Source organism: Zeus faber (assembly GCF_960531495.2).
Source record: "Zeus faber genome assembly, chromosome: 22".
In the NCBI taxonomy this organism is placed as follows: Eukaryota; Metazoa; Chordata; class Actinopteri; order Zeiformes; family Zeidae; genus Zeus; species Zeus faber.
In genome coordinates, this window is record NC_137209.1 from 2696112 (window position 1) to 2768200 (window position 72089).

Below are 72089 nucleotides of genomic sequence, written 5' to 3' on the forward strand. Positions count from 1 at the left end.
GGGCATGGGTGTTGCTCAGACCAGCCACAGGCGCAAAGCAGCTCGCCCAGCAGGCCTCTGAACAGCCCCCCACCGCTGCACATGCTGACCACAAAACAGATGACAGCACTCTGCTCCCCCTTTGTTTTCAAGATTCAAGATTCAAGAGGTTTATTCGTCACATACATGTACATACTTCCATACATATATGCAGTGAAATGTAATAAAGTAGTAAGTAGTTTTTGGATATTGCCAAAAGTGTTTCCATTGCGATGTAGTATATTAATAGATGTAACCATTGGGATGTGGTGAGATTGTTTCTGTTTTTCCAATTGAGTAATATTATTTTCTTGGCAATTGTTAAGGTGGTCAAAACGGGTTGGTGGTGTTTGAAATATAGACCGGGGAACTGGAATGCTGGGACCCAAAAGGGTTGACAGCTTCTTGTTAATGTTGGTCCAGAATTTTGGATAGGTTGGCAGAGCCAGATGGCATGAAAGTAGTCATCTCTGGTATTGAGGGAACAAACAGACAGTTCAATAAGAAAAAAACATCTTAGTCCAGGAATCACATTTTCAACATTTTGTGTTGGGTGATATGTGCTCTGTGCAAGATCTTATCATGGAAATGTCATAGAAGCGTGTTAATGCAAATAAACTTCCAGAAGGTGACATTGGTTGAAACATTAAGGTCTATTTCCCATTCCATGGTAGGTAAAGACTAAGTGTCATCTGTTTTAATAAGAGTTTGTATATTCTGGAAAATGATTTTTTTAATTGCTATATGAGGAAGATGTTCAATCTTGGAGGATGTTGTTCGTTAATTAGATTTTTACTTCAAGAGACAGCTGCACTTGAAGGTATTGTAGGAAACTGTGACCAATACCATTCCTTTACATTAGAGTTGGGGAAGATGAAAGTGAACTGTCTTAAAAAATGTGTTCCAGATGAGTGATTTCTTGTCATTTCTAAAACCTGAAGATTATTGGTTTGTTTTTAACTAGAAAATCCGATGTGGCAGTTCTACCTGCCACACGCCACCCAAGTGGCTATTCAGGGCCCTCCGACACAGCAACACAGGCAGAGATGTTGCCAGTTTATTGCAGAGAGTGGCAAGATGTAACAGCAGGTAGACACATGTCATGACAGAGGCTCTCACTTTGTGCGTGTGTGGTTGGGTGATTTACCTGTTGCTCGTTGATTGCTCTGATGAGCAACAGGCTTACAGCCAACTCTAATCTCGGGCCCAATAACCCAGACCCAAGACAGGTGTGGCTGCTTAAACCACACCACCCACACCAAATCTGGGTTGCGCCAAATTGGACTGAATTTGTTGAAGATGGAGTGTAACCACTGAGTTTGTTGAATTTCCACCAGGCTGACAGAGTTGTTGCGATAAAGCAATTTTGTTTATTTATTGATTCAGTAAGGAATGGGAGATCAGATATTGATAATTCGTGACATTCTGTTTGTTAAATTTCTAGCCATCTATGGCCTAATTGTTGCTTTGGTTGTAGCCATTTGATTATAAATTGAAGATGGTTGGCCAAATAGTAGCATCTGAAGTTTGGGGCTGGTAGCCCTCCACAGTCTTTGTTTCTCTGTCGTGTTGCTAATTTAATTCTCGGTTTCTTGTGTTTCCAATTGAATTTATAGATCATAGAGTCCAGGGTATTAAACCAGTTAGCTGCTTCTTGGACTGTGGTCATTGAGAATATTCAAGATTCAAGATTCAAGAGGTTTATTCGTCACATACATATACATACTTTCATACATATATGCAGTGAAATGTCAATGCAACGCACCCGGTGATTACACACTATGTTCGAGACTGAACATAGTAGCTACCTAAGAAACACAGTAGCTACCTAAGAATATGTAATTTATTTTTGGTCGTATGTTCATTTTCTTTGCTGCTATCCTGCCAATGAGTTAGATGGGTTTATGCCAGCACAGTCTCTGGAGTTTGCCAAAAAACATTTTACTACATGTCGTATGTGCAGTGCAATATGTATGGGACAAATAAAGCCAAAAACTGCTGCTGTCACAGGTTCAAGTCCTGATGCTTCCATCCAAGGCACTGCGGAAGTTCTTTTGATTGGAGGAGATCTGAGGTCAAACTCAGTAGATCAAAGAGATGAACCAATGGATGAGAACTTCAGCGTTCAAAGCCCACTTATCTTTGGAAAGCAGAAAGCGGGACCGGGTGGCATGATGATGTTGGCACCCTGACTCTAGGACAGTCAAAGCGCAAGGGGTGGACAGTTCAGTTCCATCTCTGCTTCCAGCCCACCTATATGGTGTGATGTGTTCAGAGGCTGCTGTGGTAACTGTACAACCTGCCTCTTAATTCACTTCTGAGGTTCCTTTGAGCAGATGACTGAAACTGCAGCAGGGAGGGGACAGCTAATCATGGCCACACTACTTTTTTTAGGTACAAACTTAGACTCGCCCACTGAACATTTGTTTGTTAGGGGGCTTTGTGGCTCAGTGGTTAGCACTGTTGCTTCCTAGCATATAGGTTCTGGGTTCAAATCCAACTGAGGCTTTGTTCTCAGTTAATTATTTTCTGATTCATATGCATTAATTCCCCAGTGTACCATAGGGGGGGCTGTTGTACCGGGGTTTGTGGGATGTGTGACAGGTGGGGTGTGACCTATTTGGGTAGAGGCGTGGCAGGCATCTGCAATCTGGCCCTTTAGAAACCAGGAGGTGTGTGAGTAGGAGTAATGGCTTGCCCAATCTGAACTTGAGTGGCATTCTGCTAACATGGTGTTTGTCAACTCCATGTTTCATCATAAGGATGCTCATAAGCCTACTTGGTATCAGAGTATGGACACTCAGCTAAAGAGAGGAGCAGAGCTCTATATTTCAGACCTCTCTACTGATCGTGAGCTGGTGGTGAGTTGGATGAGATAGCGGGGTAGGCTATCGAACAGACCTGGAAAACCCAAACGGGTAGTGAGGGATTGTTTGGAACAGGTGGTAAAACAATGTTAACTTTCACCTGCATGGGAGCTTCTGCCACATCCTGAACAAGGAAGAGGACATGGACCATTTTAAATCAACCATTGTGCAAGCAGCTGCTATGAGTACCAACCTAAGAAACTGCTGATGGACAGCAGTGGTGATGAGACCGTTAAGCCAAAAGCTGTCCAAGGCAGGAGTGTCGCGGGACAGATCGCAGCCACGCGCCATGACTCCACCCAACAGCTCACACCCCACCCGAGACCCATAATTTGATGTGTGTGCTGAGTTTATGTTTTAGCGCTGGGAGAGACAGGCGAGGCACCTTCAGACCAAAGGAGTGCAGTAGGACAGAAAGCATTTTTTCATGATCAATTCCGATTGGATCTCAAGACAAATTTCCCAGGTCCAATCGGGTTTGGGTAGAAATTTTGGGACCCTTAAAGACCTTACTATGTCAGTGCACCAATAATAAACACAACGATGCAAACTTCTTCCATAAGCACAGGTATTGGTCACTTTTCTGCAGTTTTGATGAAGCAAAATGCTATCCATCTTGTTATTGAGTGCGCAAACTTTTGAAGTTGGGTTGACATGGTGACATGAAATTACTAGTGAAGGATTTTTGTGAAATTCACAAAGCACATACGTATTGATATGAAATATCCAGTCATAATGTACATTTACACAAAAAGGATGTGTAGCCACCTGCCTTTTGATGTAGATGTTGAATGATGTGGGAACAGATGTGCATGTGTTAACCTGCTTGAAGCTAGCTTTATTGCAATTGTTGGATGGATGGCTTTCAAACTATTGAAATGTAACAGCGAAACATTACAGTCAAAGAAAAAAAAATGGTCATTTGGGTCTGAAATATTGCATGGAATGAAAAATTTACTGAATTACAATCAAGCTGAATATCCAACTGCCAATATGAAACTAAATCACTTATAAATCAGATTCTGATCACAAACATAATCAGATTTTTTAGCCAAGTATATTTTCATTTACAATTAATTTGTATTGGTAAGGGTTGGCGCATTGTTGGACAGACAAGTAGCATAATACATCTTAACAGTCTAAAAATGCTGTAGGTTTGATAATCTAGTCAAAAAAAAAAAAGGCTAAACTGTCTATATTTCAGACCTTAAATAAACACTGCTGTGACTTTGATCTCAGTTCGGTTCAGTTAGGCTTTTTAGAGGGGTGGCTCAAATAATTTATAACTTTTTTTTATTGATAAAAAATATACAAATAATATCAGAGTAGAAACTCAGCAGCAATAAAAATAGGATTTTGATAAACACCTAACATTACAGTAGTAGTTTAATTGAAGATCCCTGGGGCAACGCTGCGTGTCAGTGTACACAGCCTAGTTTTGACCTTATTGCATTCAATTCGGGATTGAGTGTTGCTGCTGACAATTAGAAGGGTGGAGACATTCCCGTGTAAGGGGGGAGATCAGTCAGTAGAAGAAACCAGGGGTTTCTCTTGTGTCCCATGGTAACAACACCAAACTGAAAGAGGCATTGACGAGGTGTTTAGAACCTTGCAAAAGTATGGACTGGAATCATGCAAGATTTTTAGTGCACCTTAATCCCTACACCAAAGTGCCCGCTGAGGGAAAATAAATCCCCAAATGAAATCAAAACAGAGCTGCCTTTGAGGGGACGTAGAGGAGCTGTGCCAAGAGGTTAGAGAACTGCAGAATACAATACAGTCCACAAGGCTTCCCCTGACGGCACTAGAAATGCTTCTGTGCGTAACGGCACCTTAGACACCCCCCAAGTGGTCGAATTCCCAAGATCACAAGGTGTGTTGGGAGTGTGGCTGCAATCGGCACCTGCGACGGCACTGCCCTTATGTGCATGGAAGCTACAGGGGGGGGCGTGGGGTGCATAGTAGGCCAAATACCTGTACCCCTCCCTCATCTTGCTGATTTGGCCATGCCTAGCCAAGCAAGAGAGGGGGTGTATTTCTGTGCTAAAATAGGTGGGTTAGGCCAGGATGTGTTAGTCGATACAACTGATGCCACTACATCTGTCGTTCCTGAATCCATTTGGCTCCATTTTTACTGATGGGTGTGCGGAGTTGATGGAGTATATTGGTGAGGCTGTTCGTGTTGGTGGGCCTTTGTGTGTCATGGGACAGTGGCAGATTGTCAGTTTGTGGGATTATTTTTATTTTTTGTCTAAAATATAAAGCTGTAGTCACTTTGGGTCACTGCTGCTGCCGCCTACTAGGTAAATGGTTACCACCAGTCTCTGCCTCAGAAGTCACCAAACCTGAGGTTATTATGGTTCATGGCAACGCCATTGGGATTTATGGAGGGGGTGTAATTTGCAATGTGGATCAGGGTATCGTGCCAGTCAGAGTTATTAATGTCACAGAAGCTCCCCTCACCCTAAGGCAAGGCATGAAAATTGGAACATTGTTTACAGATGTAACTGTAAGGAATGCTGCACTGGACAGTGCAGAGAAGAAACTTACAACACACCCTTGAACAAGTGATTTATTATGGATTTATTGGTTTGGGGACTTTAGTTTTGAAGAGAAGGGCCTCTCTTTTACTCAGCTTCTGGATTTTTAATTCTTTAGCACCGGTGACGCTGACCAAAGGAGAACCCACCTTAAAGTGCACCAAATTAATACTTGGGATGCAAAATCCATTAAGATGGGGCCCTGTGAGAGTGGCCACATGAGAGGTTTCTCCCATTTGAATCCAGTCGCCAGCTCATAGGTCTGCTTCATTACAGTAATTCCCTAAAAGCGCTTACATCTTTTAAATGAAATAATGGGGAAATTAATCTATTAGTCATGTGCTGGTAACCCCAGGAACACCTTGAAGGACCCCTGGGGATCCCACATTCAGAACCACAAGTAAATTAATAAACATTCTTTTTTTTATAAATGCATGAGAAGAAAACAAGCCATTAATCTTAAGAGACTTGTTAAAAAAAAGAATAATGAAATCATGGTAGTTCAGAAATCTATTACTATCCTTTGTTATTGGTAAGAAAGCTGAAACCCATGGCAAGCTATTTTAACATATAATGTATAGGACGAACTAGTACATTTTTTAAAGTTACAGTTATACTTACTGTATTTTTCAGTTACTAGTTGCTATTCCAACAGTTACAAGTAACTATTTTATTTTTACTAGTCAAAATGTATTAGTGAAATATTACTATTTATTAGATACTAGTACTAGTATGAGTGAAATGTAAGACATTTCACTGCATATTTGTATGAACGTATGTATATGTATGTGACAAATAAACCTCTTGAATCTAGTATTAGAATTTATTAGATACATGTAACTTTTCCAATTGTTACTAGTAACAATTTGGACATTTGTACAAGTCAATATTAATCGAGTATTTGTACTTATTCATTAGTAGCTAGTGCCTTTTCTTGCTATTAATTGTAAAAAAAAAAAAAAAAAAAAAAAAGTTTTACCACTAACACTGTATTTTTTACTCGTCATGTGAAATTACGAGACAAAACTGGTTGTTGATAGTTTAATTTAAAATGTTACTCGTAAAAATAAAAATGTTAATAGTAACAAGAGTCCAAATTGTTACTAGAAACATCACAATAATTACTAGTAACAATCTGAATAAATACTAGTATCTAATAAATAAGTACTAGTTACAGTACCTAATGCATTTTCACTTGTAAAACTAAAACAGTTACTAGTAGCTGTTGGAATAGCAACTACTAACTAAAATATAAGTACTACTAACTTTTAAAAAGTGACTAGTTCGTTTTATGGATTATATGTTGAAACGACGCGCCATAGAAACCAGACACCCAAGTGCGTCCCTCCTTCCTTCCCGCCCTACCTCTCCGCCCCTCCGCCGCGCTCCTGCTGAAAAGCCGTGAAATTCCTCCGGAGTTTGAATCTTTTGTCCCGATCGTTTCTTTTCAAGAACGAACGGGCTTTCTACAAGAGGGGAGGGGGGCTAGTCGAACTAAAGCAGCCGCGATCGAGGTTGGAACGGGGAACAGACGGAGCAGAGGAGGAAGGAGAATAAAAGGAGCTACGAGGCAACTTTTGGGCATTGTTTCGTCATTATGTGGGAAATCTGATCTGCGCGGTTGTGTGAATGAACGATATATATATATTTTGTTTTCTGCGCATGCGGTAAGTGGTTGGTGAAGTTTTTATTTATATATATCTATATCTATACACACACACACACACACACACACACACATATATATATATATATGTGTGTGTGTGTGTGTGTGTGTGTGTTTCAAGACACACGTTTTTTATTAGTAATAATAAGAGAGAAATTCGCTCACTGGTGTTAGAACTTAGTCTTTCCACTTTTTCTTGAAGATAGGCTTTAGTAAGTAAGAACATTTTTCTTACTTAATCCATACACTGTAAATGACCTCAGCGTTTGCAACGTCACACGGTACTCGGCCCATGACAGCGTCTTTAGCGGGATTTTTTTGTTGTTGTTGTTGTTTTACTTTTCTTAACGTGGTTAAACCCAATCAACGCCATACGCTGAAAATGATTTTACGCGTCTCCAACGTCAGCGGGCTAGGACCGAACGTCTTTTGTAAGTTACATTTAACTTTTTAACGTGCCATCATGTCACACGCTGGCCCTAACCCGCTTGCGGTTCCCCGGACCCCATCGCCTGTTGGCTCTGATGTGTTTCGTTATAACGCGGCGATCCGGGCATTAATGAAGTATCTTTGTATTCTATCTGTGGAATTTTGGACATGTCATTTCTAACAATAAAGATCTCAGATTGGGGTCTCGGAGACAAAGTCTTAAATCAAACTGGGTTCTGTGGCCTAATGCGTATTGAGAGTCCTTGATTTGGAAAAAGGTGGAGAATCACCGCCAGTGACGTTGAAAACGCCAACGTCATCAACAACGTATGGAGTTGGCATGGTGGACAGCTTGGTGCAGGTCTCCATCTCCCACTGGTGCAGGCCATAAATGCCAGATTTGAATGAAAATTACTTTTATATATGTAGATGATTTTTTTAAATTAATTTTTAAACCTTTTTAACACAAGTATGTTGTATAACCAAATGTTATGTTTCTCATGGAGAAAATGTATGTACATCACTTATCATCCTCAGATATTCCAAGCCAATGGATTCTGAATTGTAGAGTCAGTGGGAAAAAACGTGGTATCGCCGTGTCCCTAAACTTGGATGACACGATGGTCTCGTTCTGCCATCTGTAAAGGGAGACGGACCGCTACCCTGAAACCAAACATTGATGGAAGGAGAGAAAGAGAGGGAGAGGGAGCACAAGGAGGAGAAGGAGAGCGACGAGGCAGAGGACAGGAAGAGTGACGATGATGACGCCACCGCCGAGGAGGAAGACGAAGCTGCGGACGTCGAGGGAGCGGCGATGGCGTGGCAGGAGGGCCACTGCGAGGATGACTTGGGTCTTCCCATCATGCACTGGGAGGCACTCAGTTTGCACATTGCAGAGCTGGAGAAGCAGGAGCAGCTGCGAAAACAGAAAAGGACAAAGGTCGGTAGCCACAGCCCTCAACACATTTTTTCCTGGGTTGTTCAGTAAGGCCCGAATCTAACCTAATGTTTCTGCCAAACACCTGCCAATTAAAGTTTAGGCATTAGATTAGGGATGGCTACGTTTAGATAGCAGGGTAGAGATAGTTGTGTTGATGTATTATGTTAAGAGATGGTTTATGTGTTAGTTTAGACATGGTTATGTTTAACCATTAGGTTTAGAGATGGTTAAGTTTAGGTATTGGGTTAGACATGGTTCAGTGTAACTTAGGTTACATTTAGTTGCACTATGCTTACTTAGTCAATTTGTTAAAGAAATGTGAAATGTCAGACTTTAAACTGATGGAGGAATTAACATTATCTGAAGAAGCATACATGTATAAACTGGAATATGTGGAGTGCAATTTTGCGAGTGTATATTGTTAAATTTGTCCCCAATTAAAAAGGCTGGATTGCTGCGAGAATGAAACCTACCTACATGATCGGTGAGCGTAAATTGGGAGTAATGTTAAAAGTCCTGAATCTTTCCTTTAAGTATAGGTACAGTATGTGATGACAAATGGTCCGGTTAAGGGATAGGATTAGAGATTGTTGAGTTGAGGTATGAGGCTAGAGATGGTTATGGTTAGGTAATTGTTTAGATTAGCTATTGGGTTAGAGAATAAAAGTTAGTTTATGTCGCCATGGTGTAGGGTGGGGACCTTAAGGGGCATCATTTGGGGCTAAAGTGGCAACAATACGCTCGGCTCAACTGGCTCTGGCAATATTGTCCATTCCATCCTTTTTCCGTTGTCAGTGAAGGAAACGCCTTTTGGCTGTTGTTTCTCTCGGTCAGACATTTAGTTCCCTTGAGCGGGGGAGAGCCCCGGTCTGCTGGAGAGAGGACAGGGAGCGAGAGAGTCCTGGGATCTGGGAGGACCGAGAGGAAGACTCCCACATGACGGCACTTACATCTCGGTAAAGAAACATCTGCCTCTTATATGTAAAACTTGTATGTGGTATGTCACCAAGTTGTGAAATTCATCACAATACTTGTGATGAATTTCCGCCCAACTGAAGGACTGGTCGCAAAAACTACTTACTTAAATAAGCTATAAATCAGTAGTAAAAATCAGCAGTGCTGATTTAAGCGATCAATATGTATATTTTTTTTACATCGTAATAGTCTCCGTCGTAATAATCCATAATCCACACTGATCAACATGGACCAAAGCCATAAATTGATGCGGTAACTGCAATAAATTCAGGAAAATAAAGTGTAATGATTCAAAGCCAAGTAAAGAGAATAAATCATAATTGCATGTCACCAATATTGGGAATTATGGAAAACAAGAACATTATGATTGTTGAAGGGTTTTGATATGGATTATACTGTACAAAATGACAGAACGGTGGCTTTTTTTTATGTCTTTCTTTTGGCACATTGAATTCATCTCGAAAATGAAGAATAGATACTATATATAGATTGACTGACCTAGAAATGCGGCTCCAACAATCTTACTTAGCAAAAACAATTTATTTATGTGTAATAAGTCACTTTTTGCAGAAAACAGCAGGCTTACAATGCATTCCTACAATATGTTGCCTCCACTGTTTGGGTTGTGGGCAGGGATTATTAATAGTAATCTTAATAAGGAATATTATTTATTTTCCTACAGTTTCTATGGTTTCTACATGCATACACTAACCTGAAGATGAATCTTATTTATATATAATGATATTCTGATTTATGGGTAAAGCTGCGTAGAATCCCGTGCCCCTTCTAAAATCCAGATTTCCAATTTATTTCCTGCCACATCCTTCTCAGCCTTCAGACGCAGGTCAATCTGCAGCTGTGCTTCATCAACAACAGTGAAAGTGAGGAAGAGGAGGAGCGCGAAGAAGAAAGCAACAAGAAGGTAAGTCGTGTCTGCTCCCGCTGCCCTTGCTGGGCATTGAAATTACACCTTTTTTTTATAGTGTTAACCAAATGCACTCACAGTGGAGGTTTTTATTTTTATTGTAAAAATAAATGTGAATATCCTTTTGTTAAAAATGATTTTATTTTAAATCTAGGGAGGTGTCTATGATGGGGCAGCTGGTATCAATGGGCTAGCAGGGCAAAGCCCTCCCCATATTTTTGAGAAAAAGATGAAATAAGTTTAAAACAAACTACCCTCGTCAAGCACATATGTACTCATATTCCATGTCTACTTTGACCATGCAGGGTCTAAATAAAGTCAGGTTGAGGCCTGAGGGTCTAATTCCTCATTAGCCCCAGGCTCTGCAAATCATTCTGCATATCAGCCTATCACAGTGTTGCATGTTGCATAAATTACATGGTGACACGCTCTCCTTAATTTGAATAGATTAATTCCATCGGTAGTATAAACAAAATGGCGTGCACAAGCAGAACTCTGCAGAGTGAAAAGTTCGGCTCTGAATCAGTGAGAATTTAGAATAAAGTGGCTAGCATTGTCATCAATATGAACGAGGTGGACTACTTGATCAAAAATCCACTTTCTTGTTTTACAAAACATTTTATCTGAAAAAATACAAAAGCAGTAATACAGTCTATATATCTCCTGTCAGCTTGAGGAAGGTTCCAGCATTACTGAGACACAACAAACTGGTGTTGTGGATGATGTGGTTGTGATGTGGATAGTGTTTTTATATAGTAATATTAATGTTGTGCTAAATGTTGTGGACACATGATCATTACATCAAGGTGTATTTCTCTACTTAAGCTGCTTTCACACATACAATCCGGACAATGTCTGGATAATCAGGTCTGGACATTGTGCCGGATTTGCCCTTTCACACATGTAGCACACAACCTGAGATTGTCAGTGTCGGATGCGTTTACACTACCTGGAAATACTGCGTTTGCTTTAGATTAGGGATGGAACCTGGCTCAGTAACCATCAAAGACCATTTGTACCAAAACTGTGTGACCTTGGAGATGGAATCCTGGGAAAGTGGGTTTTATAGTTTCACTGCTGTAACATGTAGAGTCTTTGAAATACTGTATGTCTGCAGTGTGAGTTATTGACAGATATTAGACTTTTATTTAGCCCTCCCATCCAATATCACCACAAGCCGCCACTGGTTCTATGTATGTATTTTTAAAGCAGTACATGACGTTTTTAAGTCATTATTATCAATGTAGGGGAAAAAAAGATTATTTAGGAACCGGTTTTGTAAGTCCATGTATTTTTGTCAGAAGCTGTTGGGTATCTCTCCCCTTCTCCATCTCCATCCCGTTATTTTTAATTTTCCAAAGAGAGCATTGGTTCAAGTCCCCAGACAGACCACACCTCCAGTGCCTTCCATGCCACAGAAAAGTAGACCTTCCAGGGGCTTCAGGAATGCCCTACGGTCCCTGCGAGACAAGCTGAGGACCGATCAGAAACAAAAGGTGAGAGATGGAGAAACGGGGAACTGTGATTGGAGAAAGGTAAGAGAAGGAAGGGGAGGAGAGGGCTGTCTGGGTAAAATGCTTTAAAGTGACCTCACTAGATCCCTCATATCCAGCTGGTTTCCAAATCTGAATGTGGGTTCTTCAACATTTTAGCCCATGTAAAATGGTGTGTGTGTGTGTGTGTGTGTGCGTGCGTGCGTGCGTGCGTGCGTGCGTGCGTGCGTGCGTGCGTGCGTGCGCAGTATGAGAAAGCGAAAGTTATATAGCCTTATCTAGCAATATTATGAAATAGTAATTTGGCATCCTCATTATAAGTGTTGTAATTATTTATTACTTTTCTGTATTTTTAAACATTTAAGGTTTAGCCAAGTGCTTAATGCATTCCCTGCTTCTGCCATCCAATTGGACATATAAATTGTTACTGTTACATAAAATACTGTACCTCACGGTTTAGGGTGCAAAAATATTGTTGGCATTTTCATTATTGCCTCTCCTCCACTACCTCTGCAGACCACTAGGGGTGCTGACCACCATATAAAAACCTTTAAATTTGATCGTTACGTAGCATTTAATAGAAATGCTGAAAAATACTAATATTTGCCAGACAAACCTTGAAACATAAAATTGTTTTTAATTCATGTTTGGGAAAACATCTGAAAAAAGTTTGAATCATGAGAGCAAACAGCCCAACATACACATAAACATCACACCCCAAAGATTGCTAGGATTAAGTGGCAACAATTTACTGTTGGAGCTAAAGTTTTTCTCTTAACGTTGCTAGGAGCCAAGACAATCTGACTGAATAGCTTTCGTACACTCGCTATATCTAATGGATCAACCAATCTGTGAAACGTAGAGCGCTTCAGGATCATTACAGAATGTGACATTTCTTTTTTATCCACAGAGCAAGAATCACTGATGTAACAATATTTAAACATTATTTAAACACATCAATACTAAAGAAAAAAGGACAACGCTTAATAAAAACAGAAAAGCGGCCTGGCAATCGATTGCCTTTCCACTTAAGCTCATCCAAAAGTAAATATCCGCACGTTCCATTTATACTAAATTGCGTTCCCTTAATTTTTTATTTTTTATTTTTTTAAGAAACTGATAAAAAATGTACATCAAAATCCTGATTTATTTAAATCAGGTTATTTTCCTTCAGAGAAAGGGAGAAAAAATAATCAGTATAAAATATGTAGGCACCTACTATGCAGTTGTAGAAATTAAGATTGAGATTTTATTTTAGTGCAAAATTATATTGTATTTATTTATTGTACTTACTATTTATTCTACTACTATTTTAGAACCTGTTTTTGGCTGTGGTTGTTTGTTTGCTGAGGTTGTTTTGTTTTGTTTCTCTGTCTTTTAACGCACTCATCAGGAGTAGCACTACTAATTTTGTTGTATTCTATACAAAGACAAACTATCTACTGTGTCTAGTCAAACATTAAAATAATAAATCACATGCTATTGGTTCGATTAATCACATTTTTTAAATGTACAGGTACTCCTCACTTAAAGACCGAGTTCCTCGGACCAGGTCGTTCAGCAAATTGGTCAATAAGCGAGGACCCGTGTTATTTCATGGTAAGAGGGCGTGGCGCTTGCGAACGCGAGTGTAGTGAATACTGGCAGACTGCGGGTACGAGACTGAGAACAGTGATGAGATGAGATGTATATAGTGTTTATTGTATATATAGTATATATAGTGAATATAATATATATAGTGTATATATATAGTATATATAGTGTTTATTTCGTGTATATAGTGTATGTAGTATATATAGTGTATATTGTATATAAAGGGTGATGCGCAATGAGATGCTTGACGCTGAGACGCCGCTCACGCCGCGGTATTGTATGCAGTGTACAATACAGACTGGCCGGCGAGCTGGTTGTAAGTCTGAACAGGAAAGTCGTTAAGTGAGGAGTACCTGACCCCAAAGAAAGATATTTCTATCTAAAAAGCTGTGCAGTGCCCTACTATGCTTTGATTATTGAAAATAATGATCCTCATCAAAATTGATCAAAGTTCATCAAAGTTTAATGACATGCCTTTAATGACAATTTAATTGCATGCCTTTTACACAAAATGCTGTATTAAAACACGGAAAACAATCAAACAAAACTGAAGTCTGTGTCCCATGAAGCCTTTCATGTTTAAACGTTTGTAATTTTGAATGTTGGTTTAAAGTATTCGAGTCAAAGTGTTGTTGCACTTAGTTTTAAAACTGTGTAACTACATGTTAGACAAAGTGGCACCAGCGGACGTAAAAGAGCAACTTGTTAGGTTCCGGTTGTAAAGGAGAATATCTGTTGAATATCTGTAGGAATCTTGAGTTTTCTGGGAGAAGCGACTAAAGGGGAGCGGGGCAGTAGGTCTCTGGAGGGAGAGTTGGCAGCAGGTTGCAGTTGCTTTCACCGTCATTCGACCATAGAAAACGTTTGTGTCAAACTCAGAAAATGTTTTAGCGGCGTGAAAACATATTGCATTAACTTTGACAACCCTGATAGGTTCATTTCTGTCATGTTTTCGATTTGTTTCTTGTTTACTCAAACGCAAACAACTGACAAAACAGGCACACGATATTTTAATGAGGAAGATGGCAATAAACACATATTTACATTTACATTTACATTTAGTCATTTAGCAGACGCGACAGAGATTAGTCTAACAACAACATTAGTGTAACAATAAATACTGCAAGGTGGTGCTAAGTAATTGTAGGTTAGGACAGGAGGTACTCACTGAAGAGCTGGGTCTTCAAGTGCTTCTTAAAGACAGAGAGGGAGGTCCCCGCTCTGGTCATTTTTGGCAGCTCGTTCCACCAACGTGGAACTACAAATGAGAATAGCCTGGATTGCCGTGGCTGTATGGCCGGCAGAGCCAGGCGACGCTCATTCGACGAGCGCAGCATCCGGGGGGCAACATGTGCTCTTAGAAGAGCATTTAAGTAGGCGGGAGCATTCCCAGCAATCACTCTGTAGGCCAGCATCAGAGACTTGAACTTGATGCGGGCGGCTACAGGTAACCAGTGGAGCTCGATGAGCAGCGGAGTGACATGTGCCCTCTTTGGCTGGTTGAACACCAGTCGCGCCGCCGCATTCTGTATCATCTGTAGTGGCTTCACCGCACAGGCCGGCAAGCCTGTTAAGAGGGCGTTGCAGTAGTCGAGACGGGACATCACCAAGGTTTGTAGCAGCAGTTGAGTGGCATATTGGGTCAGGTACGGCCTGACTTTTCGGATGTTGAGTAGTGCGAAGCGGCAGGACCGGGAGACGGCGGCAACATGGTCCGAGAATGTCAGTTGGTCATCAATAATGACACCAAGATTCCTTGCAGCCTTGGTAGGAACAAGAGATAGAGAGTCGATTTTAATATCAATGTTGTGATAAATACCTTGTTTGGCCGGGAAGACCAGCAGTTCCGTTTTCGCCAGATTTAGTTGAAGATGATAATCCTTCATCCATGTGGATATGTCAGCGAGGCAATCCGAGATCCGCGTCGATACAGTAGGGTCGTCGGGCGCGAAGGACAGATAGAGTTGAGTATCATCCGCATAGCAGTGATATGAAAAGCTATGTGAGCGGATGAGGGGGGGTACGTGTGGGGACGGTAGCTCAGGAGGTAGAGCTGGTGGTCTAGTGATCTAATGGTTGCTGGTTCGATCCCAGGCTCCTCCTGCTAGCATGCTGTAGTGTCCTTGAGCAAGACACTTAACCCCTCATTGCTCCTGATGGCTGCGTCCGTCGGTGTTTGAACAATTGTAAGTCGCTTTGGATAAAAGCGTCTGCTAAATGACGAAATGTAATGTAAATGTAATGATCGGGCCCAGTGAGGTGGTGTATATGGCAAAGAGGAGGGGTCCTATCACCGAGCCTTGGGGCACCCCTGTGGTGAGGTTGTGAGGCACAGACAGCTGGCCTCGCCATGTCACAATGAACGAGCGCCCAGTAAGGTAAGATTCGAACCAGGAAAGTGCACTGCCCGTTATGCCCATACTTGAGAGTATGGACAGGAGTATGCAATGATTGACAGTGTCAAAAGCAGCTGATAAGTCTAGCAGAATGAGAACCGAGGATTTGGCAGCAGCTCTAGCAGTTTTTAAGGCCTCTGTCACAGACAACAGGGCTGTTTCGGTGGAGTGACCACTTTTGAAGCCAGATTGAAGTGTATCAAGAAGGTTGTTTCTTGACAGGTACTCTGTAACCTGTCTAGAGACCGCCCTCTCTAAGGTTTTGGAAAGGAATGGGAGGAGAGAGACCGGCCGATAGTTTTCTACTTGATTGGGATCGAGTGAGGGTTTTTTTGAGCAGTGGTGCGACCCGTGCCGCTTTACATTTACATTTACATTTAGTAATTTAGCAGTCGCTTTTATCCAAAGCGACTTACAAGGGAGAATAACATTCAAGCTACATTGCGACAGAGATTAGTGTAACAACAACATTCGTGTAACAATAAATACTGCAAGGTGGTGCGAAGTAATTGCCGGCGTGACAGTCGGTGATATGGCTTGAAGGAGGTTAGATGGGATCGGATCTAGCGGACAGGTAGTAGGACGGCTACATGTTAGTAGTTTAGATACCTCACTTTCAGCGAGGGGGGTGAAACCAGGGAACGATGAGCCTAGGGCTGGAGAAGACAGGTTGTGAGTAAGTTGTTTAGTGAATTGGCTGCTGATGGCTGCCACTTTGTTAGTAAAAAAGGAGGCAAGGCAGTCAGCAGTGAGGTTAGTAGCTGGGGGAGGTGGTGGAGGGTAAAGCAGAGACTTGAAGATGGCGAATAACTTACATGTGTCTGTGGCACCGTTGATCCTATCGTTGAAGAAGGCCTTCTTGGCAGCAGTGATGCTGGAAGAGAAGGAGGACAGCAGTGTCTGGTAGCTTGCAAGATCCTCAATTGTTTTGGATTTGTGCCATTTCCTCTCAGCTGCTCTGAGGTCAGTGGGCGTTGTCCGGAGGGTGTCAGTCAGCCAAGGGTGCGACTGGGTTGATCGAGCAGGTCTGGTGGACATATATTCAGACAAGATCATCAAATTGTACACATTAATATGTTTATTTTTTTCACTGTATTTGCAATGCACAACTTATCATACCGAAGTAAAGCCAGCTATGGTTCCCTTGTCAGAGCTGAATAGTGACCCTTTAAGCCATGCGTCATCCTCATTAGTTGCTATGGTAACCTAGCCAACGTCTTTTCCAGACACTTTTCCTCTGAACACTATTATATGCCGGAAGTTAACTAGGCTGGCGGGAATAAGCCTTGCTGACGGCATAGGATTTTGTGGAAATACACCCAAGGGTTCTGTCTGTTTGGGGTGGGCAGTGATCTTTATCCTTTAGACTTGCTATAACGGCAGATGAGCTCAGGATGTAATTTGTATATCTACTCTGTTCAAAGTGTTCTTCCAGAATTAACCTTTCTATTCCCAGTCCTTCTAACCAATCACTTTCAATATCGTCAAGAGTCATATTCTTAGAGATGACAAAGAACCACCTACTTAGATCTGTTGAGGTGAATTTCAAGTTTTCATGTTCTGTAAAAGTACAGGAAAAGGTGATTCCATTTTTCCATAAACATTTTTCTCTGCCCTTCCTTTTTCCTATGAAAGACGTTTGCAATTTATCTATTGACTAAATAGTTGACTAAAAAACTATTGACAAAAATTAGTACAATAAACCTCAGAAGTATAATCATTTTTGCGCTCTTGGGTTATCATTTTCTTTGCATCAACCAATAACACTATAGAATACATAGGTATCTAAATTCAGAATTGCCTTGGAGGTCCGATTAAACTGTCCTTTTTGGCCTTTGTTTCAGAAAGTTACAAAGGTATTTATTTTTGCAAATTGAGTGCAAACTAACCGGGAGTTTAGTTTCATTCACCGGGACCCGCTCTGAGCCACACTGCTGCCCTAAATACTGCCCTATTTAATATATAATGTGTTAAAAAGACTCTCTTTCCTCCAGTATCCAGTCCGTCACGATGCTCTGTTTAAGGCAAGGCATTTTGAACGCTCCGACCTGCAGCCCTTGGATGCCAAGGAGCTGAATGCCTTCTGTATCTCCCTCACCCAAGCCATACAAGGTGCGTACATACACACACACTTCCCATATAAGAATACTGTGGGAAGGATGCTTGTTCAGTCACTGAAATCTTTGAACACACATGAAAATGGAAAATATACTAAAAAAGATCATTTTAATGGTAAGATCAGCAGTGTTTTATTCGCTTGTCGGCCCTTCACTCCGAGACCTGTCAATCTGGACGGACTTTCATAGATGAACATACACACTGTATGTTGCATACTGCAGCGAGCTAGGGCTTCTTTGAGCAAGCAAGAGATTTGATTTTCTCAACCAAGTGTGATCTTTATTACCCAGAGTGCTGAGCATTTAACCCCCACAGTTCTTCAATCTCTTCTCACAAAGTTGCCATCTTCCATCCCACTTCTGACACCACTATAGAGAGCTAGGGCTTCTTCGAGCTAGCAAGACGCAGGGGGATTTGATTTCCCAACCAAGCGTAATATTTTTAACTCAGAAAGCTCAGCATTTAACCACCATTCTGTTATCACGGCAGGCAGGTCACTAATGGCACACACACTGTCACTCCTGGTGCAATAATCTTAACGCATAAAAGTAATAATCTATCATAACACATGTAACATGGCTAACTAACACTAACAACGACATAACAATTAACAATACTGTAACTAAGAGCACATAAAACAATCCCTTTCCCCAACAACCCCTAAACACACAATAAACCCCCCGGCCACCTCTGGTTCGGGGGGAGGGCCATACACCAAGTCCACAGGGGTGCGTAGCTCGCCTCTAACATGAGGGGTGCCGGAGTGCACTTAACTTGGGGATTCTTGCACCGCTGTCCGATATGCCCAAAGGACCAAGGACAACTGAAGATCCCAATCTCGCTACTGGTGGCTCATCAGAATAGCGAGTTGGGTCGCCAAGGTGCGGTTGAAACGTTCGACTAATCCGTCACTCTGTGGGTGCAGCAGCGTAGTCCAGGTCTTTTTAACGCCCAGGCGGCGGCAGACCTCTGCAGACCTCTCGGTGTGTGGCGGCACTCTGGTTGGGAACAGTGTAGGCTTCAGGCAATTTGGTAAAGTAGTCCATGGCTACTAGGATATAGCGGTTGCCCCATTCTGTGGCTGGAAAGGACCCCAAGATGTCCACGGCCACCCGCTCCATGGGAGCCCCCACTGCTGCAGAGGGGTGTGAGAACGTCGAGGCGGCCCTTTCTGAGCGGTGCAGGTGTCACACAGGTGGACGTGGAGCTCCACGTCTTGACGACACCCTGTCCAGTAGAAGCGTCTTGGTGACCCCGAAGTGACCAACCCCTGCCGAGCCATGGATGAGCTGGAGTACTCTGGAACATAGCTGGCGGGGCACCAGGAGCTGGAAGAGGGATAGGCCAGCACAGGAGCCTTGATGAGTGCCGACCGCAGCTTTGTGAAGGCACAGGAGCATTCCTCCCCCCACTGGAACGCCTGGCCCTACTGTGTCAGCTGGTGTAGAGGGCTGGCAATAGTGGTAAAGTCTTTAACGAACCATTGGTAATAGGAAGCCAGCCCCAGGAAGCTTCACAGCTCTTCCACGTCACGAGGAACAGGCCAGTCTTTCACCGCTGCTACCTTGGCTGGTTAGACGAGACAGCGGTCCCGGGGGATGCCGGCCAGGACCCTGTCCATCAGGCGCTCAAAGGTAGCTTGAGCATTGCAAAGACTGAATGGCATTACTTTGAACTGCCACAGACCCTGGCCGATGGAAAAGGCAGTCTTTGTGCGTGCCTCTGGCGCCAGATCTACCTGTAGTCGCTGCGCAGGTCGAGGGAGCTGAACCAGCAGGAACCAGCGATGCAGTCGAGGGCGTCGTCAACTCGAGGTAGCGGGTAAGAGTCTTTGCAGGTGACCTCATTGAGCAGGCGGTAGTCAACGCAGAACCGCTACGTGCTGTACTTTTTCCCGACCAGGACCACCGGCGCCGCCCAGGGGCTCGTGGAGGGTTCCTCTTCGTGGAGGGTTCGATGATGCCGGCTTCCACCATCCCTTGGATCGTCTGCTCCGCTGCAGCCCGCTTGGCGAATGGCAGGCGACGAGGGCGGAGGCGGATGGGGCGTGCGTTACCGGTCTCGATGTCATGCTGTACCAAGTTGGTGTGCGTGCAGTCCTCGTCTCTGGCTGCAAAGATGTCAGCAGACAGAGCAGACAGGTCCAGCAACTCTTTCAACTGACCTCTCTGGCCTGCATCCAGTCCTTCGCAGCTTCTGTTGTACAGATCATCGATCATCGGGTCTTGATTGACGGTGGTTGAGGCGGCGAGGCCCTTTTCATTGAGGGTGCTGCAACAGGTCTGCTGGGCAGTGTGTTTTGCTCCACCTCTGGCGGCGACGCGATGGGCTCCCCGGTGGTCGGTAGCCGCCTGGGCTCCGGCAGCGAAGCGACGCGTAGTCCATCCTCACCGATGGTGTGGAGTGCCATGGCTTCAGTATCCAAGTATGGCTCTTGGCACATCCACCACAGCCCCCCACTTGTTCAGCAAGTCCAGCCCGATAATGCAGGCATCTTGTATGTTGGCCAACCAAAACTTGTGGTCAACATCACAGTTAGCAACAGTCACTTGAAGTGCTCTCTTTCCCCGCATTCTGGTGCGTTGTGACTGTCATGATGCAGCGCTTGGTGGGCTCCCAGCCTCTCGGTCTCGGGTTGGTTGTGCCTGGCAGTGTCCCGGGGCGGACAATGGAAATGGTGAAGCCAGTGTGCACCAGGGCTCTGCATAGCGTACTGTTCAGGTTACAGTCCAGATACAGCCCCTGAGCCCGCCCCAGACGTCCGAGCCTCAGGTGCGCTCTGGTAGAGAAGGAGCTTCGTACAGGTGGCAGTTCCTCCGCTGTGCCACCCCGTTCTAGTTTAACGCTGGCTTTGGTGCTGGGCTCTTCGGCGCTGGTGCTGGACAATAGCGTGGGATGTGGCCCGGCTCTCCACATCGGTAGCACCCCCCCATTGGCCGCCTGGCAGTCCTCTCATTGCCTCGCTGAAGCCGTTGTTGTGGGGGTGCACTATTGACCGCACAGACTGCCTCGTCATCGTCGCACTCCACACTGCCTGCTTGGTGCATTCGATGCTTCGTGCTGGGGAAATTATCACTCATCATCAGCATGTGTTCAACCTGTTCAGCTTCTGCTAGAGCCTCGATCAATGATCCCGGGGCGTGCAGGTGGATGTGTTCTCTGAGCCGCTGTGGCCGGAGCCACTTAACAAAAGCTTAAAGTGCGAGCTCTTCCTGCGCCGCACTGTCAAACGTTGGGTAGCCCTGTCGCACGTACAGCCGGAGGTCCGCAATGTAGGCACCCAGGCTCTCTCTTTCCTCTGACGGTTGACCAGCTTGTCCCATGCATCATCGGCGTAGATGCGGCGGCCAAACCGATGCTGTAGCGCACTCTCGATTGTCCGCCAGTCGAGTCGTTCTTGTGGCTGGAGGTCGGTGAGAATCTGCAGGGCTTTTCCTTCCAGAGCGAGGGCGACTTGCACTGCGGTTTCTGCGGAAGTCCAATTATTGAACTGCAGCTGCACTTGGATGAGGTAGGTTCTGGGAGATCTCTGCTCTGGCAGAGATCTCCCACCGTCAGTCGAGGATTGCTGGCCCCAACGCTGGCCGGCGAGTCACTCATTTCCACTTGCTGCTCCGGCGGGGATCTGTCACCATCGGTCGAGGATCGCTGGGCCCATTTGGCAAGCTTCCCGGCGTTCTCTCGGCGTGTGATTTTACTGCTTCTTTGGCCGAGGACCCTCGATGTTTCGCAGGCATATGGTGAGTTCTTCAATCTCTTCTCGCAAAGTTGCCATCTTGCATCCCACTTCTGACACCAATATAGAGAGCTAGGGCTTCTTTGAGCAAGCAAGGGGCAGGGGGATTTGATTTCCCAACCAAGCGTTATCTTTTTACCTCAGAGTGCTCAGCCCTTAACCACCACTCCGTTATCATTGCAGGCAGGTCACTAATGGCACACACACTCTCACTGCATAGGAAAGGGGTGGAGGACAGTTGAATGTCACATATCCAGAGCTGGGGGGGGGGCATGCAGACATTGACTGGATGGCTCAACCCAAGCACCAACAAAAGTAGCACAGTCAGAGAGCAGCACTGATGATCGCCCCCATGAATCAAAACCACAGATGTAATTTTTTATTTTTATTTTTTTAACTCAGAGTGCTCAGCATTTAACGATCACTCTGTTATCACGGCAGACAGGTCACTAATGGCACACATACTCTCACTCCTGGTGCAACAATCTTAACACATAAAAGTAATAACAATCTATCATAACACATTTAACATGGCTAACTTACACTAACAACGGCATAACAATTAACATTACATAACAATTAACATTACTGTAACGAAGAACACATAAAACAATCCCTTTCCCTGACAACCCCAAAACACACAATAAACAAAGCATGCTGGGAAATCTCTGCTCCACCACTATTCCTCAACACGCTACAATACGTTAGCTGTAGCCTTAGCAGTGAGCCAAACCATATTCAGTATGGATTTAGCAGTGGACAGTAAACATGATCCGTTATACTTGCTAGCAGTAAATGGAAAAAGTTGGTTTATTCAACCGATAAGTTTTACATAGGTCGATAAATCAGTCAAATGTATGTAATTTATTTTGACCCAGTCTTAGATTGGTGTAGTTGAGGGTATGTACATATGTTGTTTGTTTGTATTGCTTTGTCACTTGGTTAGCTTTTCTTATTTATTCCAGAATCTACAGAATCTAAGATTGGGATACTTACAGAAAATAGCCAGGGCCAGCAAGGGTTTCACTATACACTTCCAGTCCTTGTGATACAGTATAATGTATATAATATAATATAGTGGGACAACTATCAGTTATAAAATTTCTACATTTCTATATTCTTTAAATTCAGGAACTTAAATGGGGAATGGACTATTAAATCTAAGATTAAGATGCTTGCGTATCTTGGTCGGTGCAAATGTACACTGATATAGAATGGAGGTGGACACATATATACATAGATCAAAGTCTTTGGCGGGAGTTGAACTTGCTTCTGAATATTCCAAACACATTTCTTTGCCCTTGGGGGCCCTGCAGATCTGAGCGCAGAGCTAGTGGCCCTCCTTCAAGCCCGGGACCAGCTGAGGACGGAACAAGATGCCATGCTGCTCGAGGTGCAGGATCTGACGTCACTGTGACCACTTGAGCCTGGACGTGAATTTTTTATTTTTTTTTTCCCAGCCAGAAACGCTTAAATTCCATGAACTGACTTTTTTGTTCAAACGAGAAGCCATTTGTTATTGTCGTTTTTTTATGTTGCATGTGTCGTTTTGTGGGCTAAGAGTCGGTATCCTGTGAATCATTGATAAAATTGTAGTAATCGAAACTTGCATATTAAAAAGGGATTCTTAATTTCAAGCTGCTAATTCAAACAATTAATCCACCGTTGCCCCACCCCCCCTTTTTATTACACAGTCGAGTGATTTTCATATGCTCATACTTGGTAAACACTGTTGAATTTTTTATTCTATTTACCTAGTTGATGAAATAGCCCACAACATTTGGTTTATGTGTACAGTTTATAAAGGACTGAAATAGCTTGTCAACCATTGCCGTGCGTAATTCAATACATGGGACTTGTTGCAAGGAAAAAGTTGAGCTGCACAAAGCCAAAGATGTCGAAATGCGTCACGCCTGGGTCATGTCGAACTTTGAACAATGATGGATGGCTCGGGGTGGGGGTTGTGTGTGTGTGTGTGTGTGTGTTGCACACTGCATAGGAAAGGGGTGGAGGACAGTTGGATGACACATCCAGAGCCGGGGGGGTTACCATAGAGACTAGAGACATTGACTGGATGGTTCAACCCAAGCACCAACAAAAGTAGCATGGTCAGAGAGCAGAACTGAAGATCGCCCCCATGAGTCAAAACCACAGATGTAGCAGGGACTACAGCAGGGGGTTTTTTTTATTTGATATTTGAGAGATTTTCTCCAAACTCTGTTCAATCCATTATCTTGGAGTTAACCTTCCACTTGAGCCTGCTCTGATCATTTCAACCCATCACAGTATTCAAGTAAGTTTGTCGGTCTTTTTTTTTTTTTGTCAGTGGGAATCCGATACAACAGAGGCCATATGGATCAATACTTACCCTTTCAACAGGTGAGCGATTTCTCCGTCGGCAGATTGCGGTGACGCCGGTATTTACAGACATGGGTCATTTGCTGCCCTGCTGAAATTCACTACGCCTCCTGGCAACTGCTTCAATGTGCAAAAAAAAAAAGTTCATTTAAATCATTTAAATAATAGATAACCAAACGGGGAAGATTCATGAGAAATGTGTAAGATAAATAGGTAGATGGTTAAAAGGCAAAATAAATAGGAAGGGTGATTTATGTGGTTACCACGATCATTAGACCAATAATGTTGCCCAGTCAGCGTCGATTGGAGCAAATCCCCCGACCCTGGCTGTTGGAGGGGGGGGTTGCCTTGCTCAGGTGGGGTTAAGACTAGGGGGTGTCATATTTCCATGTGGAATATGGGCTTATGAAGCCCTTTGAGCCTACTACGATGAAGGGCAATGATGCAAACCTGACCCGCAAATGACTTCCCCCAAAGATTCCTAAGTGAGTCGTTTCCCAAAACTTGATCCAAGTAAACTAAATGTCCGGCATATCCATTTTGTTTTTTAAATAATTCACCTCATTTCACATTATCGAGAAGGATTAAACTGCCCATTGAACAAGAAACAACACTTTCCAGAACAATAAGGTTAACAAAGTTCTTTATTTAGTATTTAAACAATTTAAATAAATAAATGTAACTTTAACTTAGTAATATACACCGTAGCTCTCCCTTTAGGTACTGATTAATAAGTAATTGGTTATATTGTCCCTTCAACTGCAGTCTTTATTCTGCATGGTGTTGATGTTGATGGTTGGATTATGAAGCATAGACAGACACTATACCTGTGAAGCAACGTTGATTGTTCACTTACCTTACCTTTCATTGAACACATTTACACGCTTAGTTGCGCCTGTCAGAAGGGAAGCACGGAAGTGGCAGCGAATGGTCAATTAAAAACGTGCAAAGCGCTGCAAAAAAGTTGCCCTGCAAGTGGGTCTGAACTGCAAGGGATTCCATATCCATAGAAAGAGAATTTACTTCAGGTTATAAAGAGAAGAATTGAGAGAGAAAATACATAGGCATGTGATATTTCTTACAGTCACAATATGTTAAAAAACACACTTTGATAAATCGAATCATCTCATGTTCTTGTATTCAGATATATTAAAACTATATTACTAAATCATGCTTTTTGGGGAAACAAAATTGTTGAACAATGGTTTACAATGCACCGGGATAAAAATATATTAGGGTAATAATTGGTATATTTAGCAAAATATCTATAATATATTATTTTTATTTTTCGATGCATTTGAAGGTGATGTTTACTCTTATATTAGTGTAACATATAATGGCATACTGAAAATGAGTAACACCTTAGGACAGCGTCTAATAGACACAAATAAAAAAAGGATAGATGGGAAACTGTATTTCTGTTGTATGGGACAGGTTCCCAAGCTGAGGTCCACAGCCCCCTGGGTGCCATGCCATTGTTCTGAAGGCCTATTATTTCTAAAACCCCAATAGTCCAAAAAATGTCCCATTGGACACCCTAACCCTGACCATCTCTAACATCATACCTAAACTGAACCATCTCAAAACATATACCCAAACTTAACCATCTCGAAACTTATACCTAAACTTAACCATCTGTAACCAGACATTTTTCGGACTATTGGGGTTTCGGAATATTGGGCTGTCAGAGCAATGGGCAGTCCCGCCCCCTATGGGTCCCTGAAATTGACAATGGGCCAATTGTAGCAAAATAAATTACTTTTTTGATTTTATTTTGGGAGACATTTTTTCCCACAAAAATGTCATCCTCACTCATGGTGGGTTTTTTTTTTTTGTTTTTTTTTTTGATTTCTTTTGATTTGCACGGTTGAAAGTAAATGTTAAACCACATGTTTTATAGACTGATAAAGTATGGGTACACTTTTTTTTGGGCTTTTTAGCCAGCGCTTAGTCTATCAGGAAGAACAGTTAGGGAGAACCTGGCATAAGAAACAACATAAAAACATTTCATTACTTGTTAATCAATAGGAGAATTTTAGTCTTATTTGGTATTACTTCTGTTATTAAGAGAAAGTAAAACGATGCATCAAACAGCAAAGATGAGTGAGGGGTATAAGGGCTTAAATGGCTAGATGGTTATGTGTGTGTGGGGATAGGTTTGTGTGTGTGGTTGGGAAGGGGGGGGACATGGAGATAAAGGGATGTACAGGAGGATGCATGGAGAAATCCAAGGAAAGTGTGGTTACTCATTGCTAAGTTAATGGGGTGAGAAGGGACTGAATCAGCAGCGTGTGGTTATACACAGGAAGGCAAACAAGTGCCGAGGATCAGCAGTACAATGGGAGGGCAAACAGCACGGGGGTTTGTCCAAGGGGTTGCGCGTCATTAGAAAAACGAAGGACATTTCAGACAAGTGAGATCCTTTGAAATTAGATCATTGTGTGGCGCTCTTACCAACTCATTTGTCATTTTTATTACAATGCAAATACTGTAATAACGAAGATTCCACAAGATATGTGAAGATGTGTAGGTGAGTCTTGTTCAATTGGTGTTTCTGTCTCTCCCTCTCCAGGCTATATGACGGTCTCAAATTGTCTAAGAGGGGTTTGCATTGTTCTCTAACAAAGCCACAACATCCGAATCAGAGCAGCAAGACAAAAAGATGAGAGAGAAGTGGGCAAACTACACTGACCGGCGAATCTCAAGCTCACTGACAGCAGTGAAAACTGCTGAATACATTACCATGACACCTAGAAGCATTCTTCCTGCTGGTTTAGACAACCTCACAGACCTCCATGGTTTCATCAACTCCTCCACCTCCACTCCCTCCTTTGCCCCTCCAATCTCCTCCTGCAGCATAGACGAGTCTTACAAGTACATCTTTTTGCCCATCTGTTACTCCTTCACATTCATCTTCAGCATCTCGCTTAACTCCATTGTCCTCTACCGCTCATTTCAGCGGAAGAAACGTTGGAATGCCTCTCTAATCTACATGGTCAACCTGGCCTCCACGGACTTCATGTACGGCCTGTCACTACCCTTCCTGATCGCCAGCTATGTCATGCGTGACTGCTGGGTCTTCGGGGACTTCATGTGTCGGCTGGTCCGCTTCCTGTTCTATTTTAACCTCTACTGCTCCATTTTCTTCCTCACCTGCATCTCAGTTCACAGGTATCTGGGGATTTGCCACCCAATGAGAACTATTACACTGGAGACAAAGCGGGCAGTCAAGTGGACCTGTGTCCTAGTTTGGGGCGTGGTGTTTGCGCTCACCTGCCCTATCTTCCGCTTTGCACAAACAGGATACGCAACACGGCTTGCAGGGGTCACTGGTGGGGATAGAGGATTGGTTGAAAGATTGCCAGATAAAGGTAACGGAAGCCATGGATCCTGGGGAGCCGCAGTCGAGGAGTACCAGAATTGTTGGGACGATGCGATAGACGAGGAATTCCCTGATTACGTACCCTACGGAATCATACTTCACTTGCTGGGATTTTTCGTGCCATTTTCTATAATCGCCTGGTGTTATTCCCATGTGGTTCTTACAATATTTCGGACACTACGTTCTCAGCCCCTGGCCAACAGGACATTGGAACCAGAAGGAGGGGGAAGAAGTGGAGGGGACGAGGGCAGCACGTGGAACTACAGCAAGGAGGGCGTTGTGGGGAGAGCGCGGGGAAAAGGAAGCAGCGGAATAGCAGACATGCAGGCAACAGGGGTCTTCCGTAGAGACGCATGCATTTCAAGTTTTTTCGGTGCCCACTCGCCATATGCCCACCGCCGACGCAAATCCATCAAGACCATCATTACGATCACACTCCTTTTTGCCCTGTGCTTCTTCCCCTTCCACGTCACCAAGACCATCTTCCTCATCCTAAAGGTGAGCAAGGGAGTCCCCTGTCAAACCATGACCATGATCTCCATGTGCTACAAGATCACCAGGCCACTGGCCTCATTCAACGCCTGGCTAAACGCTCTGCTCTATTTCCTCACAAAAGAGAAGAGTTCTGCTTACTGTTGCCAGGCAGCCGGCAACATCGGTCAACAGCAGGGGGGACTGCTCTGGCCCCTGAGGATGATGGGAAAGGCAGGAGACATGGAGGATGGAGGACTCGAAGAAGGGATTGATGATAAAGAAGTCAATAGCACTCCAATGGTCGTGCCAACAGGACTGGCAAAAATCACTTACACTGTTGGATGAATGCTCATTCTAGAATGACTTTCTTTTAATCAATAAACACAAATGTGAATAAATAATTTGAAGGAATATAGCAAAAGGAATTATTTGAAAGTACGTTATTGTGGATGGATAAATTAACTGAATCGCTGGTTTACTGGATCTTCTATTATTGGGGAGAGAGGGGATAGATGCAAAATTCAATGCTCGAGACAGGGCCGATGAAGTGAATCAGGAATGAAGAAATATTGAATTAAAACCAGATATTTAACTTAATGCCTGCACCCTAGACTATCTATAGGCACATAACTTTACACAATTGTATCACTATTTTTTTTCACAATATGTCTAAGTAAGGAAAGAATTTACCAAGGCCCTGAACACAATTGACACTTATCTATGCTAGATGGTTAAATTTGCATCACAGCCGTTTCTGAGAAACTGGTTATTCCATAGCGTTTGAGTTTAACAATGACCGTCACCTCCCTAAATGTATGGTGATAGATATTTTATCCCAGATATGTTATCACAGATATGTAACACATGCGATTTGCAAGGCGATTTTCCTGTCTGATAACAGCTCTGAACATACACCACCCTGTATACAAATGGTGACCTGCCTAACACACTCTGTACATTTTGACTTTAAATCCATTTTCTATTGTTTGGGAAAATGACACCCTAACCCTGACCATTAAGATTACAAATAACTGAATGTGTTAAACAATGTCCCTAAACATACAAATGTAATTTCCTTTAACGATAACCCTTTAAATTACAGGCTCTCAATTACACCTTCAGTCATTTCTGTGAACATACTGGGCAGAGGTATGAAATTGCAAGTATTGTGTTGTAATTAACTGCGAAACACTCAGTTAGTCACACAGTAGGTCATTTTACCCAAGACATATTTACTCCTTATAACTGGAAGGGATTAAGTGATTAAAACATAATTTGTAGTTTTTCATACAATTTTCCTGTATATAATGCAGAAATTACCATGTAATAGAGAGTATATTATACACCTATTTTGAGAGGTTTTCCAGCTGTCACTGATTGATTGAGAAGTGATTTATGACAGGAAGGGCCAGGGAAAAGGGGGATGGGTGAGAAGTGGTGGGAGGCAATGCTGGGATTGTATTTGACTATGGGTTGTTGCTGTCATATATTTTTTAAGTTATTTAACACAGTGATGTGAATACAATTGTCTGAGTGTGTATGAGTGGGTGTGTGTGCCTGTGTGCGTGCGTGTGTGAAGAAAGTATTGTTTGTAAACTAGAATGCAAATGCTGCCACATAAGAGAAAAGATCGTCCGTGTGCTGGAGAAGTGTGCATCTGAGACTGCTGTGGTGGTTAAGTGTGGTGTGGTGTTAGAGACAATGCTTTCGAGCAACGATTGGTTCAAGGAGACACTGAACATGAAGCTGCTTGAAATCTGAACTAAAGAGCCTCAAGTAGCATGTAGTAGATCTGACTCTGGATCCTGATACAGAATATCACAACCTAATTTTGTCTGAAGATGGGAAACAAGTTCATAATGGAGGCATAAAGAAGGAAGTCCCAGACAGCCCTGAGAGGCTCTTTAAATATGTTTAGGAACTTCTTTGAAAGATTTTACTTTGAGGTTCAGGTAAAACAGAATAGTCAGTGGGTTTTAGTGCAATGGCTAGAGAGTCTTTCTACAGGCAGGGTTTATTCACAGTGAATCTTGAATTTAGCTACCGTGCTATTTGGTTGAGTAATGGAAATGTGTACGAAGTTCGTTCTGATCAATTTGTCCCCCTCTCTAGAAAACCGAGCCCCAGAAGGTGGATGTTTATGGATTATGATGAGGGTCTGGTGTCCTAGCCTAAAATTGGTTGGAGTAACTAACATGGATCCATTTTCGAGTTGAGGGGGATATTTTATTTGTCTTTAACATAATATGTAAATATTATTCAACATATCACCAGAGTTTTACATCATTATTCACAAATTAAATAACATTTTATTGGGTTTTTTTTAAGCAGCTCGATCAGTACAAATTCATGTATGTTCTCTTTTTAAATGACCAACATTTTGAATGAAATAAAGACAATCACAAAAAAGCTCAACCCTGCTACTTGTGTGTGTGTGTGTGTGTGTGTGTGTGTGTTAATAAATTATTTAACTAATACAATAATTATTGTGAATCTGGTGACAAAAAATATGCAGTCCATGACTAGTCGACTGCTGCCAACAGCCGACTCGTAGTCATAGTAGTTGACTAGCCGACTAGTTGGTGAAACCCCTAGTGTGTGTGTGTGCGCGTGCGTGCGTGCGTGCGTGTGTGCACATAAGCATGTACTGCAGACATGTGTCTATGGACAGTATACGAATGTAAGTAATAGTAGCATTGTCTGTCTTGACACCTCTTTTTTGTTTTTACAGCTGTCTCTTTGTCCCACCTTTCTCCATCGGGCTCTATCAGGTTCCGCAGAAGTCGGACTAAACGGGAGAAGGCGGATGATTCACGCTGCCGCTTGTTGTTGGAGCGGTAACGAGGCAATATTTCAAATTTCATCTTCGCATTTACAATAATTTTACCATCACTACTTGCTACAGCGCCAGCCGCTGGTATGACTTTTCACCCGGCACCCGGTGTGTCTGACATGATCTCACTCACACACACACACACACACACACACACACCCACACATACACACACTGCTACTGACAAGCCCCGGCATTGGATAAAAACCAACGCAGCCGGCCCAACACTGGATGCTGATAGGGCATGAGAGCGGCTCTCCAGATCCTGAAAGATACATCCAATTGTCCAGGCGAAGAGCGCGGCAGTTCTGGACGCGGTATTTGCAGACCCACCTTTTGCTCATGCGCCAACAATTTTAGACGTACGCATGCGCACCGTGAGGCGGCCGACATTAAAGGTACCCCTCACTTAACGACCGAGTTCCGTTCCTACGACCAGGTTGTTAAGCGGATTGGTCGATCAGCGAGGACTTGTGTTATTTCACGGTAAGGGGGCGTGGCCATTGCAAACGCTAATGTAGTGAATACTGGCAAACTGCGAGATGAGACTGAGAACGATGAGATGAGATGTATACAGTGTATATAGTGTTTATAGTATACATAGTATATATAGTGTCTACAGTATATATAGTAGTATATATAGTATATAAAGTGTATATCGTGTATAGAGTGTATATAGTATATGTGGTATAAATAGTGTATATAGTGTATAAAGGGTGATGCACGATGAGATGCTTGACCCTGAGATGCTGCGCACGCAGGGTGCACGCCGCAGTATTATGCACAGCGTACAACACAGACTGGTCAGAGAGCTGGTTGTAAGTCTGTAAACAGGTAGGTCGTTAAGTGAGGAGTACCTGTATGTCTGTATATATAAATATACAGTATATATATATATATATATATATATATATATATATATATATATATATATATATATATATATATATATATATATATATATACTACTCACAAAAAGTTAGGGATATTCGGCTTTCGGGTGAAATTTAAGGATGAACCTAAAATGCACTATAACCTTTACAGGTGAACTTAATTTGATCTTCTCTCAACTTTTGAATGCACATGTCCAACTGTTCAATGTTTCAGTACTTTTTGCACAACTTGCTGTTCTCTCACAAGGAGCTGAACGGCAAAATTCACAGCAGGTGTTTGATCCATGAATCGACCAATACATTTCCTGGTTCAATTAGAATTGGTATTTAAACAGTCCTCTTCATCATGCTGTTCACGTTTTGACATCATGAGACCAAGACAACACCTAACAATTGATCAATATTACCTCGCCATTGTGAGGCTTCAAACAGGATGTTCTCAGAGGGAAGTGGCCACTGAGCTTAGAGTGTCACAGAGTGTCATCAGCAGGTTGCAACAGAGTACAGAGAGACTGGAAGAGTCACAGAAAGGCATGGTATAATTCTAGTCCTTTGGCCACATCCCACACTGATGAGCGCTTCATTGTGAACAGTGCCCTGCGGAACCGGATGATAAATGCCACTCAACTCCAGGCACATTTAAGGGAGGTGAGAGGCACCCAAGTGTCATGTCAGACCATTCAAAACTGTTTACATCAGCCTGGTCTGCGTGCTAGACGACCTGCAAGGTAAGCACACCACCAGGCACAGGCATCATCGTCTTCCATGGGCCAGGGAGCATTGACGCTGGACGAGGGACCAGTGGGCCTCAGTGCTGTTCTCTGATGAAAGTCGATTCACGTTGAGCAGAAATGATGGCCGCCAACGATGTTGGAGACGTCAAGGAGAGTGCTATGCATCAGCCACTGTTGTCACCAGACGAGCCTTTGGTGGTGGTGGTGTTACAGTGTGGGCAGGTGTGTCTAGTCCAGGGGTGGGCAAACTTTTTGGCTCAGGGGCCACATTGACTTTTAAAATTTGACAGACGGGCCGGGTCAGCACAAGATGCAAACATATCGAACATAAACAGAAAGAAAGCATTACAGTGTTAATACACTTACCTTTTAGTGGGAACAATGTTGTTGATCACCCATTTTTGCCAGTGCATCGAAGTCTGGTGTTAGTTTTGTTGTGGCAATTCTCAGAACAGATCTGAGGTGTTCATCACTCAACTGGGATCTGTGGGGTGCTTTGTTGGTGTTCATCACACTAAAAGTCTGTTCACACACATACGTAGAGCCAAAAAACACCAGCATCCTCTGTGCCATCTTCTGGATGTTTGTAAATTTGGCTGCGCTTAATGAAGCATAAAACTCATCCAGTTAAACTGAACTGGACTTCTCCTTTAAGACGGTGTCACATTGGAGATCAATCAGTTCCAACTGCAACTCCTGTGGGACCGTTTCAGGGTCTTGAGAGAAGGGACATGACACCAGCTGAAGTGACTTGTCAATTTTTCCAAAATCAGAGAACCGACGGCAGAATTCTTCATGCAGGTCATCCAGTAATTTCCTATATTTTTCCACATGTTGCGGGGCCTCTTTCAACGTAGCCAGTGTGGGGAAATGAGCGAATGACTTGTTTGGCATTTACTTTGAGAATAAAGCTAGCTTGGTTTTGAAGGCTCTGACGTTTGTATGCATTTCATGCACAAACTGGTCTTTCCCTTGTAGCTTCATGTTCAGCTCATTCATGTGTGTCAGTATGTCCACAGCAAAAGCTAAATCACAAATCCAATCTGTGTCACTCAGCTCAGCAAACTTGTCAGCGTTCTCAAGTAGCTCCAAAAATGAGAAAATCTCCTGTTTGAGCTCCCACACTCGTTGACATACTTTCCCCAAACTTAACCAGTGGACATTAGAATGGTAAAGCAAGTCCCTGTGATCAGCATCAGTTTCTTCAAGAAACTTAATAAACTGACGATGGGGAAGTCCCCTCGCTCGAATAAAGTTAACAAGTTTTACAACTGGCTTCACCACGTGGTCAAGCTGCAATACGGATTTACACAGTGCTTCCTGGTGAATTATGCAGTCCAGGAAAATTACCTCCTCCTGAGGGTTGTCTTCTTTCACCCTCTCCTGGATTCTTTTGAGCAGTCCGACATTTATTCCTGTCAGATTTGGCGATCCATCTGTGGTAACATTGGCGAGCGTACGCCAATGTAGCTTGTGCCTCTTGATGACCGCCGACACACTGTCATACAAGTCCTCTCCCTGTGTTTTCCCTTTTAGGGATTCCATGGCCAAAAACTCCTCTGTTTTCTCAAAATTGTCATTAATCCCTCTGATAAAAATTTAAAGCTGAGCGGTGTCCTTTATGTCCTTGCTTTCGTCCAGTGCCAAAGAATATAATGTAAATGACTCAGCTTTTCTGTTTAGCTTGCTAGCCAAGTCTTCGTCAATTAATTCAACACGGCAAGTCACTGTCCTGCGTGATAAGCTAATTTTTTCAAATTTGTTCTTGCTCTCAGGACACAAGATACCTGCTGTCTCTACCATGCACTCTTTGAGAAACTCCCCGTCGGAGAAAGGCTTGCTGGCTTTTGCTAATTTGAATGCCAGCAAATAACTTGCCTTTGTGCTTGATTCTTGGATGGCAGTTTGTCGGATAAAGGTGTTTTGCTGAGCCTGCAAGCCAGCTGCCAACCTCTGAGCAGTAGCCGTCTGTTATGCGTTAATTGGTTGTTAGCATAATTAGCATGCTTGGTAGAAAAGTGAGGGCTGATGTATTCCTTTAAAACAGCAATTGTTTTTTTGGCAAATAAGATATACAGCCTTTGACCAGACCTAGGTAAAAAAAGTATTTAGTTGTCCATTCCTTATTAAACACTCGGCACTCACTGTCGACTTTTCTTTTCTTTGGCCCACTCATTGTTGCAGATGGGTTCAGAGTAGTAGCAGAGACACCTGGTCTAGTCAATACAGAACTGCCCTACACTTTGTGAATGGTACAGTGACAAGCCCATACTACCTGAATAACATCATTAATACAGCCATTGTGCCCCTGCATGAACAACACAGCCCTCATTTCATCTTCATGAATGACAATGCTCCACTCATCGAGGTCGCATCATTAGGGAACGGCTGGTGGAGACTGGGGTACCTCAAATGGAGTCGCCTGCACTTTTTCCAGACCTGAATCCCATAGAAAACCTATGGGATCAGCTGAGTCACCGTGTAAAGGCTCGTAACTCTGTACCCCAGAACCTCAATGACCCGAGGGCCGCCATTTAAGAAGAGTGGGGTGCCATGCCTCAGCAGACAATAAGTCGACTTGTGTACAGTATGAGATGTTGTTGTCAAGCTGTAATTGATGCTCAAGGGCACATGACAAGTTATTGAGACAGACTTTTTTTGTTGTGGTATACCCACCACTGTTGTTGGCTTTTGTTTCAATAAATTGTTTGAGATGAGGAAATAACCATTGCATGCTTCTACTTAAATGCCCTACTTTCATGATATAATATCACTGAAGCGTGAACTTTTTACATTTTCCATAAATATCACCTGAAAGCCAAATATCCCTAACTTTTTGTGAGTAGTGTATATAGAGAGAGCGAGAGAGAGAGAGAGATAGATGGATAGGTAGATAGATAGATAGATAGATAGATAGATAGATAGATAGATAGATAGATAGATAGATAGATAGATAGAGTGCTAGTTAATGCTGTGCCATTGTTGGAGAGAGGTCTGGCTCAACCCAATTTCATTCTGGTATAAGGGAAAAAAATGCTCTGTTTTGTTTGTATTTTTTTTTAAACCAATCACAATCGTCTTGGGCGGCGCTAAGCCCAGGATGCAGCAGCGGTACCCTTGCAAAATAGTGTCGGATGCTATGTTGCCTTATATCAAAACACAATCAGCTGTTAACTTAAAACCTTAATAAATAAGCAGGCATTGACTTATTTAGACAGACTTGTCAATTTTATTGTTTCATCAAAGCATTCTCTCAAATTCAGATTCTGGCTTCCTCTGTTTGCTGATGGGTCCCGCTGTCCTCAGTCCGTCTGCTTCTCTGCTTTCTCCCTCCACCTCTTCACATACCTCTCCATATCGAGACAACAAGAAATTATGATAAATTATTGGTAACCCTTATGAGTTTAGACTTGTTTGCACATTTATTTTAGGTATTTATTTTATATTTTGTCTAATCTAGCCACTGGGGGTGCACAAGCCAGTGTATCATCAGTGCCGGACTCAACCCTCGATGAATAGAGAGGGTTGCGTCAGGAAGGGCATCCGGCGTAAAAACCAAGCCAAATCAAATGCGGACAACAAATCTGATTTCCATACCGGAACAATCGAGGCCCAGGTTAACAACGACTGCCGTTAGCCAACAGGGTACCAGAGGATGGATGTGGTGAGGGAGGACATGCAGGCGGTTGGTGTAAGGGAGGAAGATGCGCAGAACAGCAGGTATTGGAGGCAGATGATCCGCTGTAGCGACCCCTAACGGGAGCAGCCAAAAGGAATAGAAAGATTTTATATTTTGTCTGCCTTTGTAATACCAGGGGAATAGTTCATTAACAGTAACGCATGTCAAAGCAGCTCCCTGAAAGATGTCTCAAGATTGTCCCAAAGAGAAACTGCTTTAAATCCCTTGTTCCCCATGCCGTAGCCCTGAAAGCAAACTTACCCATGATTAGGCCTTTGAAAGCAAGGCCTTCAAATGCCTGTTCCCCATTTGCCCCTTTCCAGTTTGTCCTGATGGCCAGGTCATTAGTCATGAGCATTGCAAGGACTCTCCAGACACCGTACTGTATGTGGAGGAATGACCATAAGTTATGGTCATTCCTCCACATACTGCAAGAAATGCGAAAGACAATGCAGTTGTATGTTATCAATACAATAATGGTTAGAGTGCAGTGTAATGATTAATTTATTGCATTAGTACAGAAACAAAAACCCATTAGAATAATTGTTTCCTCAATTTACACCTACATTAGAATGTGTGCAAAGTTACTATGTGCTACTATGCACCATACCAGGTTGTCTTTTAGGTCTGATTGCTCCCCTCCAGTCTCTTTAACTTCTCCAGTGATGACAGTGGAAGCCCAAGGTCTGGCAGGTCGGTAACATCTAAAAAAGCTGATCCAGCTGACTGCTGTTTCTGCCTATTTTGCGTATGTAATTTAAACTTATGGTTTGCATGTACTTCATCAGGCTTTGCACGTCCTGCATTATGCTTTGCATGTCTCGCATTAGAGCATGTATGCTTTTCTCCATCTCGTGATTAATTGCTACAAATACAAAACGGACCACAGATGTAGCTTATTGCATACAAGACTAGTGATAATTAAGGTGTAAATTTGTCCTTTCTCCATGCTGCTACAAACTGTTAGTTATATCATTGTGAACATCCAGCCTTCCTTTTGCTGGAAAATGGAGGGAATAAACTAAAAATACAAAGTTGGGTTCATGACTAGTGTATGACCTGTATGTGACAAATAATCTCTTGAACTTGAACTTGGAACACTACATCGATGCTGACTGGATGAATTAAAAGGCTCAGACCTTTCTGGACTCTCAAAGACTCTGTGGCCTTCGCCTCTGAAGTCCTGTGACCTAATAAACGATGCACTTGTGGTCACTTACGGCAACCTGGCAACTCTCTGTGTTGCTCTCCTCACTTTCGCTGTGGCTAGTCATCTGCCTCTTCATGCCCCTGAAAATACAAGAAGGAATTGTAATTCTGTCTGGCAGTTGGAAAACATTTTGGAAACACTCTGAGATCCTTCCTGTTCCCAAAATAAATCATATTTAATAATAGTAGTTATACCTTCCTTTCCTCTTTTTGTAAGCTGGGCGGTCAACAACAGCCATTGGCAGCTTATGTTGAGCCTCACTATGTCTGTGAGGTAACATTTGCATGTTTACAGATACTGAGATTTACAGTAATTTTAAGATTGAAGGCAGAAATAACGTATACTGTATGCAGTATATATATATACTGCATACAGTATAAGTATGCAAACACATGGGAAGGCCACCTTACCTGCATTGTACCCGACATGAGCTCCTTGAGGTCCATGTTGCTTGAGGAATCTCTCCTCTCTTAACTGCCTTTGAGCAGCATTCCATGGAACAGTATGGGGGCATTAGCACATGCCGTTATGGACCCAAGATGCAGGAACAATTTAGGTCTCCTTGTTCCTATTGGAATTGAAGTCCACGATAAGAAACATAAGGTGTAGAATTTGGAGAAAGCTATATGTTTGATCGCAATGAAGTGACATTCAGTATTTATATAGATTTATATCTTGAAGTAAAAAAAATTATTTATATCAATTTATTTTAAAACACACTTTGTAACATACCGTTACTGTTGACAATATACTGATCAGCCACAACATTAAAACCACCACTAATAACCACTACTATTGTGTTGCTCGCCCTTGTGCCACCAAAACAGCTCTGACCCATCGACACATGGACTCCACAAGACCTCTAAAGGTGTTCTGTGGTATCTGGCACCAAGACGTTAGCAGCAGATCCTTTAAGTCCTGTAATACAGTTTTCACACCAAAATTAGCTAAAAATAGGATATTTACACCTTTACCAATGCTAGGAGAAATGGTGTTTTTTTCTGGTGTGTCACGTTCGACGTCACAAACATGCTGGAAAAGGTGCGTGTCATGGTTCCAGTGTGATTGGGAAAAAACAGGAGGGGAGACAACAACTTCAACAAACAATGACATAAAACTGTAAAACTTGGGGGAAAAAAGTATTTAGAGCCGTTCAAAATAATTGTACCATTCATGAATGACCCGACGCTACAGTAAAAGCAGTGTGGGGTATCAATGCAGGTGCGCACCGGCCGGTGCACACACCGGTCAGTGGCGGGGAGCGGGGACCGGATTGGGCCGATGCTTGAGTGACTCATAGCTCGTTGGGGAGCGTGGGGGTTCTTCGCCGTGCTCCCTATGGTGCGATCCCCACACTCACAACATTTCCCGGTCCCCCAAGCGGAAAAAAAAAAAATCATTTCTGATTTTCATTTTGGATTCTAGATAGAAAATGAAATGATGGAATGATAAATGGATATTCCTGTCTGTTTACGCAGCAACATATGGAACGATAATGCGCGTCGCAACATGCCGATAAAGGCATCTATTGCAGTGTCATTTGACCCGGGACTGAAACCCGGGTTTTCCTTTCCCACTGATGAGAAATGCCGGATGTTATCGGGTATAACCAGGTTTTTGGTGCAGTGGAAAAGGGGTATAAGTTGCAAGGTGGGGCCCCCATGGATCGGGCTTGTTGTTCCAGCACATCCCACAGATGCTCGATCAGATCGGACCTTAACCCCGGCCATCCACATGATGGAGAAGAAGACTTGATTCATCAGACCAGGCGACCTTCTTCTATTGCTCCATGGTCCAGTTCTGATGACCATTTTTTTTATTTCCCCCGAGAAGTTTTCAAAAGGGAATCCTGAGATACTATACAAGGAACCATGTCATTTGACATCCTCACTTACATGTAGAAGACCTGCATCATCCCATTATTTCATATCCTATTTAAAATCCAAAATCAAAACAAGAAGTTATTGATTGTTTTTTTCCACATGGGGGACCATGAAATGTCGTGAATGTGGCGATCGCACCGTGGGGAGCACAGCGGAGAACCCCCACACTCCCTGCCGGACTCTGACTCACTCTAGCATCGCCCCCAGCCAGTTCCCACTGTCCGTCGCCGAAAGACCGGTGTGTGCACCGACCTGGATGCATGGATACTCCACGCCGCTTCTTCCAAGTGTCCTGCACTTAGCACACTCGGCTATGTGGTTGGGCGCTCGGGGCTTGTGGCTGGATGGGGCATCTGGCGCCTTGCCCTTGCGTGGGACGTTGGTTGGCGTGGGGGCCCTGGCAGCTCGCCTGCAGGGCGGGCGGTTCAGGCGGGGTGTCGGTCTGTCGGCACAGGACCTGGCTCTGGGCCTGCGGTCCATGTCTGCGGTCCATGTCTGTGCCTGCACGTGGAGGTGGGTTGTGTGTGTGCACCTCAGGGGTGCAGGGTTTCCTAGAACCCACGTGTTGCTCCGCAGGTTTCCTGCTTCTCTGGGGGCTTTGGGGTCTTCTGTGGCAGCAGTGCAGGGTGCTTGGGGCTTTCCTGCAGTCCTGGGGTGTCTATACGGCCACGGGACAGGGGCGGCTTCAGGGCCCTTTCAACTGCTTGGAGGTGCTATGATAAAATACCAGCCTCTTACACCAGAACCAATCACCAGCGCCTGCTTTGAACACACCCCAACACCCTCCTGATTACATCCCACTCCTTTCCTCCCTCATTTATTACCATAACTACGACAGGAGGCACCTTGCCAAATTTCTCTTAATTAACTTTGGTTTGTCATAAGATGTTGTCATCTGACCTTTCCATGTTTATGTTTTTCCATGTACGTGTTTGTTTGTTTGGTCCTGTGTTTATTTGTCTCACCTGTGGTGATTCTCCCCCTCTTCGAAAAGTGATAAGTTGTTTAAAGGACCAAAACATAGTCAGATTGTTTTTCAAAGAGGTGATTGGTGGTGGTTCTGTGTAACAAAAAGCTGTGCTCTTGTCATCCCATAGGTCATCCACAGTACAGAGTTTATTCAAGCAGTTCTTGATGAATAAAGTATGAATAGAAAGTGACATTGCCGGTTGAGAAGATGAACTCCACTTGCAGACTAACTCTGTCCTAGATACAATAGCGTACAAATACTCTATGTTGTATAGTATGTCTAGCATGCTGACAGCACAGATAAAAGAAAAGAAAAAAAAATATGTAGAAGGCCATGTACATTGTACACCAAGTTATTTTTCCCATAAAGCTGCCCAAAATGCATTATAAAAGACCTCAGTAATAGTTTGTCAAAGTCACGCATTTGATCACACAGGGAAGGACTAGCAAGGATTGAGACTGCAAATGACAAAAGCCAGAAATTCTTGTTCAGACAAAACATCATACAGCGCAACTGGACCAGTATACAGCTCAAGCTGTCTGAATTCGGTAGCCTTCCATCTATGTCTAACTGATTCCTAAATTGTAATTCAATTAGTAAATGGAATAAAATAAGAGTAAAAAAAGGTAATAAACAAAGTAGGAATACAAAATAGAAATAAAAGGAATAGACTATTATGTATATACAGATATATGCAGTAAAGTGGCATGTGAATAAAATTAGGTAGTGTGTGTGGAGATGTACAGTATACAACAGTACGGCACAGCAATTATAGTAACACCGAACAGAACAGCAATACAGCACAGCATGCTATAACCCAGTACAGTGATACAGTATGCAGTACAGTATGCAAGATACAGTACAGTAAGGCAGCTGCCTCGCCTTCTCACCAAAGTGTCTGTATGTAAAGTCCATGGTAAGTCTTGTTAAGGGGATGGTAGCTCAGGCGGTAGAGCTGGTGGTCTAGTGCTCTAAAGGTTGCTGGTTCGATCCCAGGCTCCTCCTGCTAGCATGCTGTAGTGTCCTTGAGCAAGACACTTAACCCCTAATTGCTCCTGATGGCTGCGTCTGTCGGTGTTTGAACAATTGTAAGTCGCTTTGGATAAAAGCGTCTGCTAAATGTCATGTAAGTCCTCCATGATGTGGACACCCAGGTACTTGAAGCTCCTCACCCTGTCGACAGAAGTCCCATTTATCATCAACGTTGCGTTCGTCATGTCAGTCTGTGATGCTCGTCAACTGAAATTAAACCCCCATAAGTTCTTATGACACAGTTGTTCTCAGGAAAAGTCATCCTACCTTGCATTTATAAACCATGTGCTGTACATTTATCACATCCAGCATATCCTGTGGGTGACTTGATGCCTTTGATAAAAGCCACACATTACACATTACTGAACTGATTTGAGTGAAGAGCTGTTTTCCCATGAAGTTCACCCCCCCCCCTCCATATTTCACACTGATAGAAGAAGTCTTCTTCTAGTCTTACATTCATCCTTACATGTGCTTTTCTTTATGCAGCTCAGGCCTTGCTATTCCACCAACAGTTCTTGCCAAGTGGTTGTTTATCAAGCCATTTTACATGACTATTGAAACAGGGATTATAAAGACAACCATCATTTAGAATAATGATGGTTGTGAGTCCTAAAATAACATTTTGAACCTAAAGCAGATTGTAAGCTTTTACCTGCATGTACTAAATCCTGTAGATACTCGAATCCTTGCAACAATCCCAAAATGACACAACTTTCTACACACGGCTGCTCGCTGCTTAATTACAGCATAGCGATTCATCTCAAATGAAGGTTGTGAAAGTCCTAAATGAACATAGACATAATATGTCTATGTTCTTTTAGGACTCACAACCATCATTATTCTAAATGATTGAAGTGAAGCTTGTGGAATTGGTGTCTTTATAATCCCTGTTTCAATAGTCATGTAAAATGGCTTGATAAACAAGCACTTGGCAAGAACTGGTGGTGGAATAGCAAGGCCTGAGATGCATAAAGAAAAGCACATGTAAGGATGAATGTAAGACTAGACGAATACTTCTTCTATCAGTGTGAAATATGGAGGGGGGGGAGTTGAAATTCAAGGGAAAACCGGTCTGTATTTTTTTTGTTTTTTTTTCTCCTGCACATTATAATAATTTGGATAATAATAGTGACGATAATGGCTTTGATTTATATGTGAATTGCCAAGTAAGCCTATTAGAAATAGCTCTCTTATGATCAGTATGTAGAATTTACAGAACAGACGTGGCAGGAATGGAATATAATATTTATAAGTATGTTTTAATTAGTGTATAATCCCATAAAATAAGAATCGTGTTGGTGATACCTTAAAGTTAGTCTTTTTTTTTTCTCTTCCACGGAGGTTGGCAGGTTGGGGAGAGGTATTCAGTTGGTTGCGATCTGCAACCTCCCTGCAAAATTCTACACACTGCACCTTAAAACTGTTTTATATTTTGAAAACATTAAGTACATTTGCCTGGATTAATTAAGCATTGTGATAGGAAAAAAAGTATTTATCACTATATAATCACCATGTAGATTATACATTAAATTGTCTCGTGGGCCGAACGTGGCCCCCGGGCCTGTAGTTTGAGACCCCTAGAGGAAAAATATATTTCACGCTACTTGGTTGTGTCACTACCACCAGTAACAATATTTTATATTTCATGGTAATTTGGAAAATCCAGCCCTCCAAACACATGACTATGTATACTTCATAAATAATCAATTGTATGTTGTTTGCTGCTGTTTCGCGCCATTTTGAAAATTACAATAGCTAGGCTAATTGCGGAAATATATTGACCAGCAGTGTTTTTAAGTAACTACCATGTTGTGTAATAAGGGAAGAGTATCTCTGTGCCGTACTAGAACACAAAATATTAGACAACCACATAGCTCCTTTCCACTGGATCAGTGTGGAAAAAAACATTCCTCTGGTTCTGATAAACGGCAGTACAACATGCTGGCTAACACAAAAACAACACCAGAAAGTAGTCCCTAAGGTTGAGAACGCGGTCAACCATAGAACAACAAAGCAGGCAGTTGTACTTATGTAGTTTCTTGATGAATTTGATGTGTTGATGAAGGAGTGACCGCTGACGCTGACTTGAGTAAAATAATAGGTTTATTACAAAAGAACAGCATCAGACCAGACTTGCCTAGGACATCCAGGAGAGAACCGAGCCGGATGGATACTCTGTCGAATGAAACTCGGGCAGGTGTTTTCATGCTTAACCAGAGACAACGTTGACCATCTGATTCCCCTACATAGGTCACCGTTCACATTTTGACCTCCCTTATCACCGGGACCCCTGACAACCTGCTCTCTCTCTCTCTCTGTCTCTCTTGAGACCCCTAGCACCGTCTGTTAATAATTATCTTATACAATGGGTACTGTCTTGGGACGCCACATATTCCAAGACACCTCATATTTTCCCCCTTCGAGACTACACAAAGTCTCGACAGAGATAAGAGTCATTAAACTTACGACGTTAATTGGCTTAATAGAAATCACATATTAACAAACAAACTGATTATAATATACCCTTCTGAACATGCTTAGTCGTAGCAATACAATACATTTGTGGAGTGTGAGAGCGAAAAACCCATCTGGCAGCTTCCTTTCTTAGTTATTTCAACAAACAATCAAGACAGGAAAATTCTCTCACATCATCAGACCTAGTAGGTCGGGGGGTGCTACCATCAGTCCTTCATGATTTCTCCACAGACCAGTAGACTCTTGTGTGGCCCCTCGGTCCAACCATAATTGTTTATCTATGGCTGACGCCGCTTCTTGCATCAAGACCACCTCTCTGAGCGTGATTTTATCTTTCAAGTCCACTTCATTGGTGACAAGAAGGACTTTGCCTGCTTTGTTTGCTCCTGTTACTGCTTTTGCAGCCTCATCCGCTGCTTTGTTACCTTGAGTAACCCTTGACGTGTCCATTTTGTGTGCTGCACACTTAGCTACAGCTATTTCCTTTGGCTTCATCATTGCATGCAGCAATTTCCTTATCCTAGCATGATGCTTCTGTGTCCATGGGTTATTGTTTGACCCATATAAACTACTTTTTCTTGACAATACAGTAGCTTCTTCCATCCTTTCTCCTATATGCTTCTGCTCAAATCCTTCAGCCACCGTTAAAGTCATATGTGGCACACTTTTCTCAATGTCACGCTCTTTATCAAGATAGTCGTCAGTGTTTATCTTCATAGCTGTCCTTTACTTCCTCATTCCACCACCAAGAATCCTCTTCTTTCGGCTGCTCCCGTTAGGGGGCACCGCAGTGCATTATCTACCTCCAATTCCTTCTGTTCTGCTCATCTATAAACCTTCTCTTTGGCCTTCTTATCCTCATTCTTCTTATCCACCAACTGTATTTGATGAGTTTTCTGAGAGTCTCCTGGTCTTGTTCCTTCCGGTCATGCTCCTTTTTCCTCCGCTTTAGCCAACATCCGTCTGACTGCTGGGTCGTATCCTCCAATAGCTTCGTCCGAGTCACTCACACTCTCTTCTCCTATTTCCAGGCTTCCCACTTGTTGTCTGCTCCCCAAACGGTTCCTTCTCTTGGTACTGTTGGAGCTCGGATACATCTTTATGGTTTTTGTAGCCTTGCCCCTCTCTATTATTTGCTCATCCTCATCTTTGAAGAGATAGTTGCCTTCCGTTGTTATCACTGGGATCTGGGGATAAACATCAGTGAACTTCACCTCCTTCTCATAAGGCGGGGGCTTCTTTACATATGCTGTATGTGAGAAGGGTGCGGTAATCTTCTCCATAAATTATTGACCATCTGATTCCTCTACATAGGTCACCATTCACATTTTCACCTCCCTTATCACCGGCACCCCTGACAATGGGCTCTCTCTCTCTCTCTTGAGACCCCTAGGACCATCTGTTAATAATTATCTTATACAATGGGTACTGTCTTAGGACGCTACATATTCCAAGACACCTCACTTACTTTTACAGAGTTTGATCAGTCGCCTTTCATTTAAATAAGCCGTGTAGTGTTGTTTAGTATAACACAGGAAAGCTTTTGTGTGTTGAGAGCTGCTTTACCATAGCATATTTGCACTCTCACCTCAGGGTGTTTCCTTCGTCTGTGAAAGTCAAAATCACTGGCCGATTCCAATGGGGGTCTAATACAAAAACGTGAACTATGTTTAAATTGTACCTAATAGATAGGGTATATTATCTAATTGATTTTTGAACACATAACCACAACTTTCATACATCCATACGCCACCTCTCAGCCGAGTGTTTTAAGTTTCAGAATTAGCTCTGATGATGGAGCTAGCACTGAGATTAGTGGTGATGGTTGTGTGGTTATGCAATGCTCCCAGAAGGTTGAGTTGACACATGGTCATGTGTCAAAAAGGTTGAAAGTTATTGCCTTCTATCGTATCCAGGAGTTCTTGAATTTTTTGTATTTAGAATCTGTTTCCTTAAATCTCTGTCAGTTTTGTTTTAGGGTTTTATTTCTATTTTGGTTGGCATATTGGATTTAGGATGCGGTCTAGTTTTAGTTAAAGGGAACCAATTATACTCCTTTTCAACAGGTTAATATAATATTGTTTCTCTGTGGTCCCCAAAACATGTACTTTCTTCCGTGTTATATCATTGAGTTTTTTATGGAGCCCAAGGAGACAAGAGCTGGCGGTGCGATCGTGGCGCAACACAAAGCAAAACGCTCAATTGTGTGGTAAAACGTATGAGTGAGATTGTTAAATTCATTGCAAAATCTTTTATTCATCCACCACCAACACTCGTCCTGCAAAAATCCATATTCCCGGATCAATCCATATACACTCTGCTCAGCTGTTTCTGGAGGCCACTCACTCAGGCCACAACCCAGAAGTCAAGCCCACTGACTGGGCTGGACTGACTGACCGACTGACTTTGAGAGTGTGAAAAACTATTTCCTTTTTCTTTAAAGTTTTTTTTTTTGTTTTCTTTTTTTTTTTTCTCTTTGAATACTAAACTGAATTAAAACCTGTTTACATCCATGAACTGAATTGAACTGAATTTTGTTTTTTTCTTTGGGCCACAAATTATGAAAACCTGTTGTGGAATTTTTGAGTTGGATATTTTCTGTTGTGTGGACCCTGGAACTGTGGGATTTTGTGTGTTTTGTGAAAATCTTCAAATAATTGAATATTATGGTGTTTCCACTAAGATTCTGTGGTTGTGTTTGTTCCTGTTGGGTTGAGTAAATCATTCAATGAATTAATTAAATGAAATGCACAATAATTGCATATGTCTACAGTAATTTGATTTGATTTTTTTTTTTTTTTTAAATATGAGTCATTATGAGAAAAAAATGTAAACAGAAAAGAAAAGTAAAAAACTTTGGAAAGCTCTCAGAAAGGGGATCCCTTTGTAACCCCCTAACTGCATCTATACATTGACTGTGATTTCATTTTATGTATGAATTGTATTTCATACTAAATTGCTTCCCATATACAACATTGTGATGTTTGGAGGAGTGGATGTTTCTCCAGAAAGGCAGCTACCATATTTTAGTAATTCCAGAACATGCTGTGCACTGGCTATACCAGCATTGACCTGTGCCTTGGTAAACATTGTGGAATAAACACACTTAGAAGCCTTGATTAATCATCAATAGAAATATATAGCCAGTGCACAATATGTCGAATTACTAAAATTGAATGAAAGAAAAAAAAAGCGTGTGCAAGACTTTCTAAGTCACTCTCAGTTTTTCATAATATATGTTCAAAAAGGTTAACAGTGTTAAGTCTCTCAAATGCTTACACTCTTTGTTATCAAAAATTGCTTCAAGGTTTCTCTGAATAAAAAAATTGAATATTGTGAGTTTAGCAAAGAGTCATGACTTTTTATTTCCTTCAAGCCCTGTTTGGCCTGTGTTTGCCCAGAACACCAGGACTCCTTTTTGCCCATGTTCAGTACAACACAGCTCATTTATGAATCAGAAAAGATCGTTTCTAAGGAACTTCAGGGTGAGACTTTTGGCACAGACTCAAATTGAAGTCTAACTTATCACTCCAGAACAATCAGGGGGTGCAAATGTTTAAAGAGTTTATTGGCAAGCAGAATAAATGAAACAGCAATGATTTCGGTCATGACAAAATCTTCACCTATGCTGCTGTGTTTTCTTGATAGCGGAGCATGTATTGATCCCCGCGTAGGTTCAACTTCATTTCCAATGATGTTCTGCTCTTCAAAGATCTTTGAATTCCTTGTGCTACTGTCTCCTGGAGGTATCTCCAAAGTCAAGCAAATCTTTCCACCTTTTTCCTTATTTTATTAGAATTGCAAGGCATTTTAAAGTCAAACACCATGTAGTGTTGGTCGAGTGGCGAAGGCATTGTACTAGAAATTGATTCCCTTGTAATTGATGTTGGAACCACAATAATGTCATAGACAAACATAAAATCCCTGCCCTGAGAAATAACAGATTTGAAACTCTGGATATGTGTTTCTCCAAAAGTGAGAGACAGTGGTGTCTATTGTATCTACCTCTACTCTGGATCTATAGAGAATTTATGAAGGAATCCCTAATCTTTTAACTGTCAAAAATACAGTATATGCTATGATTTGATTTAAATGACATAGAAAAGTAATACAATATAAGCTTTCATCCATTTTTCACATTTTATTTGATTTCCATGAGCATCAATATGTAATGCTGATTAATGAGAATTAAACATAATTTAGCTCTCCATAACTCACCAAAGCATTATATTTGAGACTATGCAGTAAAATGTTAAATTAAATTATTCAAACACATATATTTAAACATTATTTAAAATACATTTGAATAAGGGAATGCATTAACATCTTTCCCCCATCATTATATCCAGGCGTTATATCCAACCATCTGAAAATAAATGACTGAGTTTCTTGACACGAGATCAAATACCCTGTTCATGATTATAATAGGCACAAGAGTGTAACATCACTGATTATAGAGCAATGACACATTTCAATTCCTTACCGTTTTTTTTATGTAAGAGGGATATTAGAAAATACCTCTCCATTTTAAGTTTAGGCTACAAATAGTCTGTTCGCTAGTTTGCATAAAATGTTGTATCGTGTAAAGTCAGCCTTCCTACATAACAAGATCCAGATAACTTTCCTTATTTTCGGAACACAATGGATGGGTGGATCGTTTCCAAAGTAAGATTTTTTTATTTTTCTTACAATTCCTTTTAGGTTTGAGTATTATTTATTTTCCTCTATTTTAATTTTCCCCTTGGGTATGGTGTAACCTCTTTTACAGCTGGTTGACACTCAAGTCGTACCATTTACATTAGCCAAACTCAAAATAAGAGTGTCCTACACCTATCCCAGAATAGTGGTTCATTGTGTGGATTTTGTGTGGATTACAAAGTCATGTATTAGCAACACCATGGCAACCATTGATTAACAAAGCAGATTCTCACCAACACTAGGCCACTAGAAAACGCCATTAATGGAGTGATAAGTTCGAGTTAGATTAGTCTGTTCCAAAAGTCACCAAAACCCACCGGAGTTTCTTAGAACTACAATCACATCTTTCCTGATTCATAAATGAGCCGTGTTGTACTGAACACCAGCAGAAAAGAGGAGTCCTGGTGGTCTGGGCTAACGCAGGCCAAACAGGGCTTGAAGGAATTAAAAAATCATGACTCTTTGCTAAATTCATAGTATTTGTGCCATTGCATCTAGAACAGAGTTAGTCTGCAAGTGGAGTTCAAGTTCTCAACCTGCAATGCAACTTTCTATTAATTCTTTAATCATCAACAACTGCTGCAATAACTCTGTCCCGTGGTCAACCTGTAGGATGACAAGAGCACAGTTTTTTGTTACACGAAACCGCCACCAATCCCATTCTTTGGAGAACTATTTTACCATGTTTAGGTCCATAAACAACTAATCGCTACACCAAGAGGGGGAGAATCACCACGGGTGAGACAAATAAACATAGAACCAAACAACATGTATGTGGAAAATCACAAACATAGAAACATCAGACGACAACATGTATTGAAAAACAAAGGAAAACTGGAACAGCAATTCGGCACCTAGCCTTTTCATGTCATAGTTATGGCAGTAAATGAGGAATAAAAGGAGAGGGATGTAACCAGGAGGGTGTTGGGGTGTGTTCAAAGTAGGTGCTTGCGGGGTGTGTGTGTGTGTGTGTGTGTGTGTGATGAGATCGCCTGTATGTGTGTGTGAAGTGTCAACAGATGAATCTATGGGACTTGTCCCAATTAGTTCTGGAGTATAAAATCGGTATTATATCGTTGCACCTGCAAGCAGCGGAGAAGGCCCCGAAGCCATCCCATAGTCCTGCAGCCGCACAGACACCCCACGGCTGCAGGAAAGCCCCGAGAACCCTGCCCTGCAGCCACAGAAGACCCCGCAGCCCGCAGAGAAGCCTGCGGAGCAACACCCACGCCCAGCCCCAAGGAGCATAACCCAATCCCAGAGAGTGCGAGAAGACCCTGCACCCCTGAGGCGCACACATACAACCCACTACACATCTGCAGGCACAAGACGCAGGTGCAGAACCCGGCCACGGGCGCTAGGCACGGACCGCAGACCCGGAGCCAGGTCCCGTGCCGAGAGACCGACACCCCGCCTGGACCGCTCGCCCTGCAAGCGAGCCGGCGGGGCCCCCATGCCTATCCACGCCCAGCGCAAGGCCTGCTCCAACACAACTGATCAGACAACAAGCCCCAAGCGCCCATCCACGTGGCCGAGTGGCCTCAGCACAGGCCACCTGAATGTCAGCCCCACCCGCGCCGACGCCAGGAGGTCGCCAGATATGTGGGTCCTCCACCTTCCCCAGCACCCGTCACAGAGAAGCTGTATAACGGGAGCAAAGGTCGACAGCCGCCCCCCGCACCCCAACCCACACACACACACACACACACACACACACACACAGGCACCCGCCGGGGCTCTCCGTAGTCCCACCAGGTCACCGCATAGTAGAAACCACCAGGAGCAAGCTGCCAGGACTCGAACCCAGTAGGCAGGGGGCACTCCCAGCTGCCAACACACCCCCACACCAACCCACTAGCAACCCACCAGCCCAGAAAATCCCAATGCTCAAAGTGTGTTGTTGGCAATTGCAGTTAAAATGTGGAGTGTGGGGGGGAGAGTCCTCCAAACAAATCAAACCCCGCCCCGCAGACCCTGGTCTTGTGGAGTGCTGTTCGGAGTAAGAGTTGTGTGTGAGTGTGTGTTCTAAACTAATATGAGTGGTATTCAATTTTCAGGACTGATTAGGAGCACGTCCAGGCAGGAGCGTGATGGGCAAGATCGTACCCGCCCGCCATATCTCCACCCACATAGCTTGCACCCCACCCGTCCCGCTGAGCCCCAGCCAGGCTCAAGTCCCTACCTCGGTCACAGGACCAGACAGGGGGGAGGGGGAGCCACCCCGCACCATGGGATGCAGAGGGACAAGCAAGTCCCACCACCCTCACAGGGCAGGTGACCACAGCGGCACGTCAACCCGCTGACCACGGGGCCAAGACCCAAACCCGGAACTGGCACCCCCGACTCGAGCCCCAAACCTGCAACCACGCCTCAAACCAACACATGGACACCAGCCGCAGGCATCCCCCAGAAGCACCGCTCACCCCCACCACCGGAGACCGGCCAGCTCAACCAAGGAACATAGCGTCGCCACCCGGCCCCCTTAACACCCGACTCACCCCCCCACGGCCATAGGACTAAGAGCCACAGATGTCCCCACTGCCGCCGGGCACCTACCCAACCGCAGAGCCCCGGTGAGACCCAAGGGACCCCCGTATGCCCCAAAACCCCACAACATTGCACCGACTTAGGAGTACTCAAGTATTAGACAAATCTTCAGGTTCATCATGAAATTTACAAGGATAAACTCAATCGATACAATATAGAAAATAAACAGGCCAGACAGTCTTTCTTCACTAAAATCATTGATAAAAACCTCAACAATAGTAAAGTGCTTTTCTCCATGGTTGATCGACTCATTAATCCACCATCTACATTTTTTTTTTTTTTTTCCTTTTTTTTACCTGTGCTGTCAGCATGCTGGGCATACAACACAGAGTATTTGTATTCCATTGCATTCAGGACAGAGTTATTCTGCAAGTGGAGTTCAAGTTCTCAACCTGCAATACAACTCTTTATTAATTCTTAAATCATCAAGAACTGCTGCAATAACTCTGTCCTGTGGATGATCTGTAGAATGACAAGAGCACAGTTTTTGGTTATGGAGAGCCACCACCAACCCTCCTCTTTTGAGAACATTTTATCATGTTTGGGTCTATAAACAACTGATCACTACTCCAAGAGGGGGGGAATCAACTTGGGTGAGACAAATAAACATAGAAACAAACAATATTTACACAAATGCATGAACATTGGACGACATGTATTGAAAAACTGAATTAGGCCCAGGAAAACTGGAACTACAACTGGTCACGTGGCCTCTTCCTGTCATAGTTATGGCAGTAAATGAGGGAGGAAAGGAGAGGAATGCAACCAAGAGGTTGCTGGGGTGCACTCCAAGCAGGCGTGCGTGCGTGTGTGCGTGCGTGTGTGTAAGATGTCCACCAGTAAGTGTACATGATTTATCCCCATTTGTACTGGTGTAGAAGGTCGGCATTATGTCACAGCGCTCTCTGCAGCCCCGCCAGGCCGCAGCACATCCAAAGCCACCAGGAACCACTAGGATTGGTGTGCCAGTGTATGTGTTCTAAGCTAATATAAGTGAAATTTTTGGACGAACAAGAAGCACGCTTGGGCAGGAGCGTGACAGGCAAGATGACAGCTGCCGCCAGTGTCCGCCATGCGCCTCCGCCATGTCGGGCAGCTCCGCGCCCCCATCAGGCCCCTGGTCAGCCCCCAGCCGCCGAGCATGCGGACTACAGAACAGAGGGCAGCAGACGGCACCCCCACCTACAGCCCGACCCCCCAACGACGAGCGTCAGAGGGCAGGTACCTTGGTGAGCCCCGCGCCGAGCACAGCCAGCCAGGTTTAGGACTCAGGTTGACAGGACCAGACGGAACGCCTAACCAGCCCTGGCACGACGGGCCACCCCCCCCCCCACAGGACGCAGAGGGACACACAGGCCCAGCCACCCTGCCCGCGGAGTGTGCGACCCCAGCGGCGCACCGACCCGCTGACCACTGGGCCCGAGACCCGAACCAGCAACCCACACCCCCCGCCCCCAACCCGAGCACAACCCACAACACACCTGGAACCCAAACGGCCGCCAGGTGCAGGTACTCCCCGGTAGCATGTCTCCCTTGCGCCCCCCCCACCACCCAGACAGACAGGCCAGCTCAACTCAGGTGAAGGAGCGGGCGCCACCACCCAGACCACCCAATTCCCCCGTGGGGCCTCGGGATCCCCAAAGAACACCGGCCCATGCACCACGGATGTCCCCAGAGCCTCCCGTTCAGCCACCCAACCGCGGCAGACCAGGAGGACTCCCACATGCCCCAAAGCACAACTGACATTGCACCGACTTAGATAGACTCAAGTATTAAATGATGGAGTTATGTCAGTGATAAAAGTAGCCCATATTTCATTAAATGAATAAACATTGTTTTGGGATATTGCCAATAGTTTTTCCATTGAGATGTAATCTATTAATAACCGCAACCATTGGGATGTGGTGAGATTGTCTCTCTTTTTCCAATTGAGTAATATTGTTTTCTTGGCCATTGTTAAGGGCATCAAAATGGGTTGGTGGTGTGTCAGTAGTGGGTCGACTGTGGAGAGGTCACCGAGAAGATATATAGACGGGGAGAATGGAATGCTGCAACACAGAAGGGTTGATAGCTTTTTGGTGATGTTGGTCCAGAATGCTAGGATTGGTGGGCAGAGCCAGAAGGCATGAAAGTAGTCATCTCTGGTATCAAGGGAACAGTGGGAGCAAATGTCTTCATCCACAAAACCCATTTTGAACATTTTGTGTTGGGTGATATGAGCTCTATGAATCTTATATTAGATGAGTTGCATTTTGGAATTGCAGGTCATAGAAAAGGTTTTGTTCAAATAAGCTTCCACTGGATGTTATCAGTGGAAACAGCAAAGGTCTCTTTATGGTAGGTAAAGATAAAATGCCATCTGTTTTTCATAAAAGCTTGTATATTCTGGAAAAAGGACTTTTTTAAATGACCGATATGAGTGAGATGTTCTTTGTCTCGCCATCCATGGCCCAATTGTTGCTCTGGTTGTAACCATTTAATTATAAATTGAAGATGGTTTGCTCAATAGCAGTATCTGAAGTTTGGGGCTGCTATGCCTCCACAGTCTTTGTTTTACTGTAGTGTTGCTCGTTAAATTCTTGGTTTCTTGTATTTCCAATAGAATTTATTGATTATTGAGTCTAGAGTATTAAACCAATTTACTGTTGGTTGGACTGGGGTCATCGAAAATCTTAAGTTTATCTTTGGTAGTATATTAATTTTCACTGCTGCTTTCCTACCAATTAGTGAGATGGGTAGTTTGTTCCATCGAGTGAGGACTTCTTCAATGGATTTGAGCAATTGAATGAAGTTAAGGGTAAACAAATCTGACAGATTGGTGTAGATTTCAATGCCAAGGTATCTAATGTTGCCCGTTGTGATTGGAAGTTTCTGGGTTACAGCATTCCTCCCCACTGACTGGTAAGACCGTGGCTCTTGTACAGTTTATTGAATAGTCTGAGATAGCTGAAAATTTGGATATTAGATTGAACACTTCCAGTAGGAATGATATTGGGTTCCATAAACACAACAAAATATTGTCTGCATACAAACTGATTTTGTAAACAGAGTTTCCTGTTTGTATGCCAATGAATTACTGAGAGCAGTATTCATGTGCAGAGGCCTGGTGGAGGTTGACTTAGTCTCTGTAACCCTTATGATAAATAATGGGGATATAAGTGGCAAGAAGTGTTTATAGAATTCCATGGGTAGCCATCTGATCCAAGTGATTAATTGTTGGACATAGAGAAGAGAGCTTTCCTGAGTTCTTCTATAATAAGTGGTTGAGCTAATGTGGTAGCCTGCTCTGTGGATAGTGTGGAAGAAATTCTTCTGCATTCATCAGTGAGGATAATCTGCCCACTATAAGAAAACAAAAACTGAGAACATTAAAAAAAGATTTATTCTGCAGAATAAAGAGAAAGATTCAGTACTGCGCAAAGGAGTGTTTTGACCAGTCTGATGTTATTTCTGAAGAGGGCTTTATACAAAAACAGAGAGTGTGGCCTTGGTCAGAAGTCATTTACAAGACTGTGCCCCTTAACTGTCTCCCTGGGTGTTACCCTCAAACAGTGAATTCACAGGTACTTGCGAACTTTTGCTGGCAGACACAGACACTCCCCTGGTGTTATTCTTCATCTCCCTACGAGGTAAATAGGACAACATGTGATGTTCTTCAATGTTAGAATTGACATTGTAAAGAAAAAGACCATTTCTCTCTCTCTTGTTCTCTCTTAAAGAACATTAACTCTGGGGGGCTCATGGAAACACAGAGGCAATGTTTTAAACCCCCCCCTCTACATGTAGAGGCTATTGTCCTCATTGAAATAGTTGATCGTATGAATTTTTCTCTCACAATAGTTTAGGGAGGTCGATATAATCAAGGAATGAGTTAATGTTTGATATATTTGATTCATTATCTGAGTGATAAAGCTTATTTTAACAATGGTTTATCCTAATCTGTGATCTCTTTTTCTCTATTGCATTTTAATTGATTGGCAAGACATTTTGCTGTTTTGTCAGTGAATTCAAAATAATTCACTCTTATTCATTGCATGAGGAATTGTGTCTTTTGATCGATGATATTATCAAGTTGAGATGTAATTGTCCAGATCTCATTTTGGATTTGCTCAGTGGGTGAGTGGCCTTGTTGGGAGTGCAAGTCTTTTAATCGTTTTTCCACTTTATTTTGGCATTCTTGTCCATTCTTTTTCATGTGCGTGGAGAATGAAATAATATTACCTCTCAGAACTGCCTTTGCCGTTTCCCCAGAGTAAGGATGATGATATTTCTGGAGCCCATTTAGTTCAATGAAGGAAGTCCATTCTCTGGAAAATAATTAGTTAAATTCTTTATCTGTCAAAAGTGAGGTTAAACAGTCACCTGCCAGGAAGGTTGAAGTTGAACCGATCCGGTGGTTTTCGAAGATTACAATAGGGTGGATTTCAGGATAAGGGATTTTGGACATTACAGAGTTACTTGTCCAAAAAATTGTCAATTCTATGGAAGGTTTTGTGGGGTGGTGAATAATATGTGTAGTCTCTACTATGTGCATTATTTGATCACCAACAATCGCCAAGAGCAAGATCACTCATGTATTGTTTTATAGCGTCAGATGAATGCCAGGGTTTGTGACTCTCTGTTTTGTGAACGGTCTAAGCATGGATCAAGTACTGTTTTGAAGTCCCCTCCGAGTATAATAACGGAGTCAGAGAATTATAAGAGTTCTGAAAATATATTGTGAAAGAAATTTTGGTCGTCCTCATTGGGGCCATAAATATTAGGTATGGCTAATTTGATGTATCCTAAAATTCCGTTAATCATTATATAACACCTTTCTCAAGATTAAAGATTCAAGAGATTTATTCGTCACATACATATACATACTTTCATACATATGTGCAGTGAAATGTAATGCAACGCACCCGGTGATTACACACTGTCACACAATATAGGAAAAATGTATTTGTAATAGACCAACTAACTGACTCCTAAAACGTTATACAGTAAGTCAAATACTTATAGAAAGAATAAAAATATATAGAATAAAATAAAATACAATAAAATAAAATGAAATAAAATGGAATAGATAGATATGGTTATGTATATGGAATAGGCAATTATGTATATACAGATATGTGCATTAAAGTGGCATGTTAATAAAGTTAGGTAGTGTTTGGGATAATACAGCACAGTATATATAAGTACGGCGCAGCAATACGGCATCACGAGCAACCCTGTACATTGACACAGTATGCGGTACAGTATGTTACATATAGTACAGTAAGGTAGTAGGAGCCACACATAGGAGCCTATGTGTGTGGCTCAGTGAAGATCCCTGGTGAGGTCAGCATTGACAGTTCTAATGGCTTGCGGGAAAAAACTCAGTCTCAGTCTCTCTGTTCTCGCTGTGTGACTGCGGAGGCGCTTGCCTGACTGCAGCAGCTGGAACAGTCCATTGTTGGGGTGATGAGGATCCTTCATGATCCTGCGGGCTCTGCTACTACACCTCCTGTCGTATACCCTCCTGCAAGGGGAGGAGGGTAGTTCCAGTGGTACGTTCAGCTGAATGCACCACCCTCTGCAGGGCCCGCCTGTCCTGAGCAGTACAGTTCCCAAAGGCAGTGATGTTGCCTGTCAGGATGCTCTCCACTGCTCCAGAGTAGAAGGACTTGAGGATCCTCACAGAGACCCGGAATTTCCTCAGCTGCCTGAGGTGGTAAAGACGCTGCCTTGCCTTTCTCACCAGAGTGTCTGTTTATATAGTTCATGTTAAGTCCTCTATGATGTGGACTCCCAGGTACTTGAACTGCTCACCCTGTCAACAGAAGTCCCATTTATCACCAAGGGCGTGTGCGTCCTGATTGTGATCCTCGCCTAAAGTCCACAATCAGCTACTTAGTTTTGCTGACGTTCAGGTGGAGGCTGTTGTCCTGACACCAGAGTGACAGGTCAGCCACCTCCTCGTGGTAGGCCTTCTCGTCGCAGTCGGTGATCAGGCCCACGACAACGGTGTTGTCAGCAAACTTGATATTGGTGTTGGAACTGGACCTGGCCACACAGTCATGTGTGTACAGGGAGTACAGTAGGGGCCTGAGGATGCAACCCTGGGGGGATCCTGTATTCAGGGTGAGGGAGCTTGACATGTGCTTCCCCACCCTGACCACCTGGGGGCGGGCTGTGAGGAAGTCCAGGATCCAGGCACACAGCGGAGCATTCAGTCCTAGCTCCTTCAGCTTGACAGCCAGTCTGGTGGGGACTATGGTGTTGAAAGCTGAACTGTAATCGATGAACAGCATTCTCACATAGGCCCCCTTCTGGGCATCCAGATGCAAGAGCGTGGTGTGCAGTACCTGGGAAACTGCGTCATCCGTGGATCTGTTCTGCTGGTACGCAAACTGCAACGGGTCCAAGGTGCGGGGGAGGGAGGCGCAGATGTAATCCTTAATCAGCCTCTCGAAACACTTCATGACCACCGAGGTGAGGGCCACCGGACGGTAGTCATTCAGGCAGGCAGGAGAGGTGATCTTCAGGAGAGGAACGACGGTGGACCTCTTGAAGCAGGATGGGACCACTGATTCAGCCAGGGAGATGTTGAATATTGTAGTGAACACCGGAGCTAGCTGGTTAGCACAGGTCTTCAGTACTCGCCCAGATATGCCATCTGGTCCCGCAGTTTTCCTGGTGTTCACCCGCATAAGAGCCCTCTTGACTTTGTGCACGGACACTGAGAGTGCGCGCTCATCCCCAGCGGTGTAACTCCAATTAGCCGGCGAGCTAGCGGTGCTGTTGCCAGACTCAAACCGCGCATAAAAGGAGTTCAGTTCGTTGGCTGGGGAGGATCAACATATATTGATCAACATAGAAACACCTCTTTTTCTGAGTTGTATGATGCAGAAAACATCTGATTAACCCATTTAGCTTTGAGTTTGAGGTGCTTGGATGCAGTGAGGTGAGTTTCTTGCAGTGGACAGAAGTTGGGGTTTATCCTGGTGTGGTGGCTTAGGATTGTACTTCGTTTAGCTGGTGAGCCCAAACCTCTCACATTCCAACTAACAAACTTAATGGGTGTCATGGAGGTTGGGGGGTGATGGATATGGATTTGTAGTTTTCCCATGCAGCAGCATAGTGCATCTCAGGCAATAGCTATACTACCGTGCCCATGTTTTCCCCAAGATAAGTCAGAATCTTTCTCCTTTTTACTGTCCGAGTATTGCAGGGGGGTTTGTAGGGATACATATCAACACAAACAAATGACAAATAGACAAAGATAAAACAGTGCAGAGTCAGACATACATATAGTGAGAGAATGGATAGAAGGTGAGAGTTATGAGAGGAGAAGTCGGAAGTGAGGTGAGATGATGAAAGAGTGAGCAATATTTACAATCCTGAAATCGATATGATGCTTTTTTCTACATCTCGCCACCGGGGTGTGGTGAAGGAGTCTCGGAATAAGACCGTCTATATATAGTTTAACAACGACCAGTGATACACGTTTACATTTCTACCGGTTCTCCTTCAGGATGGGGTTCAGCACGTTCAATGAGTTGTTGATCTCCCAGGGCAATTGGCTGTTCATACCCAGCGTGGCTCCTTTCAGTTTCCGTCCTTTGCTTTTAACCAGCTCCTTGTGCTTGAGGTGTTCAATCTTACAGTGTCCAGTCGGTGAACCCGATGGAAGGTGATCTGCTTCACGGTGTCCGTGGGGAGTTTCAGGGCGGTGCATTATAACATCTTTCAAAATCACGTCCGCAGTTATCATAGTTAGTGATTTTACAGTTAACTAAAACTGTACCGGATCCTAAATACAATCTCTTTCTGCCGGCTGCTCCCATTAGGGGTCGCCATAGGGGTCTTCCTCCCTTACACCAACTGCCTGCATGTCCTTCCTCACCACATCGATAAACCTTCTCTTTGGCCGTCCTCTTTTCCTCTTGCTGTCAGGGTTCGCCCGGGTCCTTCCGGCATGGGCCACTAGATGCCGCCAGTACTGCCTCATCAATCTTGCTTTGTTTCACCTGTTTCCGTTTCGGATTACCCAGCCTCAGTATGTCATATGTTTAACCTGTGTCTCGTTTTGTCTTTCCTATTTATACCCTGTCCTTTGTGTCCTTCCTTGCTGAGTCTTGAGTTTGTCTAGACTCCTGGCCACGCCCTCGTTTCCAAGCCCACGGAATTCTAACTTGTCTTTTGTCCGTTTTTTGTGCTTGTTACAAATAAAACCTTTATTTTTGCCACTGCATTGCTGCCTCTACCTCGTTCTCTGAACCTCGGTCCACTCAGCATACCACGTTACAGCAAGACTCAGCCACAACATGGACCCAGCAGAGAGTCAGCCTCCAGAGATGGAACGCATGCGGGTGGTTCTGACGAACCAGGGGACGGCGATTGGCCGTCACGAGCAGGCTCTCCAACAGATCCTGGACGAACTGCAGTCCCTCGCCCAGACCGTCCAGCAGAGCCAGGCACAGGCTCCACCTATGGCTCCTGCGCCAGCGCTGCCTCCCATGGACTCGTGCCCTCCATATCACCGCAAACCATGACTGCCGGCGCCAGAGAGGTACGACGGTAACCCAGGAGGTTGTCGTGGCTTTTTGACGCAATGCTCCCTGGCTTTCGAGCTCCAGCCATCCCAGTTCCCCACCCAGTGCTCACGGGTGGCATACATTGTCACACTACTTAGAGGCAAAGCACTCTCCTGGGCCACAGCCATCTGGAACCAGCAAACCCCGGCCTGCTCCAGCTACAAGGCTTTTGCCGAAGAGATGCACTGAGTGTTTGACCACCCAGTCAGTGGAAGGGAGGTGTCGACACGGCTACTCCGGCTCCGCCAGGGGGTACAGAGCGTAGCGGATTACGTCTTCACATTCTGCACCCTCGCAGTGGCGTCTGGATGGAACAGCAAGGCACTCATCGCGTCCTTCCAGGATGGTCTCATTGATGGTGTCAAGGACGAGCTGGTATCCCGAGAGGCGCAGGATGACCTGGACACGCTCCTCGAAACAGCATTCCCGGGTGGACAACCGCCTCCGGGAGAGACAAGGGGAACGCCGTTCTTCCGCTTCACCACTACCAGCGCGCAGAGCAGTCCTGGGGATGGCGTCTCCTGAGCATCTCCGAGCTGTCCCAAGCCCGTCTCCAGCATCGATGGAGGAGCCTATGCAAGTAGGCAGCACACGGCTCTCTTGGTCTGAACGTGACAGGCGGATGAGGGAGCGCTGCTGCTTGTACTGTGGGATCGCGGATCATTTCCGTTCTTCCTGCCCTGAGCTCTCGGGAAAGGTCAACTCTCGTCCAGGGTAGGAAGAACCGTGACGAGGCCAACTTTTTCTCCCAAGCTCAAGGCGACCAGGGTCCTGCTGACAGCCCCCCCTCTCTAGTCTCCCTCTCTAGTCTCTCTCTCTAGTCTCTCTCTCGTCTCTCTCGTCTCTCTCTCTAGTCTCTCTCTCTCTAGTCTCTCTAGTCTCTCTCTAGTGTCTCCCTCGTCTCTCTCTCTAGTCTCTCTCTCTAGTAGGTCTCTCTTCTGCAAGAGAGCTGCTCTGCTGTCGCCCACTCCTTGGTCCGGGATTTCCGCCGTCGCCACCCGGCACTTCCTGGGGGAACGTCGGGAGCCGTCCCTGGATGAGGGGGTCCTGTCAGGGTTCCCCTGGGTCCTTCCGGCATCGGCCACTAGATGCCGCCAGTACTGCCTCATGAATGTTGCTTTGTTTCACCTGTTTCTGTTTCTGATTACCCAGCCTCATTATGTCATACTGAATGTTTAACCTGTGTCTCGTTTTGTCTTTCCTATTTATACCCTTTTGTGTCCATCCTTGCTGAGTCTTGAGTTTGTCTAGACTCCTGGCAACGCTCTCGTTTCCAAGCCCACAAAATTCTTACTTGTCTTTTGTCCGTTTTTTGTGCTTGTTACCTAGTAAAACCTTTATTTTTGTCACCGCATCGCTGCCTCTGCCTCGTTCTCTGCACCTGGGTCCACTCAGCATACCACGTTACACTTGCCTGGCAGCTCCATCCTCAGCATCCTTCTCCTAATGTAACTATCATCTCTCCAACACACGTGTCCAAACCATCTCAATCTCACTCACTCACTTTTTCACCAAACTGTCCAACCAGAGCTGTCCCTCTAATGTACTCATTCTTAATCCTGTCCATCCTTTTCACTCCCAATGAAAATCTCTACATCCACAACTATGCCACCTCCAGTTCAGCCACCTGCATTTTTGTCAGTGCCACTGCCTCTAAACCGTACAACATAGCTGGTCTCACTACCATCCTGTAGACCTTCCCCTTCACTCTTGCTGGAACCCTTCTATCACAGATCACTCCGGACAATCTTCTCCACCCACTCCACCCTGCCTGTACTCTCTTCTTCACCTCTCCCCTGCACTCTTCGCTGCTTTGGATGGTCGACCCCAAGTACATGAACTCATCCGCCTTCTCCACCTCCACTCCTTCCGTTCTGAGATTTTCGCCGCCCTCCCTCCCATTCAAGCACATGTATTCTGTCGTACTCCTGCTGACTTTCATTCCAATTCTCTCTAATGCTTGCCTCCACTTCTCCAGGCTCTCCTCAACCTGCTCCCTACTCTCGCTACAGATCACAATATCATCCGCGAACATCATAGTCCACGGAGACTCCTGCCTGATCTGATCTGTTAAGCGGTCCATCACCATTGCAAACAAGAAAGGGCTCAGAGCTGATCCTTGATGCAATCCCACCTCCACTTTGAATGCCTTCGTCATGCCTACTGCACACCTTACTACTGTCTGACTGCCCTCATACATATCCTGTACCACTCTTACGTACTTCTCTGCCACCCCTGACTTCTTCATGCAATACCACACTTCTTCTCTCGGCACCCTATCATATGCTTTCTCTAAATCCACAAAGACGCAGTGCAACTCCCTCTGGCCTTCCCTGTACTTTTCCATCAGCATTAAAACAAACATTGCATCTGTAGTACTCTTTCCTGGCGTGAAACCATACTGTTGCTCGCTGATCCCCACTTCTCCTCTTAACCTAGCCTCCACTACCCTTTCCCATAGCTTCATGCTGTGGCTGATCAACTTTATTCCCCTGTAGTTACGACCGCTCTGTACGTCTCCCTTATTCTTGAAGATGGGTACCAGTACACTTCTTCTCTATTCCTCCGGCATCCTCTCCCTTTCCAGGATGGTGTTAAACAGTCTCGTTAGGAACGCCACTGCCATCTCACCTAAACATTTCCATGCTTCTCCAGGTATGTCATCTGGGCCAACTGCCTTTCCACTCTTCATCTTCATTATTGCTGTTCTCCCTCATCCTTGCTAATTTTCTGCACTTCTTGATCCACTATTCCCACATTATCCACTCTTCTCTCCCTCTCATTTTCTTCATTCATCAACTCCTCAAAGTTCTCCTTCCACCTTCTCAACACACTCTCCTCACTAGTCAGCACATTCCCATCATTATCCTTCATCACCCTAACCTGCTGTACATCCTTCCCAGCTTGGTCCCTTTGTCTTGCCAATCGGTACAAGTCCTTTTCTCCTATCTTACTGTCCAACCTCTCATACAACTCGTCGTATGCCTTTTCCTTTGCCTTTGCCACTTCTCTCTTCGCCTAGCGCCGCATCAGCTTGTACTCCTGTCTACTTTCATCATCTCTGACAATCCCATTTCTTTTCGCCAACCTCTTCTGCTCTATGCTCTCCCGTACTTCCTCATTCCATCACCAAGAGTCCTTGTCTTCCTTCCTCTTCCGTATGATACACCGAGTACCTTCTTGGCCTTCTCATCACCCCTTCTGCAGTTGTTTCCAAGTCATCTGGTAACCATTAATTTTCACCTTTTGCCGGCTTTACCTCTTCCCTAAATTGCATTCAACACTCCTTTTTCAACTTCCACCATTTTAACTTTGGCTCTCTTTCACTCTCTTCCTCTTCTTGGCCTCTAGAGTCATCCTAGAGATCACCATCCGATGCTGCCTAGCAACATATTCCCCTACCACCACTTTGCAGTTGCTAATCTCTTTCAGATTGCACCTCCTGCATATGATGTAGTCCACCTGTGTGCACCTTCCGCCACTCTTGTATGCCACCATGTGTTCCTCCCTCTCCTTGAAACACATATTCAAAACAGCCCATTCCATCCTTTTGGCGAAATCCACCACCATCTGTCCTTCCACATTCCTCTCCTTGACACCATACCTACCCATCACCAATGTCTCTGATCCTGTCGCCAACATGCCCATTGAGATCTGCTCCAATGACTACTTCTCCCTTAGGGACGCCTCCACCACTACATCCAACTCACTAAAGAATTCTTGATTCATGATCGTTTGGTGATGCCTGACTCTTTCTCAGCAGATCTTACATTCCTGTATACCACTGTCACAAGTGTTTTAGTCGTATCTCGTAAAAGGACCATTTGGGTAAACACTCAACGTAGGCGTTCTCTGCAACGAAAGTGTTCAATGCCTTTCCTTGTTAAAACATATTCTCAGCTGTTACTGAAGACAACAGCGAATCACATCAATATTCTTTAATATTCTCAGTTTTGTTTCCTTGTAGCGGGCAGATTAACCTCAACGACCATGCAGGAGAATTTTTCCAGCAATCTGGCGATGATGAGATTCTCTTTGGACTGTTGGACCTCTTCCTGCCCAGGTTGTGTGCACAACGGCAGTCAGAGACCGGCCATGAGACATCCAAGAAGAAGTCGTCTGGACATGACAGAAGAGGTAACGCTGAACAAATTAAGGTGAGGACTTACTACGATATTTTACCTATTAAGAAAAGCTTTGAGTAAGCTTAGATATTGTATCGATCAAGGAAGATCAAAGGAAAAATTGTGAAGGAAATAGTTGAGTAAGCTTAAATATTAAGAAGCCTTGTTAAACTCAGAAATCCCCCCAAACAGACGTGCCGCCAACCGCTTAGGTTAAGAACGGGCAATGGACGATCGGTCTGGACGATCATGGAAGTGGCCAATGTTGTCGATCAAGAGAATCATGGTTTTTGTTTGTTTATCTTTATCATTATTTTTTTTTCATGTTATTCAATAATAAGTCGACATTACTGAAGACATAATTATAGATAATTCTTGATCCCTCCTAGCAATAGCGTTGAGGGCAAGAAGAAGAATAGTACTCTCCTTTTGTCCTCCTAGCAAAAATGTTGAGGGTAGGTGAGGAACTTCTGGTATTGTCAAGATTACAGTAGATTAATTAATAAATAATGTCAGAATGGTTCTCTTTTTTCCCTCCTAGTATCCCTCCTAGTATCAAGTGTTGAGAGTAGGTGAGAAACTTCTGGTGTTGTAAAAATACAATAAAATTAATTAAAACTAAAGTAAAATTAATCATTAAAAAAAAGAAAAAAGAAAAGCTATTTCTGTTGGTCGTACAGTGTAAGGGACTCAGGTTTGGAAATAAGAACACTCATGTGATTTAGACATATAGCACACACTTTATGACATATTTAAATGTCTTTTAAAAAAAAAAGAGGATAAGATAAATAAATAAAACACAATAATAATTTTTATTTATTGTTTTGTTTATTTTTTTTATTTTATTTTGGAGTTACTGATAATCCAGCTATGCAACTTACTTTTGAGGTGTCTGGTAATGAGTAGCATCCCAAGACCCATTGTATAAAATAATAATTATTAACAGATGCTGCCAGGGGTCTCAAGAGAGAGACAGAGCCCATTGTCAGGGGTCCCGGTGATAAGGGAGGTGAAAACGTGAACGGTGACCTATGTAGGGGAATCAGATGATCAACATTGTATCTGGCTTAGCATAAAAGCACCTGCCTAAGTGTCATTCGATAGAGAATCCATCCGGCTCGGTTCTCTCCTGGGCATCCTAGGCAAGTCCAGTCTGATGCTGTTCTTTTGTAATAAATCTATTATTTTACTCAAGTCAGCATCAGCAGTCTCTCCTTCTTCATCAACACATCAAATTCATCAAGAAACTACACTTTCTAACTAGTTTCAGTAAGTTTTAGGGAGAGGACAGTGTTCAAGAGGCTATTGTGTGACTCTGGAGTATAGGACAGTTTCACATGAATCCTGTGTGATCCAATTAGTGTCTGAGGCATGTGACTGCCTGGCCAATGGATCACTCTGGAACACGTATGGATGAGATGAGGTTGAGAGATTCTATCAGTGTCTTGGGGTGACCTGGCTGATAAAAATCTTGATGAAACAAGCAAATATATAAAGGCAAGATAAGCGTGGTATGCGTGCTGTACATAACATGTCAAGCTAGTTTCACACATGAGTCCTTGATGTAAAAGTAGCATTATAATCTAAAATATCTGGTAGGATTGCGAGAAATTATACTGTAAAAATTATGACAAGGCAACAGTTACAAGGTAAAGTTAGTGATAGACTGAAAGGATGATGGAAGTTGATATAAAAATGGGAAAGTTTGCACATGATGCATTTGGGATTCTTTGTTTAGGATGTAACTTGGAGCAAAGAGAGTTGTAAAAGTCATTTTAGTAGGATATAGGTTCAGCAGAGGAAGCTGCAGGACTGAATGATTTCACTTCAAGTCAGATGGTGTACTATGTGATTATGGTTTATAAGTGGTGTTTAGTGGACTAAATTAAAATCAAATTTAAGTGCCAGTTAACAACAGTCTATGCTGAAGTAGTATGAATAGAACTTGAGAACGCTTTGAACTGTTGGATTGTGTTTATAGAGATGATTGTGATGTTGATCATAGTGGTGTGGTGAGTTGTAGCAGAAATTAAGTTGCTGGAAGTTGCTGTCTTTTGTTCATAATTGCGACCTGGTAAAGGTGAGGAGTATGGTTTGTGCTTTGTGAATAGATTTTATCGCAAAACATTCCAAATTGATAAAACTAAATTGATCAATATAAATTGGAAAAATTGCTTACAAAATATATTTTAAAGACATCGCAGAGAGTAGATATGATGCATAGTAGCGGCAGTTCAGTTATTCTTTTTAGATTTGCTTTATTTTTCCACTTTTTGTGTTCCTGTGTCAAAGTGATCTGCTGGCTGAGATAAGATAACCCATTATCTATCCCACAGAGGGGAGTTACAGCTGTGTTTTAAATCCTTACCAGTAATTTTTTTTTCCAGTAAGGCTGGTAATTGTAAAAGTATAATGGAACAGCATTATTAATATTCATTTATATATTTTTTTACTCTAGTAATCTCAATTTGACATTGAAAAAGGTAGCTGTTGATATACAGTAAACTTAGCGAGTAGTTTAACAAACAGGAATAATTGATTTGTACACTGGAGAGGTAATGGATTGTGTATGTTGGCTTACTAAAAATTGAAACATTAAATAAATGTGAAATACATTGGCCATTTCAATAGCTTTCAATTTGGGCATTAAATATATATATATATCTTATGGATCAATTAATGTTGTAATTTTGTATTGATTAATTAACCAGTCCGTCTATTCAGTGTTTTATTTCCACAGTTTTAAGCAGGAATCCACTGGCTGCAGTTATGACCAGTGTAGATGGTCATAACTTGGAGGACTGACAACCGGATTGATCAAAGATAACTGTTCTACAATTGAGTAAGGCCATAACATATCCAGCATCAAAGGTCCTTGTAAATTATTGATATTATTACTATCCGTATTTAACTGATTTGCAAATTTGATAATTTAACTGTCTCAATTGGAATTATTTTGAGATGAAATGCATGCAACTATATAAATGGAGAGACATTGATTGAATTTAGCTCTATACCTCATATTGAGCTCCATTGTTAAAAAGTATTAAAGGATCAAATATTATAGAGTGCCCTTTAAAACCAGAATCATTTTGATTAGTTCTTAATTAAATATGACATTCTAGTTGTCTAGTCAAGTTGTTGAAGCAATGTTCAGAAGCCGAGTTAAGGATTATTAACACTCAGGGACACTGTTGTCAGAAAACCCTGGAGTGATTATTTTTATTACACTGCTTTACACAGTGGTAGACCTCTCTTTCATTTTATGATAATGTCTGAGAACAATACTTGAGGCTCAACATCAGGCTAAATAACTTGGGACATTCTCTGAACAATGAACAAAGTTCTGTTATAAAATGCGAGCATTGACTCCTGCTGCTCCTCCCTTCCACCTATGAACATGGCGTGTTCGGCCTCCAAGTACAGTGAGGGCACAATTGAAAAAGGAATTGTGCAGTTGAGGAGCCTAATGAACTGTGCTCCTTTGGACCTGGATTCGGTGATGTCACTGCATCAGACAAAACATCGAACTGAATGGCTGCAATCTGAATTTCTACTCCAACTGAGAACTGTGAAATGACTGACTACCTGAAGCCCTGCTGGAAATGATATCTGTCTGATAACCATGGTGGCTTCCTCTGTTTTCTCAATCTGTCTATCCTGATAGTACACAGATTATTTAACATTCTGAGAAATACTACATTCTAGTAAGAATATTGCCCAATTTAAATTAAATAATTTTCCAACATTTTAGGAAAGGTTTTGAATAGGAAGTAAATTAAATGATTAAGTAGAAACAGAATTAGGCACAGATTTAAGACGGAAGTGATTGCTTCATTGATTTGCAAATATGCTAATAACCCTTCTAGGTTTTAGATGGTATCAATTTGAATGCTGGCTATGTTATTGTCATACATATACACACACATGTTCTTTTAAATAGGTATTAACTTCATTGGAAATGTTAAATAACCTTTTTTTTCTCTAATCAGACTGCAGAATGATTTGACTTATAGTTGAATATTCCCTGGCCAAAAGATAAGACTAACAGTTCAAAGCTTAGCACAGGAGTTGGCTAACGTAAATTGACTGTGAGATAATGGGCAGTGGATCAACATCAGTTAGGCTTCTATTAGATTGATGACTGCTGAGATCGCAGGCTTAGTATTTGCAGTTATTAATTGTACCTTTAAGGGTATAAGTAAGAATTAAAAAAAACAAATAAATAATAGTATTGAACGCCAAATTTTAAAATATTTTACTATGTCTATCACATTTTTTCCTTACCCTCTCAAGTTGCTTAACTCATTGTTGAAGTTATGTGGAGCCTCCTGTAATGTTTCTTCTGCCACATTACGGAAATTTATTTCATTGATTTTATTAATGGCACCACATTAATTTGAATATTGATGATTGATCTGCTTGTGTCATGGATACACAGGACTTCCTAACATACTTAGAACAAGTTGGTTCCAGTAAGAGCAACCACTTCCGGTTCCGGTGACATCTTTTGTGTTTGTGGTACTTCTTTGAAGTAGCACAAACTCGCTTCCCAAACTACCTGATTTTGGATTAAGGATTTCGGATTATTTACACTGTGATATTGCTACTCTTTCCTGGCTTTGACCCTCGCCTGAACTGTCTTTTCAGATTTTGGAACGTGAACTCTGGCTTGGCTAGCGCTTGGCTATCGCTCGGCTAACGCTAGCTAGCCTGTTAGCCTAGCATATTGCTAACTATGCCGGCATCGATGCCCAACTCCACGGATTGTGGGAACTGTTTGCGCCTGGTCGACAGACTCAGCGCTTAAAAGAAGTCGGACTTCCAAGACATCCACAGCCTGCGTGAGGACGTGAAGAAGAAGGATGAACTGTTTGTGCGTCTGACCTTCATCGCTAGCACTCAGGCTAAGCACATCTCCTGCTCCATGTCCTCCGCTGTGATCGGACCGGACTTAGCCTCCACTCTCCCATGGCCCGGATCCATTCTCACTGCAAGTGAGTCGGATCCATGGCCCAAGTCCCGGACCTGTTCCACCCCAGAGCCTTGGACCCTGGAAGCGAGCCGTGGCCGGCGTTGCGTGCGCTCCTTGCTCCACTCCATGCCAGAGACTCTCCGACTGGAGAACAGATTCCAAGCCCTGGAGCCTACAGTCGATGCCAGAGATATACGGGAATTCCCCCCTTTGGGGGGGCCTCACAGTCCACCGTGGCATTGAGGGCACTAAGACGGTCTCTACCACCGCCGGCCTCGTTCTCGTACTCATAACCTGGATTTTGTCCTATTAACTGAGACCTGGCTGGATATAAATGGCTGTTGCACTCGTTGAGACAGCACCTCCTAATTTCAAGTTCATCCAAACCACTAGAGCTGACCAGAGAGGTGATGGAATAGCTGCTGTCTTCTCTGATATCTATACCTGCAAGGAAATCCTCCTCTGAGAGTTCACATCTTTTGAACACCTTGCTATTGAGGTGTCTGGAAGGTTTGAGGTGAATAGGTCACTGAGCTCCCAGGGCTGAGATATAGTGCGGGAATAATAATAACGTATGTTACTGTAGATTTACTGCCTTGATGTCATAGGAAGAGCGAAGACAACAATGGGTCTAATCAGAGGTCCTATGGGAGAGAAATGTTGTTTCCTCCAGCTTGACCAGAGGAGGAATTGTTTAGACTTATGACAGGACAGAGGCTGAGCAGGCACCTATGGGTTGGAACCAGATGTGGTATGTTATCTCTGTACAGCTTTAAAAGCGAATGCTGAGCGTCACTTGGGAGAGATTCCATCTGGCTCGGGTCTCTCCCAGGCCGTCCATGGCAAGTCTGGTTTGATGCTGATTTGTGTAATAAAACTATTATTTTATTCAAGTCAGCGTCAGCCGTCACTCCTTCATTCTTCAACACATCACACCCATCAAGAAACTAAACTACAAAGTGGCGTCACGAATCAGGATCTGTTGGGCCTCATCTGCCGATGCTGGCTGCTCCAGCGAACTGCCGCTCTCAGGGTGAGTGACCTCTCACAAAATTGAGCTGTTATGTGGGCTGGAGCAGTTGTGTTTTTGGCAGGGAGACTGCACTGAGATTATGCGGAGATGGAGATGATGTGTTGATGTGTGAAGTGAGTTTCCGTCTAAATTGGGGTTAATTAAGATGTAAAAGACGTAAATAAGGGGAATAAGAGAATAATAAGTGAAGAAAAAGAGAATTAAGTTGAAATAGAGAATAGAGACAAGAGAAATAAAAGTTAGAAGTTGAAATAGAGAATAGAGACGAGAGAAATAAAAGCTAAAAGTTAAAAGTTGAAATAGAGAATAGGGATGAGAGAAATGAAAAATTAAGTTAAAAGTAAAAGTTAAAGGCTTGAAAGATGTGGAGAAAGTAGAAATAAAAAGTAATTGTAGAATGGCAGAACTAGTAGCCAAAAGTTATTTAAATAACCATGCAAGATAAACGAAGACAGGGCCCGTATCTCGTTAAACAGTAAGACATGTGTACATTAAATGCTGCGTGAAAGTTGGCCGAATGAAGATATAATATAGTCAAATCTAGGTAGGAAAAAACAAGAGGAAATAACCTTGGCCAGGGGAATTGACTCAAAATAAAATTATATGAATAAAGATGAAAAAGAAGAAAGTAAAGTGAAAAAGAGATAAAAGTTAAAAGCCTAAAGTAAGATGAAAAAGATAAAGTCAAATAAAAAGAGTTACAAGTTAAAGGCTAAAGATGAAAAGTAAAGTTTGAGCTAAAGTAAGATGAAAAGGATAAAGTGAAATAAAAACAGTTACAAGTTAAAGGCTCAAAAGATGAAAAAATAAAGTTTGTAAAGAAAAGTGAGGAAAAACAGGGCAGAACCTGCTCTGGAGAACTAGTGAACATGCATGATGAGAGAATCTGATTAAAAAGAATTTGTTAAAAGTTTGGCCAAAGTAAAATTTTAAAAGTCTGGCCAAAGTGAAAATTTTGATGAAATTAGAAAAGTATAAATGAGTCGACCTAAAACATAAAGCTAAGCGCTGTTGAAGTCTCTGGGGATTAGATGTTCTGCTGGTCAGACATATCTTTTTCTTTTTTTCTTTTTGTGTGTGTGAGTGTGAAGGTGCCACATGTGTGAAGAGTTTTGTGTAATGTTTTGTGTATGTATAAGTGATATAGAATATATGTGTTATTAATAGGTATACATATGTGGTCAGCAGTTGAATAGTACATAAAGAGAAACATTTCTTGCCCCTTTAGTGATAAACATATATGAGCCTGTTTACGGACTTTGTAAAGTTGACAAAAATACATGAGCCTTTCTTTAAGGACTTTTTATAAATATATATGAGCCTTTTTCTCTAAGGACGTTTGATAAATATATATGAGCCTTTTTCTCTAAGGACGTTTGATAAATATATATGAGCCTTTTTCTCTAAGGACGTTTGATAAATATATATGAGCCTTTTTTCCAAGGACGTTTGTGCATTTGATAAAGGATATGAACCTTTACAGGACTTTATATATTTGATAACAAAATGAGCCTTCTGAAGGACTAGAGCCACAGTCTGCCTACACATACATGTACACATCCAGAAAAGAAAAGAAAATCTCCTGCTCTGAATTGGAAGTGGGATTTGTGATTTGTTTGATTGGCGTGTGGGTTTTTTCTTTTTCTTTTTGTGCTTGGGGTGTGTGTGGCGGTGATTTCTGTGAGTCCTGGCTGGTTAAAAGAGCAGATGGTCTTGTTGGGGTGAAGGGAGACTCTGGTTCTTGATGCAAGAAAAGAGGTTTTGTGTTTCGACTGCTGAGAGAAAACAGTTTTGATTTACGAGTGCGTGTAACTGCATTGAGCTGGGCTGTCCCTACGGGAGCCAAAACAGGATGTTCACTCGCTGACGACCAGTCCATACTGGAAGCCTTTGCTAAACTTAAGAGGTGGAGCAAGGGGTGGTGCTTTACACAAGAGTGGAATTTAGTTAACTCCTCCTGACAAGAGGTGCTGGTGAGCCCCCTCTCTACTCTTTTCTCTCAGTAGTTAGAAGAAAGAATAAAAAGGATAAAATACAATTAAATAGATAAATAGAATAAAAATAATAAAATTAAAATTAAAATAAATAGATAAATAGAATAAAAATAACTAATTAAAGGTGATATCAGATTGACTAATATACTCTTTGGACTTTAAATGCATTGCATGATTAAAAATAACCATTGCTTTATTTCAAGTGTGCGCAAAATAAAAAAGCTGATTATGTATGTCGCACTGAATTGTATTACAGTGTGTATAAGAATTTAGAGTGAGCCTAAGGCATTGAACTCTTCTGTTATTCTTTTTCTTTTTTCTTTCTTCCTCTCTTTTACTATGCTGAGTGAAAGCTGGGGAAAGACAGAGATGCTGGAATGAGTCTGAACTGAATCATCCATAGGGCAGATGACAAGACATCTGGCAGATCTTCACAGACACTGAGGCTTGCGGATGACAACGTTCTGGAATCCTGAATCCATCCAAACCAATTAAAGGCCAGTACGGTTTTATCCACAAACTCTTTCAACAG

General features: G+C 43.1%; 2 protein-coding genes across 4 annotated transcripts; both read left to right on the plus strand.

The window, feature by feature from the left end:
• The first annotated feature begins 6859 nt into the window (after nt 1–6859).
• LOC307247261 (schwannomin-interacting protein 1) lies at nt 6860–23521 on the plus strand. 3 transcript variants are annotated; one of them, XM_080023371.1, is made up of 7 exons: nt 6861–7092; nt 8058–8460; nt 9295–9416; nt 10267–10357; nt 11722–11856; nt 17837–17954; nt 23013–23521. In XM_080023371.1, exons 2-7 carry the CDS (start codon nt 8200–8202, stop codon nt 23111–23113), a joined length of 828 nt encoding a protein of 275 aa, XP_079879497.1. In that variant the 5' UTR covers nt 6861–7092; nt 8058–8199; the 3' UTR covers nt 23114–23521. The 3 variants fall into 3 exon arrangements, with proteins under 3 accessions (XP_079879499.1, XP_079879497.1, XP_079879498.1); XM_080023372.1 differs by having other exon boundaries at nt 6862–7092; nt 8167–8460; XM_080023373.1 differs by lacking the exon at nt 11722–11856 and having other exon boundaries at nt 6860–7092.
• A 486-nt stretch (nt 23522–24007) lies between these two features.
• On the plus strand, nt 24008–28958 carry LOC307247135 (P2Y purinoceptor 3). Its single transcript, XM_080023201.1, has 2 exons — nt 24008–24075; nt 26627–28958. Exon 2 carries the CDS (start codon nt 26717–26719, stop codon nt 28253–28255), a length of 1539 nt encoding a protein of 512 aa, XP_079879327.1. The 5' UTR covers nt 24008–24075; nt 26627–26716; the 3' UTR covers nt 28256–28958.
• The last annotated feature ends 43131 nt before the right edge of the window (nt 28959–72089 follow it).

Bases quoted from the DNA above. Each gene is read 5' to 3' on its own strand.
- LOC307247261 (XM_080023371.1), top strand. From the start codon at position 8,200: ATGGAAGGAGAGAAAGAGAGGGAGAGGGAGCACAAGGAGGAGAAGGAG. The intron at 9,417-10,266 runs GTAAAGAAACAT...CATCCTTCTCAG, and splicing joins ATGACGGCACTTACATCTCG to CCTTCAGACGCAGGTCAATC. The intron at 17,955-23,012 runs GTGCGTACATAC...GGGGCCCTGCAG, and splicing joins CCTCACCCAAGCCATACAAG to ATCTGAGCGCAGAGCTAGTG.
- LOC307247135 (XM_080023201.1), top strand. From the start codon at position 26,717: ATGAGAGAGAAGTGGGCAAACTACACTGACCGGCGAATCTCAAGCTCA.